Here is a 72,089-nt window from a genome sequence, read left to right on the forward strand (position 1 = left end):
TGAAAATCCATACAACTTTATAATCAGAGCACCAACAAAAGCAATAATTTTAATTAAAAAAATTAGCTCAATTAAAAATATTCCAAGTTATTACTTTACTTTAAAATAAAAAGTAGCTTAATAGAAGAGGATGCAAGAGAAGTTTGAGGCTGCTGAGTTAGAGAGACAAGGGCAAAATGAAAAAAAATGAACAAAGATTAGAAAATACTGCACCATCAGCTTTGCAAAGACAGAACAGGTGGCCAAATTAGGCCAAGAGAAGACCACAGACAGGAAGAATATCAGAAAAAAGTACTGCACTATATTGGTTTCTATGTAGTTGGCTATGGCTGTATTAGTAGACTTTGAATCAGCCACTGTCAAATGCTGGCACAAAATGTCAACATGTTGGGGGAAGCAGCACTAATGAATTGCTGCAACATATTGTTTTCTTAGTCACCAGTTATATATGTGCTAATTGGCATGACAAGAAACATGAATTGCAGCTGAACATACTACATACAGTATTATTATGTCTGTATGTCATTTGCATAAAAACATCACACTGCAAAATAACCACCACTCACTTCACTTACCTTTTTTGCTCAACAATATGTTCTTGAGATTTATTCACAGTCATAGATATATAGCTAATTCATTCCTTTCAACTACTGAGTATTATCCATTTATCTGAATTGTTCTGACAGTCTCTGTTTTAATATGTGAATTTAAACTTCTGCATTTATAATTATATTTCTAATTATTTACAATAATTTGGCCTTTATTACACTCTTTCTGATCCCTTTTTTTTATTTTCCTGGATGTACATGATTTTAACGGTTTAGTAATATGTATATAGTTTCTATTCTTTCATATTTGCTCCACTCTCTTCATGGTTTATAAATAATGTCTAAAATTAATCATTGCTCATCCCCTACCAGCAAAAGATAAGGAAACTTAACATAATGGAACTTTTCCTTAATCTCCTCTACACATTATTTCATTTTATTCTTATCTAGAATTTTCTATTCTAATCTAAATTTGTTCATATTACTACTGCATTTACTCTCACAGTAAGTAAATATTTAGGTTTGGCATTTATTCTATTATTTTATTTGCAGGCTGTTGTTTTATGCTTTTTACCAAAATCATGTAGCTTTTTTTCAGGGATGGTCTATGGAAGTAAACTCCTACAGCCTTTGTATATCTTTATTTTACTGTCACTTCTGAATAATGATTTAATTGGGAATATAATTCTAGGTTGAGAGTCATTTTCCTTCAGCTCTTTGTTTTCATGTATGTATTTCTGTGGATGAGAAGACTTCTGTCAACTTAATCTTCCTTCCTTTATAAGTTATCCTCATATTTACTTATTTCTTTTAAGATTTTCTTATCATTGATGTTACACAATTTCTTTCACTGTGTGTAAATTTATTATTTATCCTATTCAGCTCTCAGTAAACATTTTCAATCTAGAGTTAAACATTTGTTTCTGGAAACAAGAAATTATTTCTTCAATTATTTATTTTCCCTCATCCTAAAAAGTACTTTTGAAAAATGCCTAGTAAGCATACATTTATCAGTCTCTTTTCTGATCTTAACTTCTCTTTCATATGTTGCATTTCTTTGTACTGTTTCTGTATGGTTTGCTTTGTTATACATTTAAATATACCATTTCTCTTTAAATGAGTGTAGTTTACCATTCATCTCTTATATTGGTCACCCTCTTGTCCTGTAAGCAAAGAGTGTATTTTTTATTTCCCAGACTTATTTAATTTCCTTCACCCATCTGCAGACCCTTGTTTGGTAACCTTCTGTTATTGTTGCAGGGACATTTTATCTCTTTAAGAACTACATACATATTAATTCTAACGTCTTTTAAATATAGTTTCACCCTGCAATCTTTAATTATCATGTCTAGTTTCTATGCAGACTTTTGCATTATATATATATACACATACACATACACATACACATATATGTATGTGTATATATACACATACACATACATATATGTCTAGTTTCTATGCAGACTTTTGCATTATATATATATACACTTACACATACACATATATGTATGTGTATATATACACATACACATACATATATATGTATGTGTATACATACCTTTCATTTTGTCAGCAAGCTCATCATATTTGAGGCTTTATCATGAAAGTGTTTTCTGGTATGCAATTTCCATTTGCCTGGGTCCATCTCTCCAGGTGGAACCAGTAATCATACATTGGTTGGTAATTCTGTGCCAGCATTGGCCAAGTTTCCCGTTCTAAATGGCTGCCTCTCTTTCTTCCTCAACTCTTGGGAGGTTGTGAGAACCTCCAGCTCTATTTCTTTTTTGACCAAGCTTTGAATTTTTTTTCTCCTTATTCTTGAACTTAGTTTCTTCTTTTGATGGGCCATATGGTCACTTCTTATTTAAAATGGTATTTTTTTCTCTTTTTCTGCCTTGTTGTGATGATTCTCTTGGTTTCATGCACACCTGTGCATTTTGAACTGATATGTGCTTGTGTATGTATGTATGAGTATAAACATCTTTTTATGCATTCACAAGAGAGAGAGGGAGGATTAAGTTTCTTTTCACTCTGCTATCTTAAGAAAAAACTACAGTTAATTGATTTCTAACTTTTAATTTAGAAACCCCAACTTCTGGCACTTTCTACAAATCTCATTATTCTTTCTTTTGTTCACTCATTCCCCACTTAAAAAACAAAAGTCCTGAAGTTGAGAACATTGTTTACTGATGTCTACCCACCTTGTAAGAAAAAGTACTTAAACACAGTAGGTTCTCAAAAGCTATGCCAAATGAAGAAATATATAAATTAAATCACCATTAACAAATTATGGTTATAAAGAATAATGTAAATGTCATCCACACTGGCATTATAAAAGTATAAATCCAGAGACTGGGAAGAAAGGAGAGTCAAACAATAAAGAAAATAGCAGCTGCATTAGTATCCTCATCATATAAATCAAGGATCAAAGCTGCTGGCTACAGTTAAAGCAGAGGGAAAACCACAAGTATAGTCCTTCATGTTGACAATTAATCAACAGAGGAAAAATTGTATGTCATGGTATAGTGGTGGCATTAGGAGGATAGGAGATATTTCCCAAGTCAGCTAACTTGTCTTCTATTATAATAAGAAGTTAATATATAAAAATCAAGAAAGTATATTATTAATAGAAATGGAGACAGCAACCTGAAGAAACAGTTCAAAGAAACTATTGCTTAGACTATAGCTCACAGTGCTTCAGGTGAATGCAACTAGTAATTGGAAGTAGTGAGACTATGGACTAACGCTTTTCATTGTAAGCCCTTCGAAATACTTGATTCATTTTTAATATGTGCATATTTTATTTTGATAAAAATAAAGCAATGTTGTTAGATATAAGGATGGAGCAGGAGAGATTGTAGAAGAAAAACAAAATGAAAAATAAAAGGAAGAAAGAGTCTGGAATATCTGGTTTTGTATTCCTTTTTGTTCTGATTTTCATGGTTGATATTCACTTAAAAACCTGAACATTTTTATTTGTGTTATGCAGGGTTAAGCAGCCTAATGATCATGAGGAAAACATCATCCAAGCAAGTATAGAAGTAAGCATCGTTTGCTCTTATAAGAAGGAGAGAAAATTCATGGAACGATGAAACAGTTAAACAGCACAAAGAACACCATTATATTTTGTACATTAGTAGGCCAACAACAAAACAGTAATATTGATTCTTTCCCAACAGAAACCAAAGATCAATCTCTTGCCCTAGAATAAATAGATTTATTTCCAACAGAAAGTAAGAATTAATTCTTGCATACAACATTTTGTTGACGGGTAAACTATCCTTTATTTTCCTCAAGTCTCATGATCAATGGCTGTAAATTTACTAAACGGAGAGGCAGAAGAAGTTTACTAAAAGCAGCTTTGAAGAGGAAGAGAGACAACAAGCCTGTGAAGACTGCTCCTCTGACTCCCATACATCACACTAGAGAAGGAAACGTTGTGGTGACAACAGTCAACTAGAAGATCAACACTAAGGCCTAGTGATTCATCATCATCATCAATCCATTGGAAAAGTCTGTTCTGGAACTCTCTGGCTGTATTTGTTCTGATTCATCTAAACACCGAGGTGGTAGGTATTCACTGCAATCATCTTCAAAATTGATTTCATTATTGAAAGCTTTAGCAGTATCGTGAATATTTAATGACACTAGAGACAAAAATAGGCTTTAAAATACATCTCAAAATTGCCAGTGAAAATGCTTAGATGGCAAACAACAGTTTCCAAGGTGAAAAGTGTTATTGAATAAATGCAGAGACAGCTGTTTTCGGAAAATGACATTTTCGCCATTCCCGAGTGAGACATGTTCTTACACATCACAACATTAATAGTCACGTTGTGTTACTTGATCTAGTGCAACATAATACAGTGTGACTAACACAGGCCGATGGTACAGATTCATGTAAGAGAAAAATCCATCACCTAGGAAATGTGGAACAAAGATTCACTTTTCTGAAAACAAAGGTTAAATAAATCAAAGTTTTCTGAAGAAGGAAAAGTCATGCAAAAGAGAGTTTTATTCCAAAACTCATTTCAGTCACCTTTGCAGTGATCTCTGGATACATTAGAGAAGGGAATAGGCATCAAACATGAAAGCCTTCAAGCTGTTTGAACTAAGCTGTACTTAGTGCTTCTACAATATTTTCCTCTGTAGTACCAATCTTCTAAAGCAATAGCCCCTTCATCAATCTTATCATGCATTGCCCAGATGACTGCTACACAGGCCTAGCTGACAAAGTGTAGTGTCCTTTCTCCATCAGCATCTCTAAAAATATACTTAGGCTATTGAGGAGATAACACAAAACCACTTTTAAAGTCCACCTTTTACGGCCTACTAAAGAGATAGAAATATGGAGGGAAAAAGGGTCACTACAAGCCTATGGTTGCTTTTTGGTTATGTTTCTTTATCTGTATTCTTTCCTTGTCAAGAATATATATGCATCCTTTTCTATCTAATAATATGCATTGGACAGGTAACAAGATACAAAAATTGAACCTCTCAGTAAATATTTTGAAACAGGAAGGATCTCTATTTTACTTCTCAGGAAGCTGCATTAAGAAATGTAAGAGGAAAATGTCCTGCATGGGTATTTGGACTTTACTATCAGCACCAAAGTCGTTATATTCTAACAAAATGAGGTCATTTTAATATCGTCACTTCAGGTATTGCTCAATGAATGTCTTCTTTATTTCCTTTATCTCAACCCTGCAATATTGCCAATTAACTCAGAGAATATTTGAAGTCCAAATGCTAATTGTTAGAAGCTTTTAAAAATTTTTCCTAATTAGACTATATGCCCTTAAGCTTATTTTTCACAATTATTGAGCATTTACTTTTTTGCTCATTACTTTATATACATTATGCTATTTGACGCATCAAGACTGAAAGATGTGTACTATTATTTCAATTTTCCATATGAAGAGGTCTGGTAGAGTTGGTATTTTAGTACAAATTTGTCTGGCTTCAAAAATACACTTTTGCATCACCTACAATAGAGTGCTTCCAACATTAGAAATATTCAATAAATAGTCATAGACTTTAAAAGTTGAAAGCGACTAAGGTCTTCATTTACTTCAATGTCAAACAAGCTACAAAACATCTATATAACATTTTGACAACTGGTGATCCAGGCACAGTGGAGGATTTCATTGTCAGAATCTTATTTATTCAAGGTTATCTGTACCACTGGTGGACAATTCTAACCAATAGAAAGTTCTTCAAACTAAACAGAATTAAGCCTCCCCAGACAATGTCTAATGACATTTGCATGTTAAGTTCAATGCAGTCACTGAGAGTAAACTAATTTATTTATATATATATATTTATATATTTATTTTTGAGAAGGAGTCTCACTCTGTCACCCAGGCTAGAGTGCAGTGGCACGATCTCAGCTCACTGCAACCTCCACCTCCCGGGTTCAAGTGATTCTCCTGCCTCAGCGTCCCAGGTAGCTGGAATTACAGGTGCACACCACCACGACTGGCTAATTTTTGTATTTTTAATAGAAATAGGGTTTCACCATGTTGGCCAGGCTCATCTCGATCTCCTAACCTCAAGTGATCTGCCTGCCTCGGCCTCCCAAAGTGCTGGGATTACAGGCGAGAACCACCGCACCCAGCCAGATAGTAAATTAATTTAAACAAGCACTGCCTGTGCTAGATAGATTGTTACACTGGCAGCTTCTAATGAACCACAGCTCCCAGTATTCACGTTCTCGTATAGTCTCCTCTCACACAAAATCTCAGCTTGGTCATGTTACTTGATTTAGCCAAAGGATTAGTGGCAAGCATGATGCAATTGGATGGTTAGCAAATTGAAGCTTATTCTCTTGGAAGCCAGGGGCCATGGTGTAAAGAACCTAAGCTCGTCACTGAATGAAGAGAGGTCATGTAGCAAGACACCCTAGAGGATAAGAGGTAGTCTTGGACACTGTAGCCTTAGCCAAACTCCCAGCTGATTGCAGCCTTATGAGCAATCACAGCTGTATCATGAGAAATAATTTCTTTTCATTTGTCACTACTAAGTTTGGAGATGGTTTGTTACATAGCAATAGATAATTGGTATACTGCCTTTAAAGGCTCTCACATCTATTAAAGGAGAGATATCTGCAAGTAACTAAAACACACATACATGAAAGAACAAAAACATATATATTATGACAATAAAATTAGCTTTGCCTTTATCAAGGCATCTATCCCAACTTCTGTCATGAGATTTTCAGATCTTTTGACTCTCTTAGATGGTGTACCCAGAGTGTGTTATTGTATCAGTTGCATATATAAGTGGTTCATTTAATAAAATGATCTTGTTAAAGAGAATGTTGATGATAACAAGAGTATCTATCACTTATTGAATGCTTATTAGGTACCAGGCAGATTTATTTAAATTCCGTTAATAGCTTCCTATCCATGTACTATTATTTTGTCTAGATTTTAGTTCCAAAAACTGGGACACAGAGTTATTTTTTGAGTTTGCACAAGATTATATAGCTATGATTGGCAACCACAAATTCAAACCTAGGTACATCTGGCACTGAAATTTGTATCTTTATCCACTATATTCTCCACAGATCCACCTCAGGTAGTACTTTGAGGATACACAGTGAAGTAACCTCAAAACATATACATAAGTAAAATGAATTGTCCTCTGTGAGTTAAAATATGAAATCAATACCTAACATATGATATAAAAAGTAAGCAAAGATATATTAAGGAGACAAGATGAATTTCAGGCTTGAGCAAAATATGGTTGATAATTAATGTCATTAAATACACCTAAGGACAGAGTGGAAGCGATTTAAAGAACAGACATATTTAGAAACTGAAAAAGAGGTGTCAAAGAAAAGCAGTGGCACAGGTAATTTAGAAACTATTCCAGGGGAAGGTATCCTGACAGCTGTATGTTCAATTGATGTTGTAGGTATTTTTCCATGGGGAGATTGATTCATAAGGTGAAACAGAATGATTCAAATATTGATTTGATCCATTCAGCTAATTTTCTTTGTTCTTCAGACACCGTTCTGATTACAATTTGACTTTTCATGACCCATGGCAGATCTGTAATTTGGTGTCCCAGTTTCTGTACTTCAGTCTAATTAAATCTAAAACACTAAGATAACCTTGGCTGACTCCACCAAGGTGATATTGCGCTGTGGTCTCTGGGTATTCAGCCAGTCTTGCCATAGAAATTTGACCTCTTTAAATGTCAAATTTGTCTTTAAATTAAAAGGTATTAGTCTAGTCAGTGCTTGTCTCATCTATACCCACATTTGAGGAAATCTCTAGCCACTGCCCCTATTGAATGAGCAGGGAACTACATACCCCTAGCCTTATTCCTTGCTGAATGAAATGAGGTTGCACAAATCACCTACATAAAATAAAGTATGATATAGAGAGGAAGTGTCTGGGCTCCAACAGCTAGCTACCTCTGGGATTCAAATACGAGCTCTGCACAAAGTAGTTGTGATTTTTTTTTTCACTTTATTGCCATTTGCAGATACTGTGCTGTTTTGTTCTGGTTTTACAACTTGAACGTTTGTGGCGAACCTGCATCAAGCAAGTCCATTGGCATGATCTTCCCAGAAGTATGTGCTCACTTCATGTTTCTGAGTTACATATTGGTAATCCTCATAATATTTAAAATGTTTTTATCATTATTATATTTGTTATGGTGATCTGTGATCAGTGGTCTTTTTTCATTTATGAATCATTTATCACATACTGTTTTCTCTTTTTTTAACTTTTATTTGAGGTTCAGGTATACATGTGCAGGTTTGTTATATAAATTGCCTGTCGCATGGTTTTGGTGTACAGATCATTTCATCATTCAGATAATAAGCATAGTATCAGATAAGTAGTTTTTCAGTCTTCAACCCCCTTCCACCCTCCAACTTTAAGTAGACACTGGTGTCTGTTATTCCTTTCTTTGTGTCTATACATTCTCATTGTTTAGCTCCTACTTATAAATGAGGACAGGCAGTATTTGGTTTTCTGATCCTGTGTTAGTTTGCCTAGGATAATTGCCTCCAGCTCCATCCATGTTGCAGAAAGGGACATGATTTCATTATTTTTTAGGGCTGCGTAATATACCATGGTGTATATGTACCACAATTATTTTTTCCAGCCTACCATTAATTGGCATTTATGGCCTTTGCTGTTGTGAAGGGTGCTGAATGAACATGCATAGTCGTGTGTCTTTATGGTAGAATGATTTATATTCCTTTAGGTGTATACCCAATAATGGGATTGCTGGGTAGAGTATTAATTGTTTTAAGTTCTTTGAGAAATCACCACAGTAATCTTGTGTGATCAGTGACTGAACTAATGACCGAGCTAATTTACATGCCCACAACGACTGAACTAAATTACATTCTCACCAGCAGTGTATAAGCACTCCCTTTTTTGCTGCAACCTCACCAGCATCTGTTGTTTTTGACTTTTTTAATAATAGCCATTCTGACTGGCGTGAGATTGTATCTCATTGGGATTTTGTTTTCCATTTCTTTAATAATTAGTGATATAGAGCATTTTTTCATACATATTGGCCATGTATATGTCTTCTTTTGAAAACTGTCTGTTCTTCTCCTTTGCCCACTCTTTCATGGAGTTGTTTTTTTTTTTCACTTATTAATTTGTTTAAGTTCCTTATAGATCCTGTATATTAGACCTTTGTTGGATGCATTCATTTGCAAACATTTTCTCCCATACTGTAGGGTGTCTGTTTACTCTGTTGATGGTTTCTTTTACTGTGCAGAATTTGTTAGTCCCATTTATCAATTTTTTGTTTTGTTGCAATTGTTTTTGGAGTCTTCATCATGAAATCTTTGCCAGGGCCTATGCCCAGAATGGTATTTCCTAGGTTATCTTACCAGTTTTTATAGTTCAAGGTTTTATATTTAAGTCTTACATCCATCTTGAATTGATTTTTGTATATGGTATAAGGAAGAGGTCCAGTTTCAATCTTCCGCATATTGCTAGCCAGTTATCCTAGCACCATATATTGAATAGGGAATTTTTCCCCATTGCTTGTTTTTGTTGACTTTGTCAAAGATCAGATGGGGGTAGGTGTGTGGCTTTATTTCTGGACTCTTTATTCTTTTCTATTTTTCTATATGTCTGTTTGTGTACCAGTACCATGCTGTTTTGGTTACTGTAGCCTTATAATACAATTTGAAGTCAGGAACATGATACCTCCAGCTTTGTTCTTTTTGCTTAGGATTGCCTTGTCTATTTGGGCTCTTTTTGGCTCCATATGATTTTTAAGTAGTTTTATCTAATTCTGTGAAGAATGTCATTGGCAGTGCGATAGGAATAGCATTGAATCTATAAATTGCTTTGGACAGTATGGCCATTTTAACAATATTGTTTCTTCCAATCCATGAGCATGAAATGTTTTTTCATTTGTCATCTCTGATTTCTGTGAGCAGTGTTTTGTAATTTGTTATAGAGATCTTTCACCTCCCTGGTTAGCTGTATTCCTAGGTATTTCATCTTTCTGTGACTTATTTTAAATGGGATTACATTATTGATTTTGCTCTCAGCTTGGAACTCATTGGTGTATAGGAATGCTACTGATTTTTGTACATTGGCTTTGTATCCTGAAACTTTGCTGAAGTTGTAAGTCATCAGATTCTCCAAGGTTGAAATGAAATTTAAAAATGTTAAAGGGAGCTAGAAAGAAGAGGCAGATCATCTACAAAGGTAACCCCATCGGGCTAACAGTGGACCTTTCAGCAGAAACCCTAAAACGGGGGGTCTATATTCAGCATTCTTAAACAAAAGAAATTTCAGCCAAAATTTTCATATCCAGTTGTGAATTTTTTATTTTCTTTCTTTCTTTATTTATTTTGAGACAGTCTCACTCTGTTACCCAAGCTGAAGTGCAGTGGTATGATCTCAGCTCACTCCTGACCTCAAGTGATCTGCCCACCTCAGCCTTCCAAAGTGTGGGATTACAGGTATCGGCCACTGCTGCCAGCCCCAGTTGTGAATTTCTACAAGTCACTAAACCATGCCCTAGTTTTCATGTCTACAAAACAGAAGTAATAACAGAATGCCTAGCACAAAGAACTGTAAACTTTAAATGAGTCACTACACATAAAACATTTAGAATAGTGCATGGCAGGTACTAAGCACTCAATGTTAGTAGTGATTATGGTGATGATGATGATGATGACGTTGATAATGATGGTATCTGGTTCATCTTGCTCAAAAAGATGAACTGAGCTGTAAAGAATATGTCTTTTATCATTTACAAAAGAGACATAGAAAAGATCCGCCAGTTTCTGATCTGAACTGTCAAGCTTACTGTTTCATGAGTAGAATGAGAAAGCAGACAAAGGTGGTCAAGGAGACAAAAGTAAATCACACAAATAGAGACAAGCAAAACTGAAAGAAATCATGAAACTCCTGAAGCATGAATAAAGTATCCTTCATTCCAGATTTTCAGTTTTTGGTTAGTTCTAGTGCTTCTGAGGTAAAACTTAATTTGTTTCTTGTTATTAGATGATTATGAAATTGCCACTTGTGTCCTTACTGTACACAATGCCCTTCTCCCCACAGCCATTTAGCTGGCTTTCTCATTCTTGCATCTGCAAAATGTACTTTTTGAAATGTGTATCATTGAATTTTTTTTAGCTACTCCAGTCTTTTCCATCTTGTTCTGCTTCTCTCGGCATTCATCATTTGAATCTGCCAAATCAACAATGTGAACAGTGTTATAATTGGAAATATAAAATGATCTGAAATCCATAGGAAATTAGATTGCAGTGAATATAGGAAATACAATCACCTCCCAGACACAGAATGGATTTTTAAGGGCTCAGTAAGATATGCCCCAACCCCCACCAGGACCTAAACCAGAAGCATTTAATTACTTAGGGTTATCATTTCATTAACACAAATTCTTGACATTCATATCCAACAGCTGATCCTCAGCTTTCTGTTTATTTCTCTCTTTTTGTCGGCTCCTGTCTGTTCTCTGTGTCTCCGTCTTATCTCCTTTGTTTTTGTTTTTCCTTAGCTTCCGTCAAAGCTATCACTTCTAAAGCACTGAATTTTAAGCTCCCTCCTCAAATCTCTAAGGAGTCTGTGCACACTTTCTGAAAAAAAAATAAACTGTATATCATACAGCTTAGACTCTAATGGTTAAAATTTTATTAATGGGAGCAGACTGACGGTATATTGCCACTTTAATTAAAGAGGGTTATGGAATGGCATTTTAAATAGCAACACCATTTTCTAAATCGACATAGCTCCACTATAAGGAAAAATTATTAAATTGAACCTCAAGTCAAACAGTTTCTCTTCCAGTAAGATAGGACATTTTAGTGTAAATTTTTAATCTGCTTACAAAATATTCACTACAAAATAAAAGGATTTTCCCTATTTTATTTTTGCCTCGAATCTTAATACTAGAGAGTCTCTAAAATTATTTCCAGATACTTCAAAAAATAAATTCTAAGTGCTGCATGACTAGAAGGAAGCAGAAATACATTCCTGGACAAATCTAGTGGAATAGCTACAAACTACATGTTTCTAAAAATAGTTTTTTCCATTTCTTTTGATAGATACATCATACCTTTCCTATGATCTCTCTTGCATCTTAGAAAGGAGCCTCGGGTCATTGAATCTTAGCACTAGAGAAAATTGCTTGAGATTTACCTAATGTCAAACAATTTGGTCTGGTAAAGTTAGATCCACAATGCTGGCCTTTAGTTAACAATCTGAGGCATTTTTCAACCATACCTTGCATTATTTGCAAATCAGCTCCAATATCTTATACTACTCATACAAAGTTCTTGACTCAAAAATCTTAGGAGGTGGAAGTTTCATTATGATTTTGGCAAGGACATTATGCTATTTTTAAGATAATGAAAAAATCCTCTCCTTTGTCATTTTTAAGATTGGTGTCCTAAAACAATCTAGGAACATATTTTTTACAGAAAACTTTTGAATTTTGGGTTTATTGAAAAAAATAATTTTGTTTTGCTTTGTTTTCAAATTATAAAACAAAATATGTATACAATAGTAGAGAATAACATAATACATATATGTTTACTAAATATCCAGCTGTATTAAATTTTAAGACTTCAGTATCTGTACTTCAGCTTATTTTTAAGATAAAACGCAGAGGTGAACCTTCTGTGTATTACTCTGATCTATTTCTCTCTTTCTCTGAAGTAGCTACTATCATACTTCTCTCATTTATCATTTTCATGAATATTTTATTTGTTTACTGAATGTTCATGTATCTACAGGAAATATATAGTGCTTATATGGTAATAAATATAATAATCTAAACATAAGCATGTTGAAACTTTCTTGCAACTTGTTTTATCTTGTTGGTAAGTGTAGCTCTAGTTCATTTGTATAAATGACTGTCATTTCTCATTTTACAAACATGTTGCTGTTTATTTCTTCTACTATTGATAAACATTCTGATTGTCCTCAATTTTTCTTACAGATGACTCTATAATGAATGTTTTTATCACACCTCCTTCTGCATTTGTGTGGATTTCTCTGTGGTATGTACTTAGTAAAATAATATTTAGGTTATTTGGGGTGTTTTCTCTTCAAAATGGCTATACCAATTTTAGACTCTATGTATACTTAGAGTCCATCAGAATGTACAGAAATTCTCATTTGTCTACATCTTCAACTACACATGCTATTCCCAGGTTTGTAATTATTTGTGCAACTAACATATATATATAATAGTTTGTTTATTTTAATTTTGATTTCCCTGATTACAATAGAGGGAGAATTACTGCATTAGTTTTTCTATTATAATAACTTACCATGAACTTAGTGTCTTAAAACAACAATGCAACTTTGTTCCCTCACACTTATAGAGGTCAAAAGTCTAAAATGGGTTAGCTAGGCTGCATTCCTTCTGGAAACCAGGACAACTTTGCCTTTTCAGCTTCTAGAGTTTGCCTGCATCCCTTGGCTCACAACTCCTTCTCCACATTCCTTCAACCTCTGGCTTTCATCATCACATACCCAACTACTTTCTTATCCTCTGCATCCCTCTTATATGGGGGCCTAGTGATTACATTGTACCCACTCAGATGATCCCAGGTCATCTTCCCATTTCATTATTCACTTTTATAGAGTCCCTTCTACCATGTAAGATAGCAGTTACAGGTTCCAGGAATTGGACGCAAACAGCTTTGCAGGGGGCCTTTATTTAGCCTACCAGAAATAGAGATTGACAATTTGGAATTTCCTCTAAAAGACTTCATATTTATATCAATATACCTATTCTTCGCCTAAGTTATCTTTTGCCTAGGTGATTTGTGACAGATTTTGTTTTTGAGGGAAAATTTTATGAATAGTGTCAATTATAGACACTAAAAATGTCTTCTAGTCTGTGGTATGTGTTTTTACTTTTGGTTTTGTGCAATTTTAAATTTTTTACTGTTTTTAATTTTTATTCTTTGTGGGTACATAGTAGATGCGTATGTTTATGGGGTAGATGAGATATTTTGGTATAACCATGCAATGCATAATAATCACAACCTGGAAAATTTGATATTCATCCCCTCAAACATTTTTCCTTGTGTTAAAAACAATCTCATTGTACTTGTTTAGTTATTTTAAAATGTAGAATTAAATTATTATTAAATACAGTCACATCTTTTTGCTATGAAATACTAGGTCTTATTTATTCTTTCTATTTTATTTTTGTACTTATTAACCATCCACACCTCCCCCACCTCCCCTGTACTCCCCTTCCCTGCCTCTGGTAATCATCCTTCTACTCTCACTCTTCGTGAATTCAACTGTTTTCTATACTCATAGAGATACCACCTTAATGGTCCTGGATAAGATCGAGAAGAATTCTTTGGATTACCAGACACTGACACTTGTTATTTTATCTTACTTTCTCCCAAACAAACAGAGTCTCTCTCTCTGTGTGCTAAGCCACCTGGAACTGAGGATGTGGTGATGCAAGCACCCCTGAGGCTGCCACGACCGGCACTGTGCTAGGTCAGACCTGAAGCTAGCACAACAGTAAGCCTTGTCCAAGGCCCTTCCCTTCAGGGCAGCAAGCTCCCCCAGACCCTGGGAGTGTCCAGAGATGCTGTCTGGGACCCACAGACTGCAGTAAAAAACATGAACAATTTACCTGATGTTCTATTCTAGTGTGGCTAACCTGGCACTCAAACCACAATACAAAGTCCTTTCTGCTCTTCCCTCCACTTCCCATAGGCAGAAAAGCCTCTTCCTGTGGCCCCCACCACCTCCAGTCCACAGTGAATTCTACCAGACCACCACCAACGTTCACATAAAGCCCGCGGACTCTTCCATCAGATTTTGGTGAATGCTGCCAAACCTGGGACTGACCCTTCAGGGCATTGGGCTGCTCTTTGGCCCAGGGAAGGTCTGGAAATTTACCTAAGAGACCGGGCCTGGACTCAGGGACCCCAAAAGCCTGCTAATTTCTCTACCCTACTGTGGTCAAGCTGGTACCAAAGGTGCAAGAAAAAGTCCCCTTTACTTTTCCTTCCACTTTTCTCCAACAGAAAGAGTCTTTGACCATACCCAGCACAATTGGGATTGTGCTGGGTCACCCTAAACCCAGCAGACGTAAGAGCCCAAGGCCCACAGTGTACTCCCTGGGAATTGCTGCTGGTTTTTCAGGGCCAAAGAGCTCTTCAGTCAGCAGGTGATGACTCCTGTTAGAACTGGTTCCTTCCCTTCAAGGCAGTGGGCCAGGATGTATGTAGAAATGTGTAGTCTGGAAGCTAGGGCCTCACCAATCTCCTGGTGCCCTATCCTACTGTGGCTGAGCTGATATCCAAGATGTAAGACAAAGTTCTCTTTACTCTTTGCTCTCCTCTTTTTAAGCAGTGGGAAGGAGTCACTTTCATTTCTGTGAGCTGCACTGCCTTGGGTTGTGGGAGGGATGGTACAAGCACTCCCTTAGCTATCGCCAGCTGGTAACTCCCTAGGTCACATGTCACCCTAGTCAACTGGCTCTGAGCCCAGCCCAACACTAGGAGTTGCCTAGGAATTGCAGGTTTTGTGTCCTACACTGGCTTTCAAGTTTACTTTGGACCCCAGAGCTCTTTAGCCCATAGTGGCAAGGCTTGCCAAGAAATCAAGTTCTGACTGCTGGGGCTGGCAATTCCTCTCTGACTAGAGCTCGTCTTAATGCTCCCTCCATGTGTGGATGCTGACTGAGCCCAGGACAGCATTATTCTCCTCTGTGACCAGGGAAGCACTGAGTTCAATATAAAGAACCCCAGAAGCTGGGCCCTGCCTCCCCAAAATGCACAGATTCTCTTTCTGTGCTGCACAGCTGCTGCCAGGGTATGGGGGAGGGGTGGCATCAGTAATTCAAAACTGTCTCTCCTGCCCTCCTCAATGCCTCTTTTAAGGATATGAAGTTAAAACAAGTTAAAACAAGATGCTGTGGTTGCTCACTTGGTTTTTGGCTCTAGTGATAGTGTCTCTCTTTGTGCAGATAGTTGTTAAAATTTGATGTTCCAGTTGGGTAGATAAATGGTGTAGGCTTCTATTCTGCCACCTTGCTTTGCCCTCCCCCGCAGTTTTTAATTTTATTCACTACCCCCTAGTTATTAATTTTATAGTCACCTTCTCCTTAAGAGTATGTTCCTTTCTTATTTTTAAAAATTAGTCACACCCCTTTAAAGGTTTTAATGTTCTAGTTTCACATTTGTATTCATCCGTTCTCATGCTGCTAATAAAGGCATACCCAAGACTGGGTAATTTATGAAGAAAAGGAGGTTTAATGGACTTAGTTCCACTTGGCTGGGGAGGCCTCACAATCATGGCAGAAGGTGAAGGAGGAGCAAAGCCTTACATGGTGACAGGCAAGAGAGCATGTGCAGAACTCTCCTTTATAAAACCATCAGATCTTGTAAGACTTATTTACTATCACGAGAACAACATGGGAAAGACCCACCCTTATGATTCAATTACCTCTCACCGGGTCCCTCCCATGACACGTGAGAATTATAGGAGTTACAATTCAAGATGAGATTTAGGTGGGGACACAGCCAAACCATATCAACATTTAAGTCTTTACTGTTCCTAAATTAATTTTTCTGTATAATATGAATGAGAGTAATTTTTTTCCATTTGAATAAATTGTTCCAGCATTATTTATGGAATAATCCAGTCTTACACAGATAACAATGCTACTTGATTTACATATATTCATAAAATTCCATACTGTTCCCAATGGTCTATTTGTCTTTTCCTGCATTGAGAATACAGTATCTTAATCATTGCAGCTTTAAACTAATTCTTGACCTCCAGTAGAACAACTCCTTCCACCTCATTATTCAAAATTGTGCTGACTCTTCTTGGTTCTTTCTTCACTCTTTCATATAAAGTTAGATGTCAGCTTCCTGGTTCCTTAAAAATTCCTGTTGGATTTTATTTTATTTGTTTCTTTATTTATTTTTTTGAGACAGAGTCTTGTTCTGTCACCAGGCTGAAGTGCAGTGGCGTGATCTCAGCTCACTGCAACCTCCGCCCCCCAGGTTCAAGCAATTCCCCTGCCTCAGCCTCCCAAGTAGCTGGGATTACAGGCACACACCACCACGCCTGGCTAATTTTTTGTATTTTAGTAGAGACAGGGTTTCACCATGTCGGCCAAGATGGTCTCGATCTCCTGACCTCGTGATCCACCCACCTCGGCCTCCCAAAGTGCTGCGATTACAGGCGTGAGCCACAGTGCCCGGCCTCTGTTGGAATTTTAACTGGGATTGCATTGAATTTATAGACAATTTTGAGGAAGTATCAACATCACTCTGTTATTGTAACTTAATTCATGAACACTCTCTCTACATATACATACACACACTGGTTGTTTTTTTCTTTTTATATTTTCAATGTTTTATAATTTTCTCCAGAATGATTTTGCTGCTTTTGTTTGTTTGTTTGTTTGAGACAGAGTCTCAAACTGCTCTGTCGCCCAGGTTGGAGTGCAGTGGTGTGATCTCTGCTCACTGCAGGCTTCACCTCCCGGGTTGACGCAATTCTCCTGCCTCAGCCTCCCGAGTAGCTGGCACTACAGGCGCCTGCCACCATGCCCGGCTAATTTTTTGTATTTTCAGTAGAGATGGGGTTTCACCGTGTTAGCCAGGATAGTCTCAATCTCCTGACCTCATGATCCACCCACCTCGGCCTCCCAAAGTGCTGGGATTACAGGCTGCCCCTCTTTAATTAAAAATAAGAGGTAACATTGTTTTTGTTCCATTGAGACTGGAATTTTTATTTTCTGTTTACTTTTTCTTATTATTATTGGTGCCTAAAAAACCCTTTTAATAATTTGTCCATAGATGCTATTTTAAGTTCTACATAGATAAGCATGTCTTCAAATAGGCATATTGTTATTGTTTTCTTTCAAATTCTTACCTCTCATTTCTTTTCTTGACTCTACTAAGGACTTCATAGTTTTTAACTGTAAGCACAATCTCATCATCTTCCTGACTCTAAGGAAACCTCTAAAATTTAATAATTGATTGTGATGTTTGCTTTTTTTGATTGGTATTGCCAAGTTCCCTTTTTCTTTTTTATTTTTTGTTCTTTTTTATTTTTCTAAGTTCCCTTTTTCTTTCTTTTTTTTTTTTTTCAGAAAACTAACTTTAAGATTTATTTTTCTAACTTTTTTTCAAGAGGGAAAACAACACACTCATTGGGGAAAGGTGAGGGGTTGAAAAGACAGGCCCTGGGTAAAAATTCTTACGCCAGCACCTGGAGTTAACAGGCCTGCCTAGGAGAGAACACAGGCACTGCCACACCACCACAGGGAACAGCTGCTATCTGGGGTCAGCAGACCAGTTCACACGCCACACAAGGTTGCTATAGATCCAAGTCATAAAAATCTTCCAGCTCCTCATGAAACAAGTCGCACTCATCTTCAGAGTCTGTTAGTTCATCGTCCCCAACTGCAGCCAAAAGCATAAGCAACAACTCACCCAGCTCAAAGGTGACAACCTCTTCTTCATCGTTGTCAAAGGGGCTGCTGTTCTCTCTTTCCTCAATGAGTTCCCAGAAGTGGTTCCTTCATTGGGCCAGGTATCTGCTTGATGTTCCCACTTTCTGTCTCTGTGGCTCCTCTCTACGGCCATCAGGGTACACATGCTTATAAAAACTGTTCCCTCCAAACGGGCAGCTCCCATGTCCTTCATCAAAATACCTGCACGCCTTGTTGCTCATTGCCTCCTTGTATTTCAGAATGAGTTTCTGCTTCTCTTCTTTCTCCTCCACACAGTACTCACTTGGAATGACAAAGTTAGATGTGATCCGACATTCTGGGCAGGACTTTATGATCTTGCTCTCAAACTGCTTAGCACTCCTCCACTTGCGAATGCACTTAAGACAGTAGGTGTGGTTGCAGTTGGAGAGGATCCTGAAGCGGTGCTCTCTGGGGTTGGCTTTCTCATAGATCATCTCCACGCAGCTCTCACACACCATTTCCTCGCTGCGCTGCACAGCAAATGAGAGCTCCCTGTCTTTCTCATGGGCCTCAAAGCATGATTTTATATGCTGTGATCTCTGGGCAGCATCCATCAGATGCAGGACCTGCAGCCACACATGTCACACGAATCTCCATATACACACAAGTTCTCCCGATATCGGCACTCTCCCACTGCAGCATAGGGGCACAGCTGCTTCTTTGTTTCCACGGCAGTTTGCTCTTTCTCTGATTCTTCCTTGGTCACTGAGCCCTGCAGGGGTGCTTCAGTGCAGGAAGGTGCAGTGCGGCCACAGTAAGGTTGCCCAGGAACAAACTCAACAGCATTCACCCAGCCCTCTGAACCCGCTCCTACAGTTACAAAGTTTGAATTTCTTGACTCAGCTTCACCCGTATTCATTTCAACAAGTGGTCCGACTATCCATGAGAGACTTGAGGAAGCAGCAAGGGATGACTTTGTAGTTAGCTCTGTAGCAGTTGCTTCTTTCTGTTTCAATGGCTTGCTATGTTCATATCTGCAGCAGTCTCCATAAATACAGTACCCTCGCTGCAAACTCTTGTACACTACATTATACGGACTGTCAGAGAGGTCATGCAACTTGCAACAGTTATCTCCTTCCTTATAACCCCCATGCATAAAATACCTGCAGGTGACCTGTTTAGTCCAGCTGCCGCCGCTGCCATCGCTGCCGCGGCCCCCTCGCCTGCCCCCTGGGGACAGAATGGTGACGGTGGGGATCCTGGTAGGGGAGGCCACTGCTGCCGCCGCCGCTGCCGCCACTCCCGCCCTGATGTTGTGGCTGTTGGTCTGAGAGCTGCAGCCTCCGCCATTACTGTTTATCCCACACAGAAAAGGCCCCGGAACTTCCGGGATCACATAGTTCCGGTCCAGCTGTTGGGAGAGGACTGAGAGGCCCGGCGAAGGGAGGGGTAGGACACTGAGGCACCCGCTCAGTCCCTGCCTGCTCCACGTCTAGTTCCCCTTTGCTAAATGCAAGTTTGCTAAAGGTTTTTATCCTGTATGGTAAACTTCATCAAATGCGTTTTCTGCATCCATCAAGATGTTTATTTCCTAATCTTCTTCAACCTATTAATGTAACATCTTTAACTATAACCCATCCATAAATTCCTAAGATGAACACCTACATAGTATGATCTATGTAGTATATTTCCTTTGAAAACTGCTGAATTCATTTGCCAATATTTTCTACAGAAATCATAGGAGAATTTAGTCTATAGTATTTTTTTCTGATCTGTATTTTATATGAAGATCACATTTGTCTACATTCTCTATTTTTAAAATATTTTTATATAAGATCAGGATTATCTGTTCTTAGAATGACTGGTAGAAAATATTTTGTAACACAGGTTCGTATTAAGATAACTAAAAAGGATAGATGGATGATAGGCTTGAGCAGAGGGATTTTGATTAATAATTCATTTCTTCAATGTTTGATGATTTATTGACATTTCATGTATTCTTGAATCAATTTTTGTAATATTTTTCTACAAAATATCAATTTTACCTAGGTTTTCAAATGTTCGTACTATTCTCATTCTTTTTTAACCTGTACTATATCTGTAATTATATCCCTCTTCTTTGTGCTTCACAGTTTTATACCTCAATCTTTTTAATGGCTTATTAAAAATTTTTTTGTTTAGTTTTCCTTTTTATAGACTGCTTTTATAGAACAGTTTTTGTTCCTGTTTAACCCTATATTTCTGTTTTTTTTGTTTTGCTAATCTCTACTCTCACTTTTATTGTTTCCTTTAAGCTACTTTCCTTAGGCTCATTCTATTGCTTTTCCCCAGCTTCTTAAATTGCATGTGTAACATATATCTTCACTCTTTCGTGTCCTTTCTTTGCTGGAACTCATACATTTTGGCATATAGCAATTACCTTTAAGTTCAGTTCTAAATACTTTTAAATTTTCATTGAGATGTAAACAAAAAGCTACTAAGAAGTGCAGTTTGTCCCCAAACATATAGTTTTGTTTGTTGTAAAATCGCATTTCATCAATAAATCCTGATTTCACTTTTTTTCTGATGAGAGTATGTGGACAGTTATTTAAACGTGTTTTACAAACTAATATGTAGTCAATTTTTGTAACTGTTGCATAGTACTTGGGAAAAATATTTTTTACATGTGTTAGGTATATGTTCTAATAACTAACTGATATGGTTAGGCTTTGTGCCCCTACCCAAATCTCATCTTGAATTGTAATCCCATAATCCCCATAATACCCATGCGCGTGTCAAGGGAGAGACCAGGTGGAGGTAACTGAATCCTGGGAGGCAGTTTCCCCCATGCTGTTCTCATGATATGAGTTCTCACAGATCTGATGGTTTTATAAGGGGCTCTTACCCTTTCGCATGGCACTTCTCCTTCCTGCTTCTTTGTGAAGAAGGTGCCTTGCTTCCTCTTTGCCTTCCATGGCGATTGTAAGTTTCCTGAGGCCTCCCCAGCCATGCTGAACTGTGAGTCAATTAAACCTCTTTCCTTTATAAATTACACAGTCTCAAGCAATTCTTTTTTTTTTTTTTTTTTTTTTTTTGAGACGGAGTCTCGCTCTGTCGCCCAGGCTGGAGTGCAGTGGTGCAATCTCGGCTCACTGCAAGCTCCGCCTCCCGGGTTCACGCCATTCTCCTGCCTCAGCCTCCCGAGTAGCTGGGACTACAGGCGCCCGCCACTGCGCCCGGCTAATTTTTTTTTTTTGTATTTTCAGTAGAGATGGGGTTTCACCGTGGTCTCGATCTCCTGACCTCGTGATCCGCCCATCTCGGCCTCCCAAAATGCTGGGATTACAGGCGTGAGCCACCGCGCCCGGCCGCAATTCTTTATAGCATATGAAAACAGACAAAAACACTAACTCATAGTTGTATTTTGCTAATTTGGCGACTAAACTATTCTAGTCTTGCAACAGCTTTTCTTTCTTGTTTCATCAAATGGTTTTTGATAAATTTGTACTAAAACCTCTCCTTTTTCTTCGTTTAATTTTACATCTTTTCTGAGTGGCTACTGAGAATTTTATAAATTTTTATAACAAGGTATCTAATAATATTAAATATCTCTTTCTCCTAAATATCATAAAGGTTTTAGTAAACTTTACCCAATCAAATACAACCATTATTTTATGGTTTAAGTTTTATTTTTACTCTTTTTAAGCATAAAATGGTGTATTGTTGTTCATTTAAATTTAAGTAACATACTTCATCATTTTGGGTGATTGTGTTATTACTTTATTACATACCTTGCCTCTGAGTTTTCTTTTCCCATGCTGATGCTAAAATAATCCTTAAACATTCTGTGAAGGTCTAGAGATGGTATACTCTTTTAATATTTACAAGTCTGAAAAGTAACTTTATTTCACCTTCACTCTCAAATAATAATTTAGCTGGGCATATTATTAAGGGGTGATCGCCATTTTTCCTAAACATATTGACTATATATCTTCACTCTTTTTTCAGTCTTATACTGTCCCTGCTGAGAAATTTGATAAATTTTTTACTCCCATATAGGTAATCTGTCACTTTGCTCTCATAGCTTTTAAAATTCTAGAAGGTTACCTTTCCTTTCCCCCACGTGTCTACCATCAACTATAAAAATCAACTATAAAGGGAATTTTGATGGAGGGAAACAGACTACAAGATTCAAACTGTTATACTTGTATTTAATAATAAGATCCAACCTGAGTCAAAACATCCCAATTTACTTAATAAATAATTATGGAGTATTATATTTGCCAGACAAGCAGCTAGGTATAGGATATACTATGTCTGACATGGTTTATCAAGATACATGGAGGCAGAGGCATAGGCACACAGCAATTACATTTTATAGTCCTGAATGGCAAGGTTAGCATACACCATTCGTTTCTTTAATATTGTTTTGTTGAATAACTCTTATCTTCAATTTAAACATTTTTGACTTATTTATATTATGTGATAAGGTTTACCATGAAAGCTCTGACTTAATTTGGCCTAAGAAAAAATTGATGTATGTATGAATAAATCCAAGAGTCCCTGTAACTTATTTATTTATTTTGCAGCTTTATTAAGGTATAATTGACAAATACTATTATAAATATCTATGATATACAACATCATGTTTTGATATGTGTATACACTTTGAAATGATTACCATAATCTTGCTAAACTAACATATCCATCACCTCACATAGCTATCTTTGTTTGTGTGTGTGTGTGTGTGTGTGTGTGTGTGTGTGTGTGTGTGGTGAAAACATTTAAGATACACTTAGTAAACTTCAAGTGTCTAATACACTATTATTAACTATAGTCACCATATTGTACATTAGATCTCTAGAATTTATTCATCCTATCTAACTAATCTTAACTAATTTTGAAACAAAATGTCCCCATTTCTTCAACTCCCTTGCCCCTGACAACCAACATTCCACTCTGCTTCTATGCTTCCCCACATGTAAGTAAGATCATGCAGTATTTGCCTTTCTTGCCTGGCTTGTTTTACTTAGCATTATGTCCTCTAGAATCACCCACCCTGTCACAAATGTCAGGATTTTTTTCTCTTTTAAGGTTGAATATTATTCCATTATTCATATGTATCACCTTTTCTTTATCTACTTGTTAATGAACACTTAGGTCGTTTCCATATCTTGGCTATTCTTAATAGTGCTGCCATAAACATGGGAGTACAGATATCTCTTTGATGTACAGATTTTATTCCCTTCTGGTATATATACAGTAGTGAAATTGCTGGATTATAGATATGGTAGTTCTATTTTTAACATTTTTTTAGAAACCTCCATACTATTTTCTATAATAGCTATAAAAATTAACATTCCTAACAACAATGTACAAGGATTTCTATTTTTTTATATTCTGACCACATATGCTTTTGTCTGTCTTTTTGATAATAGTAATTCTAGCAGATGTGAGGTAAAATCTCATTATGGTTTTTTATTTTCATTTCCCTTATGATTAGTGATATTGAATGTTTTTTCATATACCTGTTGGCCATTTGTATGTCTTCTTTTGAGAAATGTCCAATCAGATTCTTTCTCCAGTTTTTAATTAGATTATTTTTTCTTCTTATTGAGTTGATTGAGTTTCTTATATACTTACTTATTAACCTGTCATCAGATTACAGTTTACAACATGGTTCTTCTTAAATTCTGTAGGTTGTTTCTTTATTCTCTCAATTTCTTCCTTTGTTGTCCAGAAGCTTTTTAGTTTGAGGCAATCTCATTTGTTTATTTTTGCTTTTGTTGTCTGTGCTTTGGGGATTATATTAAAAAATTATGGCACAGACCAATGTCAAGAGGCTTTTTCTTATATTTAAGTCTTTAATCAAATAGCATGGTGCTGACATTTAAAACACACATACATATAGACCAACTAAACAGACTAGAGACCCCAGAAATAAATCCATCTATTTATGATCGATTGATTTTCATTAAAAATGTCAAGAACACACAACAGGGAAAGGACAGTCTCTTCAATAAACTGTGTTGGGAAAACTGGATATCCACATGCAGAAGAATAAAATTGGACCTTTATCTCAAACTACACACAAAAATCAACACAAAATGGATTAAAAACTTAAACATAAGATGTGAAATGTAAGATTCAAAAACTACTAGAGGAAAGTATGCAGCCCGGATCTACTGGGGCAAGCCTGGATCCTAAATTCACTAGAATATGAGGCCTTGGGGGCTGGCCTGGTACCAGGGTTCACTGGGGCAGGTCTGGTGCTGGAGTCCACAGCAAAGTTAGGTGCTCACTTTAATCTTCTTTTCCCACACAAAGGGTATCTCTCTCTCTCTGTCTCCATGCTATACTGCCTGGGCTTAGGGGAGAGGTGACATACATAATGTGATACTATCTTTCCTAATCTCTTAATGCGTCTTATTTCTGTGCTCCATCCAGGTGCTGTAATAGCTCACCTGGATTTCTTAGTTCATGTGAAGGTATTTTTGTGCACGGATAGTTATTCAAATTGATGTTTCTATGAGGGGGCGAGTGCTGGAAGTTCTATCCACCATCTTGCTGACGTCTCCTATGAGGTGATTTTTTTTAAAAAAAAAAAAAAAGCTCTCAAACAAACCAGCATTTTCTCTAAAATCATTCTGACTGATTATATTAAACACAGTTTAAGGTGAAGGCCCAGCCCATGAGCCACAGACACATAGAACTGCTCTCATATCTATGGAGCTGGGACCATAGAGCCAAATGATGCTGATTTAGCTCCAATTATCTTAGCCTCAGCTGTGTGTACTTAAGGAGTACATTTGACACAAATGAGGCAAATGAGGTTCTTATCTCCAAATGTGAATTCTAGTCCTAAACACTGCTTATCTCCTACTGCCAATTCTAACTGAAAGCATGTAAACTTGACACCTATGAAGAGGTCACATTTTTCCTTTATACAGAAAAGCAGAGAAAATTGGCCTATAGACACACAGAGAATCAAACACAGGAGATCATACAGCCTCTGAAAGAAAGCCCCAGAAGAAAATACTTGCCTTAGTTACTCTAGGACTTCCAGTAAATTGTCCCAGTCCCTCATCAGGTCAACAAACCATTTTGCCTTTCAGGTTGTGACAGAGCTCTTTAAGATATTTATGTATTTTATGTAATGCAATTTAAGTAGATGTCTGCTATTGTCAATCTGAAGGGGCAAAAATATATGCCCATTTAGTCTACATAATTTTTCATAATAAAGTTCATTGATATTATTGATTTCCTAACAGCGCTATAATGCCTTGAGTTTATTCTGTATTTAGACAACTCCATGCAAATTTCCCAAAGTGCTATATGAAGACACATCGCTGAAGAAATATCTTCTACTCTCAGGGACGTTACAGTCTAATAAGTGATTGAATTAAATATGAAGAAAAACAAAATATTTTAAGAAGTATGTTATGTAAACTTTTCTCTGTAAGCATCAGCATTCCTAGTGCTCATATTTTCCTAAAAAATTTATTTGCCCAAATTAAATTAAAGATTCTAGCCAACTTAATACATTATTTGTGAGAGCTTTTTTGATGAAGAAGAAAATAAGATACATTTTTGTTAATTCAAAATAATATCTCCTTTACTCTGAACATCATACTTCTGTCAAAAGCTATTTATTTATATGTACCCTGTTAGTTAGCAATAAGAATAATACCATGAGTAAATTACTTGGCAGACGAAGACTTTGAGACCCAGTAAGGTTAGGTGGGTCTCTAAAATAGGAGACCAAGTATATAAAAGAAGCCTTAAAATATTTTCAAGAAGTCCTTGAGATAATTTTTTCTTCTCTATATTTAAATAATAAAATGAATCACAACACAGAATATGTGGTATCTATTACATAATGTTTCCTCTTTTAAAAGTATGTATATTTTACTAAAACCTCGTGATTTATGACTGCAATAGTATATCAAAATTCACCTAGCAAGGAAGCTTCTAGAAATCGCATAGAAGAGTTGCCAAAGCTTAAGCTTAATTTTTAATTTTCAATTTTAAGTTATTTTTGAAAAGTGTAAGTAGGAAAACATGTAAGTTTTTAAAAGCCATAGAATTCCTAAAATGATTAAATAGTATTAGGCCAGCCATTGGCAGTAACCAAAGGCAAAGAAAGAGGTATGCTAATAAATTCATAAAGCAAACAGTAAAGTCAAAACATTTTATGAATCAGTATCTGTAGTCTCTACTAAGGAAGTATCAAAGAGTTAGGCTGGCAAAGAAATACAGAGAACAAGTAGATTTCCTAGAAATCTGGAAGCCTAAGACTTGGACAAGAAGAAGCAGGTCAGCCTGAAGGGGATCTTGAAAACAAGAAAAGGCTCCAGCAAAAAGAGAGAGAAACAAAGCAAAGAGCCAGAAGAATAAAAATGGACAGAAGCTGATAGAGCAGGTTTTGCATGAAGCATCTTTTCTCTGCTTATTAGGATCTTCAGAAGAAAAGAGCAAATGGCTTTCAGGCAAAGCTTGAGAAGCCAAAGGTTATTAATTCTCTGCTTTATAAGCTATACTCTCATCCTTTTCTTCAAAGGCCTAACATCTGTGTCACTTTTGTAAATCTAAAGACTCACACTACAAATTCTGCAAAGGTGTCCAAACCAACTCATTAAGGATGAAATTATTTTGTGTGAGTAGAACTTCACTGTAGACTATCAAAGTAATGTGAAGGCAAGTGAAAAAAGTGTATACCTAGTGGCTTTTCTTTTTTTCCCATACTGGGGTGAGGAAACTTTTTTCAAATCCACAACCAACTGTGATCTAGCAGCTAATATTTGGTTTACGGTATGGCGGGAGAGATCCATTTTATAGACATTACTGTCTACTATAGGGAATACAGGATTATTTTTCTTCTTAGAAATGTCAGTTTCTCAGCTTCTTGAGGCTGCTTTGAATTCCCTTAGCTTCTGCAGTGATACTGGTGTTTATTCTTCCTTAACAGGGAGGGAAAAGGGCAAGGACACACAATGGTCCCCAAGAGTCCTTGTAATTGTGTCTGCAAACAAAGACCAGTTTGCTCAGTTTCCTCACCTGGGTACCCTCCCACCAGGTCAGCTAGGAGTTAAACTAACTCCAAGCATTTTCTCTCCATATTGCCATTACCAAAGTCAAACGGTCAGGGACTCGAGATCTCATGAGAATTGCTTCCTCAGATCACTGATATTGACATTAAATAACATGTTTGCTCTTTTGAAAAGGGGGAATTTTTTATATTTCTTATTACCATCTGAAGATCTATTCCTAATCTTATACTCGCAAAGGATGTTTATTGTGCCAATTAGTCAGACAAGTTGTGAAGCTAAACATTTACCTTTGGTAATACATGACCTTCTTAAACTGGATTCCACGAGAAAATTAGCTCAGTAGGAGATTATTTGATTGGCTATTTTCTCAGTTTTCCAGTTTCACATACCACCATACCACATGCATAGGAGAAAAGAGAGTTCATGACATATAATAAGTGCATTGGGGCAATAGGGTTTAATTCTCCCACAGAATCCCTTTGGAGAAAGCCTGCATAAAGCCTCAATGTTCACATGATTTTCAAGAACTGTGAAGGACAGGAGATTTTATCCTACTTGCAAGCTAACAAATTCATTTGCCACAGTCATTTAGATGCTGGTATAAGACATGAGACTCCTGGATCAGAGGCATAGGACTTTACTACTCACAGCACAGCACAGCAGGCAGCATTGGTTTCATGTTTACATTGTGATCCTTCGCCCTGTAAGTTTCATGGGGATAATGGGGAGTAGTTCAAATGGGTGTACACGTTCTCTAGGTTCATGTAACTGCTAAAGAAACCTACAGTTCAAAACCCCTAATTTTTGAAAGGGTCTGCTAGCATATCTGCCCAATCTTTTACTCAGAGAAAAATATTGTGTTTACTATCTTGGCTAGGGAAAAATTCAGCCTTCTACTCCAGAGGGAGACAGTATCTCTGTCTTCTGAAACTATTTGCTATATCAATCTCCTTGCAAAAAAAAAAAAAATAGTTCAGAGCAAAAGTCTTCAAGGCATCTTCACAAGACATGCAGAAACACAAGCAACCCATGGAGAATTGTTGCCCAACAATGATCACCCTCTCAAAATCAAAGATGTTTCAGTCCCATGGGTATGCTTCCCCCAGTCTCTGATAAAAAAAAAGCTATATAAAAAGGAGTAACTATGAGTGAATATCAGTCATGGCAAACAGTCGCTGTGCAGAAGTTGTCTCTTAACTTGAAATAACTGAGAAACAAATTAATCTTGGTAAATCACATAGCAGACGAATTCAGGTTGGATATAGATAGTGCACACTCTAAACTATGTGTATTTTTTTAACCTCTTACCAAGAACAGCCACCATACTACATGAATAAATGAGACATGAGATAGCCTTCATAAGGCTACAGTGTTTAATTTCTTGATTTGGGGGCCTATGACACAGGATTGCAGCTGTGCTAGTCATCAAGCGTCTGAGAATTGTACACAGTTTTGGCAGCCTCTGCAGGCCAGCAGTGAAAGAAATCAAGTAAAATCTCTTGTTCCTAAAGGACCCCTGGCACAAAACTTGTCAGTCACACTGGGAGTCCTCAGAGAGAAATTTATTACAATTTCAGTTTCTGCCATAAAATTTTCTTTGTGGTATTTTCCTTTTTTGGTTAATGAGTGAGATGTCTGAGAGAATTCTGAAGCCTCGGCCATATGTCCCATAGTACAGTGGAAGACACAGGAGTTGACCCTCATCGCTAAAAGAATAAACAAATAAAATTAACACAAAAGCTAACATATGAATATAGTCCTTGTATTGAACCCCCAAAAAATTTTTTTAAAGACTTGAATTAAATGAATCAAAACTGATGAATGAAATTCTCTCATTATAACTTTGTTAACAAATCCATTTAAATGGCAAAAATCAAACCTTAAATATGTACATATTCGAGAAATATATTTGTTGCTAACAGCCTGAACTATCTCACATATTGTCTTTAGAAAATGACAACATAGAGTCATTAAAAGTATCCCTAGTTAAAAATTAATGTACCTCCTCCAAGCTCCTGATATTGGCTATAATTAAATATCACATAGAAAAACAGCAGTTACTGCCCTTGTGAATCTATTAGTTTGAATCATTTTTTCATTCAGTATAAAATTTAATTGCCAAAATCAAGTTAAAATAACTCAAAGGGAGTATTAAGTTGATTCAGCCAACTCTTTTAAAATAAATATAATTCTATTTCTCTAATATTTAGGATTATCTTTATCATTTTAAAATTACTTCCCTCTTAGAGTTACTGTTTTGCTATCAGAAACATATATAGGTAGATAAAATCCAAAGATAAGTTGTTTTATGTTTACATAAATATTTGATTACATAATTTATTGATAAATTTATTGATAAATTACATAAATTATTGATTAAATTTGTCAAATCTATAATTAAGTCATACCATTCAAATAGTATCAGGAAACAGTTAAGAACTAGAAAATAAATGAAAATGCTATACAGGCAGGTCATATGTATCTGACCTAATCCATGCAATAAACCATACATAGCCATACATATGAGCACACACTCATTTTGGTTTATACACACTTCTAACAAATTTAAATATGTGGTTCTCAGGATTGCAAAAAGATTGAAAGATCAAAATAGTAATAGGGAAAATCATATTGCAATGCAGACAAGTGAAAATGAAATAAAATAGGCCAAGCACGTGAAAATTTTCTCAACATAATTAGCATCACAGAGAATTACCACATGACCCAACAATCACAATCCTTGCTATATGCTGAAGATAAATGAAAATAGTCCACACGAAACATTATAAATGAATGTTCATGGCAGAATTCTTCATAATAATTGAAAAATGGGAAGAAGCCAAATGCCCCATCAAATGTTGAACAGGTAAATAAAATGGGTACATCAACACAATGGAATATTATTTGGCAATGAAAAGAAACAAAGTACTGATTCATAGTACAATGTGGAAAAACCTTGAAAACATTATGCTGTGAAAGAATGATGTCATAAAAGCCTACATATTGCTTGATTCCATGTATATAAATGTCTACAATAGGCAAAGCTACAGAGACAGAAAGTGGATTAGTGGTTGCTAAGGAAGGACTAGGGTAGTTGGGAGTAACCCAACTGACTGTTAAAAGGTTAGTACTAAAGATTTTCTTTCGGGAGTGGATAAAGTTGTTTTAAAATTGATTGAGTGTGCTGGACATGGTGACTCGTGCCTTTAACTGCAGCTACTCAGAAGGCTGAGACCAGAGACTGGCCTAAGCAACAGCAGAGTGAGACCCTATCTCCACCAAAAAAAAAAAAAAAAAAAAAAAAAAAAATTGACTGAGGTCATAGTTGTGCGTCTCTGTGACTATAATAAGCATCATTGAATTTTACACTTTTTAAGTGGGTGAACTGTATAGTATGTGAATTTATCCCAACAAAGCTGTTGCAAAATAAATAAGTAAAAATAGATTACATTACAAACAACAACAAAGGACACCATTAAACTCTCTCTGTCCTTTGTCTAATAGAGTTTCCAAAGGCAGAGCATTTCTTCTATAATTGTATATTTCTGTTAAAGAAAATAATAATTATTCTTTGTAAAATATTTCTAGCATCCCTTGTACAATTAATGTGATTTTTAAAAACACCACCTTTATCTCTGTAAGTGAATTGAAAAAATCTACACATTTCAAATAAGATATTTATAAATATCTCTTAAATAAAACCATATATATTCTACTTCCCAAGAATGTATAATAGAGTACATTATTAATTATACTGTCCCTCTAGCAATAAAAAACAATGTAAAAAAAGAAAAATGTTTGATGATGGTATCATGCACATTTTTGTAGATTCCATTGTAACTACTTTATTTGCTTCTCTAGGCTCCTCACTGAAAAGAATGCCAAATGCCTCTGGAAGTAATAAAGAGACTGAACTAATCTAAAATTCTGTTTGAAACACTCAAGTCATTTGGAACCAATATATGTTGTCATTATCCCATTCCAGTCTATCCTCATTCCTGTCCATCCTCAATTACCGTAAGTAAATGATACAGTGTTAGGAAAACTAGCCCTAGCAATTTCTGTAACACGTGTGCTTAATATGGTTCCCCATAAGCTCTATCCTTTAAACATTTGTTAACTCAGCTTCCCTAAGTCTTTCTTTTAAGTGATTGAAATGGAGCAGTAGACACAGCTACTGTGTATTAAAATGCACAGTGAAGTATGATTCTTCTTTTACCAATGGTTTGCATTATTTAAGGATTAGAAGCATGGAAGAAATTTGCATATTTTAGAGAATATTAAGTAAGGATACATGTTTCTGAATAGATTGTAGATATAGCTGTAGGAAATAGCAACCTAAACCTAATATACACACCTACACACACACTCACAGACAGTATGCTCATACACACACACACACATACACCGGTTGAAAAGAAGTAAGAATCTCAAAGGATGGGACCACCCCTGAGAACAAACCAGGCTGTTGTTCCCCAGGCTGGAGCACTGAAAGAATCTATGAAGTTTTCAGCCTGAAATAGCTAATGGCACCTGCAAACAGCTTAGAGCCTGAAAACTATCAAGCAGTTGTCTGTGCTCTAAGGATAAGACTCTAAAAAGGAGAATCAAAATCATTTGCTCAGAGAACTTTTCTTTTCATCAGAAGAAAACGACATTAAACAAATAAATACACGATACACCATACAAAATCTCTTAATAGTATGAAGAAATAAAGCAAGGAAAGAGAATGGAGAACAATGAAATGTATGTGTGTGTGTGTGTGTGTGTGCACGCGCGTGCATATGCACACACACTAATGTATATAGGGTGCACAAGAAAGACTACCAGGAAAAGGCGTTATCAAAGTAGAAATCTGATTAAAATGAGAGTGAGAAATGCAACACTACGGAGGAAAAAGATTGAAGGCAGTGAGGAGTGCAAGTATAGTCTTTTTTTTCTAGAAAACATCGATTTTTAATTTTGTAATTAATGTGACATAGCAAAATAAGAATGTTTTTATTTCTAACTTAAATATTTTAGTCAAAGTTGCATCAGAAATCAAATATTTCTTTGACCTTTTCCAAAAGACTTATTAACTACCATTATAGTTGTTAGTATTATACAGTAACACATTGCTTAAAATACATTATAAACCTTTTTTCTTTCTCTTTATATATGACATAAAATTATGAATTTTGTAACATGATTCATATTTGAAAACATTTTAAATGGCATGACGACTTTCACAGAAAATGCCACTGGAATCACATAAAACGTTCAAATGCTTGAAATGTTTCAAATTTTTGAAAGTGCCAAGCACAATGCTTGACACATATTAGGTACTGCACTTTGTTCACTCATTCTCTCATTTACTCATGTGCTTATTCTAAGAAATTCAGGATTAAGGAGAAATTGTACCATAACAAGAATTACAAGAACAATCTTTTGTCAACCCATTTGGCATTTTGACAAAGACTTTGGCAATGGAGTGTGGAGAAGATGAGAGGCTGATGATCAAGATTTCAAACTGCTTGGCTAAATTCTACCAAGTAAAGCCCTGGTTAAATACTCATTGCATTTCTAAGTCCAAAGCCTTCATGGCAGAAACAAGATTTGATTTCTTACGTAGAAAGGAAGGGAATTGTCACCAGAATGAAATCAGCAACGGAGAAAGTAGCTGAAGGTGAAATTAGTGAAATATCAAAAAAAAATAAAGCTATGATTAAGATTTTGTGCTAAGTATAATGACAAAAGAATTTTAACAGCTTTTAGAGGACAACTGATACAAACTGAGCTTCACTTTTAAAAGATTACCCTGGCAATTTTGTGGAGAATAGACTCTAAGACGAGAGTGGAAAAAGGTAGATCAGTTAGATGAAGATCTGGGCACAGGAGAAGGATAGCTTGAATTAGGATTCAGAGGTAGGATTGGCAAGAACAATCAGGCTGGGGGTCTATTTTGTATACTGATTCAAAATCATTTATTGATGAATTAGAAGTGGGTAAATGAAATAAATAAGAAATTACACCTTTTCTTCCATGGCTGATTGAGTGAAGGAGGGTGCTGTATACTGAAATGGAAAAAACAAAGAAGAATGCATTCAAAGAACAGAGTTAATCAATCGTTCTTATTAGCAGACATTCAAGTAACAATGTTGAATAGGCAATTGGATACATGTCTGGGATCCAGAGCAAATGTTAGGATTCAGGACAGTTTTACAGGACATCAGTTCATGGTTGATACCTTTGTTAGGGTATAATCTAAGCTACTATTACAAAAAGATCTAAAAATATAATGACAGAAGTTAATTTCACTTTCATATAAACATCCAGTGGCAAGGGGCTACCCATGTAACTCTTGAAATTAGCATATTTCTAGCGAGGCTCGCTTGATTTGACTCACCAATCCTAGGCAAAGCTGTTGCTATTTTAGAGAGAAGGAAGTTCCTTTCCTGATTTGACCCAGAGTACATCTCTTTGTCTTTGAACCATAACCACTTTTCACACAGTGAGTCCCATCATCAAATTAGGTATCCTGTTGTTACAGCACTTGTGTGTTCAAACTTATACACCTATACAGTGCCAGGCTCTGTGGTAGACTCTGAATATACAATAAATAAAAGAGATTTGGTGCTTGCTTTAGAGAGAATGAAATCTACAAGGGAGACAGAATAACATCAAAAAGTGATTCAGTCTACAGGATAAATGCAATGTTTAATAAAGATACCTAGGAGAGAAATGCCCTTAAGCTCAACTTTCAGGTTTCAGCTTATAGACCCCTACCTGCTGGCTTACAAAATCCTTTGTTTTCCAAATTAAGACCTTGCTATCTATCCTATATCTGGTATTTTCCTTAAGTTCTACATTTCATCATTGAATACCACCCCATTTGGTCCAAGTGAGTTTCTTTCTTTTTCTCAGAATAGATGAAAAATTATCATCTTGTATTGAAGCTTGAACACTTAAGAAGCAAAAGGGTTATATCATAAGAGGCTTACAATCTGTGTAGCAAGCAATGTCTGTAGACTGAATAAATATTGTATCTTGTCTACATTTGGGGCTGAATATCAGCTTCCATAATGACTTATTGGAATATTGTTTGCTAAACACTTTCTTTTTTTTTTTTTCTCTTTCCAACTTCTATTTTAGGTTCAGAGGGTACATGTGCAGATTTGTTATGTAAGTAAATTGCATGTCACAGGGGTTTGATGTATAGAGAATTATGTTACCCAGGTAATGAACATAGTACCTGATTGGTAGTTTTTCAATCCTCACCCTCCTCTTACCCTGTACCCTCAAGTAGGCCCCAGTGTCTGCTGTTGCCATATTTATGTCCATGACTACCCAATGTTTAGCTTCCACTTATAAGTGAGAACATCCTGTATTTGCTTCTCTGTTTCCGTGTTAGTTTGCTAAGGGTAATGGCCTCTAGCTCCATCCATGTTGCTGACAAGGAAATGATTTCATTCTTTTTTGTGGCTGCACAGTATTTCATGGTGTATACGTATCACATTTTCTTTATTCAGTCCACTGAATATTTTGAATATAACCCCTGCCTATACACAGTACTTACAAAATCTATATAAATGCAATTGTAATTGTCACATGGAAGACCATGTTAAAGCATTAATAAATTCACTATAGCTTTTTGATAGCATGTAGTTGTTCAACAAAAGGGTACAAAAATGGCAAGTATTAATTTTCCTGTTTATATTTGTGTTTCTTATAGTCTATTCTTCCCATGGCAGCCAAAGTAAATATATTAAAAATAAATCCAAATCATGCATTCCACTCAGAAAACTCAACTGACTTCCCATTTCATTTTATAACCTGCAAGTTCCCACATGATTTCTTCTTTTTCCTGCATTCCTCATCTCCTTCTGTTCTTTCTCTTGTTCACATGATTCTAGTCATATTGGACATAATGCAGTTCCTCAAGCTAAGTAAGTTTCAGTCACTTGCAATCACTGTTCTCTCTAGAATGTTCTTCTCAAAGATATTTAGCTATCTTTCTCCCTCACATTCTCATTACCTTCTCAAATGTACAAGAAAATACTGTTGGAATCTCATCTAGACCCCTTTGACAGACTGCAGCACCATCCTCAGCTGCTGTTGGTGTTGACTGAACAAAACTTACACCTGACCCTCATTTATCCAGACCATTGATCTCAGCCAAAAGAATGTGCCTTCCCTCTAGGTCATGCCACACCACCTCAGCAAGCAACCAGCTGACACAGGCTACCAAAAGCCCAGAGGCTACCTCAAGAAGGGACGGATTCTGTAGTACTATTGCTGCTCCAGAATTTCCTGTGGTTTACCTGAAAGTCTCCAGCCAATCCCACGTTCTTGCTGATATTCCATCCAGCTCTCTCCTGTTTGCCTCACTTCCCTTGTGCCCATAATCCTTTTCCTCAAATAAACCTTTTGAATATGAATGTCCATCCTAGGCTGTACTTCTAGGAAACAGACCTAAGAGTTGCCTTCCTTAACCACCACACACCCAAGAACTCCCTGTCTCTCTTATCTTACTTTACTTTTTACATAGCACTGATTGCCATATTGCATAATATGTTTTTAAAATTTATTTTTGTTTATTCACTTTTTCTTTTGTAAATGCCACGTGGTCAGGGACTTTTTTTGTTTGCTATATTCCCAAGCCTACAAAAGGACTTACTTATTATAGTTAATAAATACACATTGCTGAATGTATGAATAAATGAAATGAGACAATGAATATATTTTATCATTACTTCAAGATGCCTTGGCCAGGCGCAGTGGCTCATGCCTGTAATCCCAGCAATTTGGGAGGCCAAAGTGGGTGGATCACTTGAGGTCAGGAGTTCAAGACCAGGCTGGCCAACATGGTGAAACCCCCGTCTCTACTAAAACTATAAAAAATTAGCCAGGCATGGTGTAATCCCAGCTAGGCTGAGCTAGGAGAATCACTTGAACCCAGGAGCAGGAGGTTGAGGTGAACCAAGATCATGCCACTGCACTCCAGCCTGAGTGACAGAGTGAGACTCTGTCTCAAAAAAAAAAGCCCAAAAAACCAAAAGTGATGCCTTCTTCTTGAAAACACTGGGAACCAATGACCTGAATTAATTTCATCTACAGTAGAGAATGACTCTGTTTGGAACCACCATGTGTTCTATGTTCTTTCAAACTACATCAACACTGGAATGCTGTGAGAATTGGTTCATTAGCATGTCCTTCACAAGCCTTCCAGACTTTAAACTCAAAGTCTTTATCTTGCTGTATTTTCATAGTCAAATTTCCCTCTGGATCTCTTAATTAGCCTATGTTTCTTAAATAAAAATTCATTTTTTCAATCAGTAATATTTTAAACTCAAATCTGAAAAGCTCATACTGAAAACAACTAACTGAAAATGTATATATTTTTACAATGAAAGCTATTAAATAAGGAATGCATTACAACTATAGAAGGGCCAGTGTGCACATTACTCATATTTAGTCAGAGACAATTCCTAGAAGGAGTCTAGAGAAGTTTCTGAAAATTGATTTTAAAATAAGGTAATAGTTTATTTTATTACACAGAAATTATTTGGCTGTAAAGCCAGCAAAGAAAAGGAACAGAGACTACATCAGAGCTTTTACATGAAGGAAATACTGAAATTGGATACGACATATCAAAAATATTTAAATATGAAACTACAGAGACTCTGGCTGAGTTGCAGCCTCTTCAGTTCACATGCTCTCTAACAGAACTCAGTCTTGATGAGTGTTTGCAGAAAATTGTCTTCATTGTCAACCACACTCCACAAAATGATGGCTAATTTGACTTTTACAGATTTAAAAATTCAGAAAGCATTTGAGATTGCCTGCCAACTCCACAGAACTCTTTTCATTAATCAGTAAATAAAGTTTTATTTAATTTTTTCACAAAGAGAACTTTGTGGTCATGAACGCCTGCTGTCTGTTCCATTAAAAATAAAGAAGTCTTCTAAAGAGACTCTCTCAGACATATTCAAATACAGGACTTGGGAAGATATTTCATTCTAATTTAGGAGTACATAATTAATGTACTTTTTTGCAGCTAGCGTTTAATGTCATTGCTTTTATGGCTTATGATGTAGTTTGTTTCTTTTTATTTAACAGAAAGGTCAATGTGACTAATAATTAGAACTATGACTGAGAGAAGAAGACTGTAATTAGACTATTTTTCAGTGAATAATAAAGTGTCAGAAAAAAAGAAAGTGAAACCTTTGTGTCAGTAAAACTGGTTTACATAAGGACAGGAAAAGTGATTCTTTTATACAGATGCACACTTACGTGACCTTCCAATAATCTAACTTATTGATAATTTAATAATTATAAATATACATAAAGAGCATGGTCTAGATATTCAAAATAAAGCAATGGTTCTCAACCAAGAGTGATTTTGCCCATAAGAGATTTGGCCATTTCTGGAAACATTTTTGCTTGTTATGACTGGAGGAGTGCCACCAACTTTTAGAGGGTAAAGTCCAGGAAAGCTGCCAAACATCTTACAATACCCAGGCAGTGCCTCACAACAAAGAATTATCCAGTTGCAATGTCAATAGTGCTGATTTTGAGAAACTCAAAAGTTATAAAACCTTTTGATTTTGAAATTAATGAGTAAGCTTTGAAGTAGTCCAGAGTAATTGGAGCTCTATGCTGAAACGGCTATCTATTGACATTATATTGTGAGATGCATTTTGTAACCATTGTAGATTGAATGGGAAAAAAAATGAAGGGTGCTATACTACTTATAACTGAGCATTCTGAGACAGCACTGAGATTCAGTACACTTAGATCTCATGTAAATGCCCATTGGGGCTATTCATTTATTGGGTAAGAGGCAGGTTAGAAGCACTCTACCACAAACTCACTATGTAGCAGAGTTTTAGGGGAATAAATAGCTATGAAGATCTTCATATCTTCATTGATCCAATGACATAGTCAGTGAGCAAATATTTGTTGAGGGCTTACTCTATGCTGGATACTGTTCATGCTTTGGCCAACATGGTTAACATGATCTCTGCATAGAATTCGCTTTTCTAATACTGGTTTCCTTTAGGAAAATGTTAGTTCTTTCATTCAAAGTTATTGTTTTTGTTTCTTTTGCATTCCTGTAACTATTTTCTGCAAATATTTGGGGCAAATTCAGGGTCATTGTATAAAAATTAAAAACTGATTTAGAGAAGGCTTACTTTTCACTTTTCTGGTTTCCAACACACCAGAAAGGCTGGAAAGCATTCATGCTGACCACCAGATATTTTCTTCCTCTGGAGAGCTCCTGGCCCAAAGACAGGCCAATGTCCCTATTACAGGCTGAATTGTGTCTACCCTATTCCCAAATTTATATGTGGAAGTCCTAATGTCAGAATGTGTACCTCAAAATGTGACTGCATTTGAAGATGGGGTCTTTGAAGAGGCAATTAAGCTTAAATGAGCTCATTGGGCATAGATTCCAATCCAATATTACTGCTGTCCTTATAAGAAGAGGAGATTAAACCACAGAAGCAGGCACAGAGGGAAGACCATGTGAGGACACACGGAGAAGGTGGCCATTTACAAGCAAAAGAAAGAGGGCTATAAAGAAATAATATTGCTGTGCCCTTGATCTCAGACTTTTAGCTTCCAGAATTGTGAGAAAATGACTTACTATTGATTAAGCTACCCAGTCTCTGGTACTGTATTATGGTAGCCTTACAAATAAATAATATTGGATGGGTACTGGATAAGCAGTTACTATGAAATTTTCTGGACTTCCCCCAGCTGAAAGTGTAAGCCTGGACAAGTTATCTAAATTATGTGAATCTCAGATGCTCTATCTGTAAAATGACAGTTAACTCAGTGATTTCATTACTTCTGAAGCTAAATTGCCACATTTTTAAGAAAAAACAAATAATTAAAAATATTCTTTTACCACATTTCAAACTTGTTTTTAATATCAAAAAAATGTAAATACATAGTCAAACCTCACCTTTTAGAAGTCAGTAATATCAAAAAATGTAGAGCAAATGACTTGAGGTTAATTACTTTTATAAGCTAACATAGTGGAAGATCTTTGAAAGTTTTACCAGTTTTAGAAGCCAATCATTTATACAGCAAATTATTAAAAATATTATTTTTACTAAGAAACATTGCCTCTGAAAATGTTACATGACCAATGAAAGAGTTGAAATTTCACAAATACTTTGTCAGATAGATTGACATAACTTGATTAAAACACAAAAGTCTTTCAGGCATTTATATATCTCTGTTTTTCTTTGTTTAACTGCATCTTAATCTATGTACTATTTATACAAGCTAAAAATAATTAGGTGAGTAACAGCTAATGAGTTTTCCTCAGCAGGACTTTGAATAACATATTAAAGAAAAGTGTTAAATAAAATGAATCCATAAAAGTAATAGGGTAACCAAAGGGAAGATTGCAAAAGGTGGCAAAAACTAATGGCACTTGAATTACTAGAGAACAATGACAAGGGACTATGTGAAGAACGTAACTGAAGAAAACAAGTATACTTTCAAATTGCCTTGCCCACAATAGCAAACACTCTAGCCATTAGCCTTAAGTATAAAGAAAATAAAATATTTATCTGCATAATATTTTATATTTTAGTCATAAAATTAAAACTGAGCATCATATTTCAGATCTTGACTGTATCCAGGGGAGGGGAAACAATATGAAAAAAAAAATCAAAAGGAAAAACCATTGGCCCAAAAAAACAAACCATCTGGTGAAGTCATGAATGACTGAGTTGAACAGCAGGGGAGCCTACTGTTAATCATTTTTGCAGGCAATTAAGAATTCTGTAGAGAATATATTAAAGAGTAGTATAAAAAATACAGTGACCCAAATAAATTGCTTAAAGAAAAAAATCAAAATCAGTTAACAGATATTGTATTACTTTCAACTTGAATAATTTTAAAAATTACCAGGAAAAAACAAGTGTTTGCTTATTGCCATGATGGAGCTATGTCCTCCAAATTTTAAGACTCCTCCTCTTGATTATGTTGTTGATGACATTCCAAGAGAATGGGAAAATTTTCTATGGCCTACACTTAGTAAACATCAAGAGATAATTGTTATTAATGCTTCAATTTTGAAACACAGGATAAAATCTATCCTTAGTTGTAGGCAACAAACTGTTTTGAAACTGAATACAATTAAACGTTCTTTGTAAATTAATCTTTTATGTCTCTAGCTGTCCTCACAAATTCAATCTTTCCTTCTCTTCTTTCTTCTTTGTTTTGTTGTGGTTTTTTAAAAAAACAAAAACAAAAACAAAAAACAACAACAACAAAAAACACTTTATTTTAGCTTACATGGAATTAGGATACACAACTAAACTACAGATTTGACTTTTCATCCTTCCTAGCAGACATGTGTGGCCAAGGGATTAAGTTTAGGTCAAAGAGGATGTGATCGCAAAAGACATGTGCAAGTACAGTGTCACTGCCTTGAAGATGAAGTTATTCTGAACTTCCTTTCTCCCGCCTCCAATCCATGTGGAAGAGGATCATACCCTACATAATGATGGAACATCAAGCAGAATATTATCCTATTCTAAACATGGATCCATGAATGACTCTCTGAAGTAGACCTATTCTACTGGTCTTGATCTCTCTCCTTTTGTGAAAATATGAGGAAACAGCCTTCAATTTCATGTAAAATAATTATTTTTGGTTCATTTGTTATAAAGATTTATCTTATAGCCTACCTAATATAAAAAATTTGATCAGAGATGTGAGATACATCAATAATAAATACTCAAAATATTTTTCATTGGCTTAACAATTAGGTGGATGAAGAGGAAGAAACAGATATTAAATTGTGAGACACTAATAACCTATTTATTCCACAAAATCAATAGGAAAAGAAATGTGACCTGTGAGAAATTGGAACTCCAGCAACATCTATGCTGATCTTACTGTTCTAGAAAACTGATTGGAAAACTCAGGATATTGGTGAGTGTTTATGGCTCCCTGCTTTTTTTAGAAAAGTCCTTCAGGGTAAAAAAGAGCTCACGTATCACAGGCCAGCTTGCAAGAAGAGATTGAAGGAAACAGGACTTTCTTTATGGACACCTTTTCTGTATGCAGCATTTCATCTGCTTTGACTGAGAGATGTGTGGCTTCACAGGACTAGAAAAATCAACTGCTTTTGTGCTTGAAATAGCAGAAGCTAAGTCTATCCTTCAGAGCCTTTCTTAAAATCCTCCCAGTAAGAATTTTTAGTCAAATAATGAGAGCAAACTAGGTTCGAAGTTCAGATTAACTTCCTAGTTAAAGTCTGTATTTTTAGATGACCTCTGTATTAGTCAGGGTTCTCTAGAAGGACAGAAATAGATATATATTTATATGAGAGTTTTTTAAGTATTAACTTACAAGATCACAAGGTCCCACAATAGACTGTCTGCAAGCTGAGGAGTGAGGAGAGCCAGTCCAAGTCCCAGAACTGAAGAACTTAGAGTCTGATGTTCAAGGACAGGAAGCATCCAGCACAGCGCAGTAGAAAGATGTAGCCTGGGAAGCTAGGCCAGTCACTCCTTTTCATGTTTTTCTGCCTGCTTTATATTCGTTGGTGGCTGATTAGATCATGCCCAGCAGATTAAGGGTGGATCTGCCTTCCCCCGCCCACTGACTCAAATGTTAATCTATTTTGGCAACACCTTCACAAACACACCCAGGATCACTGCTCTGTATCCTCAATCCAATCAAGTTGACACTCAATATTAACCATCACAACCTTAGACTAGCCAGTATTATATTGAAGGTGAGAGGGAGGGCTCAAGCACAGAAACAGCATGTAATAGAAAATCTCACAGGCTTAAAAACTATGAATAAAGGAATCTTTTAGTGTGGTGACTTTTACATAAATTTTATTAGACACAAGTAGGCTGGAATCTTAATGAGATTTGAAAAAGGAGACCTCATTGCAAAGAAGCCCCAAATCTGACCAACAAGAACCTACGATTGTCCCTAAAGCAGTGCTTATAGAGGGCATATTCTCAATGCATACTTTAGTTGTGGCAGAGAAAGGCAGCAGAAAGAATAAAAGCTTTCCCCAACCCAAAAGGGAAGAGCCATGTGACTTAAAGGACAATGGATCAGAGAGTTCCTTTCACAGATCAAGTCAAGAGCCCAGCTGAAGAATTTAGTCCAGTGCAAGAACAAGGGCCTTAAAATCATTGCATACCAGAGTTTTGTCATTTCTATAAAGCAGTTGTCTGCTCCTATTCTTCCTATTTTTAATAACAGGAGTTTATCATGGTTGTTCTTATGTTCCAGCTTCCCATTGCATATTAGGTGTCAGGGACATGCAGAATTCGTATATTAGTGTATGAGTTATCAGATTGCAAAGGTCAAAGTTCAAACTTGTCAGAGAGGAAAGTGCAACACTCAAACAGCCTCAATTTTTGTGAATAGGATAAAGGAACATTGACTAGCTGATTTTGAAAAAGAAACCATATGCTGACATGTGGGGAGAAGGTACTTATGGAGTGGTGAGAGGAGCTGACTGAGTCAGACAGTTCACCAGTATTTGTTGCCTAATTTTTCTTTTAAAAGACAGACTCTTTGGGATTTTCACGGCCATCTCTTCACCCACCTTACAGACTATGCTTCCCAGTTTTTCTTGCAGCTAAGCAGTACATTGTGTCTAAGTTTGGCCAATAGGATGTGAGAAGTTATGTGAGTACCTTCTGGATTTTCCCCTTTAAAACAAAGATGTTTGCCTTGGATTTCCTCTTCCTAGTTATTGCAGTTAGATGGTGGACACGGTGATCTTGCTTTGACAAAGTAGATGAGAACATCATAGAGGATAATGGAGCAATAGAATGAGTGAAACTAGGTCCCTGAATGACCTAGGAAGGCACAGCCACCCCAGCCAGCCTAGACTGTTCACTTCGGGATTGTTACCTCCGAGAGGAATAAACTTAGGCTTCAAGTTTGTATCTTGGACTCCTTTATAGTAGCATCTTAGTCTACATCCTCACACAATATATAAATTTAACCTAATAAACTCATGACTACAAAGGACAGTTAGGATTGAGAAATAAAACCAAATTTATAAAGGCATGTATCTGAAAGAAAATAGTAAACTTTTACAGAACAGGCACAATGAAAGACTATTTTTAGTGGAAGCAAAGAAAGTATCAGATAGTTTCTGGAAGACCTGCTGTGATGAATGTTTTCCACACAGATGTTAGACTCAGGCACTTTATTTAATTTAAAAAGGTGTACCATATGTACCTCTGTCTCTATAAACGATCATATTTTATAATTATAAGACTCTTTAAATCATCTGTCAGACATATCCAGATGCCAAATAAGTCAAAACCTTCAGTGTTAAAATCACTACTCAAAAATAATTTATACACTTGGGAAATGAAAATCAATAATTCAGAAGGCATTTCTGAATGTGCTGTTATATGCCCAAGATGGTACAAAATCTTCAGGACATGGACAAGGGTAAAACATTGTACCTACAATCAAAGATGTTCTAACCTTATTGAAAGTACAATAATCCACTTTAAACTATTTTTAAGTTGCTATTTAAAGTTAATGCTTCTAGCTATAATTTAACTAAAAATTATTAGTGTTTACATGTAATATACCCGTGTGTTAAAAACTAAATAACTAAGACATTGGTCCTCTCATAAAAGAGCTTATAATGTGAGATGGGGGTGGGAAAGAGAAAGAAAAGATACAAATATAGTCTCTCACACAGACACATACAGATACACACAATTACACACATAAATAATACAAGGCAGATGTCAAAAAAAAAGAACAAATAAAATGTATCAATTCCACGGATAGTCTGGTAAATTATAAGCACCAAGATTCCTAACCATTGTGAAATGGTTAGGAATAGAGAACATTTGCTTACCCATCCATTCAACTTATGTTGTTTAAAAGGCATTTATTATGTATCACGTATTATGTTCTAGGTACTAAGCTTCTGCCGCTGGCCACAAGAGTGTCCACTGAACAGCAGCTTAGTTCTGCAATGCAGCTATTCTGGCCAGGTGCTAGGGATGCCCAGGTCAGTGGGAATGCACAACCCTCCTCTCAAGGAGCTTACAGTTAAGAGAAGAGGTAGGGGTAAGAGAGAGAGCATTGCCCATCTAGAAGAGACAAAATAATGAACAAAGTCAAAGAAAACGACAAAGTTGAGGAAGGAAAGTAGCATAACAATATTCTGACAAATTAGGGGAAATATAGAAATACAATAGAACTCAGTGTCAAGCATTAGGAATAGTATATTGTAAATAAAACTATAAATAATATTTGAGAAACTCATAATCTAACGGGAGAGGTAGAATTGGAAATAAACTACTATAAAATACTAAGGTAAGTACTTTAATCAAAGACATGCAGTATCATGGGAGCAGAGGAGTCAGATGGCTTCTGCTTTAAGAGAATCAGGGGTGGGTGAACAAATTGTTTACTAAGTGTTGTACTTATTTTTGACTGACTGAATGAATAATTCATATTTATGGTCCTTCATTCTTCTCTGGTTGGCACCAAGGTGTGAGAGAGAGAGAGAGAGAGAGAGAAATTCAAGATGTGTATTTAAAGTGATAAAGCATACAATAAAAAAGGAGCCAGTAACTAGAAAAGGGCATCTACATTTAAACTTTCAGAATGAATTTGTTTTTGTCAGCCCTATGTGCTATCTTACTAATCAAAAATACCCAGATTAAAAATGTATTGTGCCCCAGATGTCAGATATCTTCTTATTCTCTAATTCCTATAGCAGCTTGCACTACATTTGTGTTGACTTTGGCTTACAATTCAATACTTCTTTGAGTGTTCCTGAAAGGATATATTCTTGCATAAGTAAAATTAATGATTAGTTTACTGATGATTCCATAAAAGACTCAGAGGAGGGCATTTACATCCTCTCCTCTACAGTAAACAACCTAAAAATTAGTATCAGTCTTTATGTATGTAAAATTTTCTTCCCAAACATTCTGCCATCATGAATTATATTGGCCCTTCCCTCACTCAGAGCCCAGCCTAGATGTTTCCCTCTCTCTGACCTTCTTTTCATTCTGTTATCCTTATTTCCTCTTGCCCCTTCTCAAGAGCATGAAAATTCGCTTCTATGTCTACTGCACAACAGTTTAGCAATAGTATTTTTTTCTGAGCATGTATTTGGGGTCTTACATTCCACCTTCATAGACTAAACAAAGTATATTTTCTCAAGAAATGCTGATAATTTCTCTTAAGAGAATCCCATTGACCAAGATGAAATTTTTCGTCTTACTGCATTATGAATCATCTCATGTTGTTTATTATTGTTTAACAGGGCCTATGTACTCTAATCAAAAAGTAGTAGACATTCTTTCACATACACAAGTTAAAAGTCCTGCTAGTGCTATAAATGGATTAAAACAAACATAATAGAGGGTCCTCTGTTTCCTTCTGGCCTTTGATCCTTGTCTACTACCCCACATTGTGAACCTTGACCAAGTGAACAACCATAAGCCTTACAAAAACAGTTCTCAGAAAGTACTCTCCTTACATTTACTAAGATGGGATTGCACTAACAATTCCAAGCAAGAGACATAAAAATGAGACTAAACTTCAGCTGAAAGTTTTGCAGGAATTAAAGACAAAAACTGTTAACCTGAGCCAAACCATAAGGACACATGCCCATCTCTTCTCCTTTCCCTATAAAACTCCAATCTGGTTTCAAATCAAGAAGCTACCTGATTTTTAGAAGCTCCGGATATGCACCAACTGTATCCTATCTTTGAGTCACTTAAATTACATTATTTTGATAGCACAGAAATACAGTGATAAGCTGCACCAAAAACAACAACAACAACAACAAAATAACATTATCATGTGATCAGTGGCTTACAGAGAAAAGTAAAAAAACCTCCTTCTCTTCATTTCTACAATAGCAGATGGCTGGTCTTGTGAACAAGTCATTTGCTTGAAATATCTGAAGATGAGAAAAGTTGTACCAATTAAGTCAACCTCCTTCTTTTCATCTGAACTGCAATCTTCTCTATGGCCTACTTCCTGGTGCCAGCACATCCTGTGCTTCCATCCCCATTCCAGACATTACTGGCTTATGGCAAATTTTGGCTGCCTCCTAACTGTCATGTAGAGTCTAAATTTCTAGCCCCGCACCCAAGGGCCCTCTCTAGAATCACAGGAGAGATCTTCAGAACTTATTTTTATTTTATTCTCATTCTGTTAACATCTTTTTCCTGTTTCCTGTGAAACTTTCTCATTTGTCTGCAAAGGATAACCACCAGTTTCTCTTGGATCTCTTTGCTTACTTGTCATCAGAGTGAACTCTATACCATAATCACATTGTGAATTGCACTTAACAAAGATTTCCAAACCCCTATCCTCATAAACATTAATGAGGATCGAGCGCTATGAGGTTTAGAGTAGATTTATCCCCAAGGAAATTTTAAGACAAGAGAAGGTAAGGCAGAAATCACATCCCAGACAAAGGAACAGCACCAGCTAACAGACCAGGACTTAAAAGCCTGCAGCACCCTGCTTAAGAAGTACTCCACTTAGACTTTCCCTCCAAATATTCATAGTGATAAAGGGAGGATAAAGCAGGAAAAGCAAGATGTAGTCATATTTTGGAAGAATCATTATACAGGATTGAGACATTTTCTTATAATTGAAAACATGATGATAAACCATGAATGTTTTGAAAAGTGGGTAATAGAATCAGGATCCTCATTTGAGAAGATTAATCTAGATGTCATGTACGGAACTGATTGGAAGAGAAAGGTTCAAGAAGAAAGCAGACCAATTAGAAGCTGCTGAAATTTTTAAAAAGGAAAAAATCAAAGGAACATAAAAAATGTAAGACCTTCAAAAGTTGACAACTTTGATATTGAAAGAAAAGGAGAAATGGAATCAAAGATGATTCTGGATGTCGATCCTTAATAACAGAGAGTACGTCAGTGCTAGAGACAGTGATGAAGGAGGATGGGGGTAAAAGGCAATATATGATGAAATCATGGGCACTCATACTGGAATCTGAGACTATGGAGAAAAAGTGACTTTTGTATTTTTTCTGTAAACTGGCCCTTCTCCAGAGCCCCATCCATTCTTGGGAATAATTACATGTGCAAAACAGTTTAAAAATTAGTTTGAATCCAGTATCTATTGGATAAAATATGTTCACATGATTAATCCCTGCTTGTGGGAGAGGAGTATGGCTTACTGCCTTTATGGCAAGAAAGAGGAAACACTGACTCCTCTGATTCTTATGGTGTCTTGCTCTTACTCCTAGGTGGTTCAACAGTGCCCTTTGTCCTCCTGGATTCTGATTGCTTTGCTCTCCTCTGATGCTGAAAGCCTATGACTAACACATCTCAAAGGCCATGGCCTGGCACAAACACTGCTGCTTGTGAAATTCATATCTCACTACCTTCACCACAAATCTTGCTGTAGAAACCTCAGAGGTCTACCTGCAACCCTTATTTGGCCCTGGTTGGGGTGCTCCTCCCTTCAATCCTTATTTGGGAATCACTTTATTTCATCAATAGTGACCTTCGTCTGGCAAGATCCTTAGGGAACCAAAGGTGCCTTAGAAAAGCCACACTTGGGACCACTTTTTTACCTTAACGGGCTACACTGACACATCTTGAAGTCATTCTGCATCAGTGTTTTTCAGAACCCCTGCAAGTATCTTCCTTCTTCTCAAGTCCCAGATGGAAAATAGGGGTCTCTCTCTGACTTTGCTAGTATTCTCTCTCTTTTTTCCCACATGTCTCTTGTCCAGAGCCCAGAGAAAGGAAAATGTGCACCTATAATTAGTTGTTTCATTCTACTCTCTCTGTCTCTTTCTTCTTTCCAGAATCCACGGGACAAGACTTCACAGAGAGCAGGGTTATGCTCTTTAAATTATAGAGGAACTCTGAATTGACTGCTCCAAGATGGATTATTTATTTGCAAATATGAGGAATATAAAAATAATGGAACTCCTCTCTAGAGAACAGCTAACAATCTGATTTATCATTATGGAGGCAAACCGCCAGAACCAACCTAACCCCAGGAAGCCTTTCTTTCATCTTACTCATTTATCCTTTCTCATTTTTATTGTTTGGGTGCTTTCTGTTTGCATTTCTACTGTAACAAATCCTAATCTTCCTCAGGCATATTGCTGCCTCAGGCAAACTAAGACAATGGTCTTGTACTGTGAAAGGCAAAATAAAAAGCACATCAATAATTTTTTAAAAACATTACCCCCACTGTACATGTTTAGTTTAAGCTACCTGCAGAACATTTAGGAAAGTAAATCCCCCTTCGTAACCTGGAGAGATTTGTTTTCTCTTTTTAACTTAATGTCTAAGCAACGTTCTAGTTTTTATTCAGCCTCTCATTATGATTAACCATCACTAATAGAGCTTGGCCATAAACCAGGAGGAGTTTCATATCTTTAAACTCAAATGGTTTAAAGAACACACAAGGTTTCTTGGAAAGTATGGTAAGAATTTAATATATCCGATCATAATTTCTGGGTACCACAAGTCCCAAGACAAACCCTTATTTAACAATGGTAATTATCCTGTAGTGCCAGCACTGTAAAAATCAGCGGAGAACAGAGACAAACAGGTCATCAGATCTGAAAAACTCCTAGAAAAGTCAAAGGAAGAACCACAGAAGAGAAATAAGATAATCAGATCACAGCCAAGAGTCAAATATTTCATAAATGCCAAGGTCAAGGCAAACGTAGACCTAGGAAGAGATACAACAAAGTCAGAGCGAAAGGGTGCAGGAAGAAGACAGACACTGCACTGTGTCGATTGGGAAACATTTAGGCTGGCAAAAAGTTAAAAATTGCAAAAGGCTAGTAGGCACCAGGGTGAAATAGTTTTAGGAAGCCATGGGGATAAGATAAAACTTTAGAATTAAATTTCTAGGTTCCTTTTTCTCATAGGAATGGGTGCTAGGCTGGCCTGTGGGCAGTTGAGAGGCAATGATTATTTTTCTTGTGGCTGAGTTTACTTCTCCCATTTGCCCCCACACAATAACTACATATTCTAGATCCTAACTGAATGAGTCAGGTTGGACTTTACAGAGGAAAAATTGAGATCCAAAGACAGAGAATCCAGAGTGCTACAAATGGGGGTTACTTTTGAGTTGGCAGTACTTTAAGGTGAAGGGAAAATAGAGATGGGATCAGAGTTCAGCAGAGAATATGGGAGCCTTGGGTGATTGTCTGGAACACTAAGTGGAAACTGGGAGATCCCTCTGGGTCCGATGATTCAAGATATATAGGTGAGTCAAAGAAAATGTAATGTGGACAGTGTTCAAGCTAGAGCAGTGTGAGTCAGGAATTCAGAGAGATTAACAAGACATCTGTAAGTGGCCTTAGGATAAGGAGACTATTACTATTAAGAAGGTTATTATTTCATTTAGAATAATGAAAACAATTTATATCAAAAATGATAAAAGTTTGGCCAGGCGCGGTGGCTCACGCCTGTAATCCCAGAACTTTGGAAGGCCAAGTCAGGTGGATCATGAAGTCAAGAGAGATCAAGACAATCCTGTTCAACATGGCGAAACCCTGTCTCTACTAAATATACAAATATTAGCTGGGTGTGGTGGCACATGCCTGTAGTCCCAGCTACTCGAGAGGCTGAGGCAGGAGAATAGCTTGAACCCGGGAGGCGGAGGTTGCAGTGAGCCAGGATTGTGCCACTGCACTCCAGCCTGGCGACAGAGTAAGACTCCGTCTCAAAACAAACAACAACAAAAAAATGGTAAAAGTTCAAGTCCTATATGATATGAGAACAGGACAGATTTCACTTATCTAGGCATTTTCAAATCTGTGTATTTCAACAACAGTAGCTCATTAAACTTCTTTTCCATGATAATCAATGTGAATTTAAATGTCATCAACACAGCTGGCCATGGTGGCGCATGCCTGAGGTCTCAGCTACTCAGAAAGCTGAGGCAAGAGAAGGATTACTAAGTCCAAGGTTTCGACGATGTAGTGCACTATGACCATGCCTGCAAATAGCCACTGCACTTCAGCTTAGGAAACACAAGAAGACCAAGTCTCAAAAAAAAAAAAAAAAAAAAGCCAACAATAAGCAGTTAAAATCCCTCAAGTTAGCAGAAAGTTAAGTTCTTAATTGACACCTTTAAAGGTTTGAAAGTATTTCAACATTTGTGTAAATACCGCTTTTTACTGAGTTACTCTCAAGGACATGAAGTCAGATACTTTCCTCCACATACTTGTTACTTTTTCTTTTCATAAGCCATCATTTTATATAAAATATAGAGTATTTAATGCCCCCTCATCTAATCAACACCTATCAGTATCTTCTTGATGTATAATATGACAAGCATTCAGTTCAGTGCTGTGAGGGATGTAAAGATATATGACATAGGGTCCTTCTCCTGAGGACTTTGGAAAAAATATACTTTTGACTGGGGATGGGAGAGGATTACAGGGTTATGTTGCAGAACTCCATTTCTTCTGGAAAAAGTGATGTTTGCTAGGACTAACAGCAGGTTTAACAGAAAAACAAATCACACATCTTCAATAGTAGCAGTTAAAACTTCAAAGTACCAAAACTGTTTACGTTCACAGGAAAAAGAAGACTAAGGAAACTAATGATCTTCTATATGCAGTTCAAAAGGAGGCCTCTCAAATTACCAAGGTATCATGAGGTGAGGAGATATAAAGAGGACTTTATCATTTATCATCCTTATCTTTCATGAAAGCTTTCATAAATCACAATAATTGTTATCTATTTTATTGTTTATGCAATGCCTACTCTTCCCATTTGACTGTGAGTCCCAGAAGGGTAGAGACCACATCTGCCTTGTTCATCCTTGCACAACCAAGCCTAAAAAAAAATTGGAACATGGAAAATAGCCAAGAAATACTTATTGAATGAATAGAATTTGACCTAAATTTCAAGACTGTGAATATGACACGAAGGAGGCCCAGATGAACTCTCAAAGTCCACAGTCGCTGGGGATTGAGTTAAGAGCAATATCGTGTCTTATTAAGCTTGAGGTCATCCCATATTGAAAGATGCCAAGAGACCAGATTGGTTTCACAACCTCTAGAAGACCTTGATCCTTTCCTGATCACCCATGCCAGTGAGCACACAGGGATTTCCTGAAGGACCTTTGAAATAAAGAACATTTCACGGCAGAGGGTCACCCTTGACATTCTGCCTCCTGACACTGTAATAAAGCCATTTAGCCAGGCAGCTTCAGAGAGGGGGCTCAGCCCAGACTATTTTCTATGCTGTGACAGATTCAGCTCCTCCATGGATCAGCATATTCAGGTCAGTGAACACTGCCCTTCAACCTGTTTGAAACATTTTCTAGTTCATTCTTGTTGGGGAATAATTGCATTCTTTCCATTTTAAATTAGTTTCCTTATTGTGCTTTAACGCTGAGTTTTTATGTAACATTCTAGTAAGATCTTCAGACACCCCAGCAGGGGGTTATATTACACATAAAATTGTTGCTTAACTGACATGAGTTTTGGACCCCTGCCATTTGGGTATAACTTCTCATTTTTGCCCTTCAAATGAACTGTATATAAATAGACTCAAAATAAACTCATTATGGAGATGGAAGTTGAACATATGTCTGAAATGTCACAGCATTCTTTGTAGCCACTGTAAGATTGTCTACAGATTACCATTTTTATTTTCAATAATAAAAGCTTTTACTTGGAAGCTAAGTTCTAGAGTTTAAAGCACAGCTCAACAAATTTTTGTTTGATACAGAAACACCATTTTTTAAAGTCTTATTTTCTGCCAGTGGAGTACCACTGGGAATTTTATAACAGTTAAATGACAGATTTTTAGCATGTTCATCTACTGTAATAGTAGTTACATGAGCAAGAAAGAAACTTCCATTGTATCTGTATCATTATATATTTTGGGGTCTACTTGTAACAGCAATTAGCCTTCCTTAAATGATGTAAATTTCAAATAATGCAGAATTTTAGACTCAAAATAATATAGCAACTTAATAAATCTATATGAAGATAATGTAGATGGCTCAATGAATATACTCAAGGGAATAAAGAAATCTCAAAAAACAAAACAAACAAAAAAAATAGTTAAATGACAAAAATTCATGTCACAACTCTGTTAACACAAATAGCTTTTTTCAAGAGTTCAGCAACAATCTGGCTTTATTTGCCCATATTCAAGTGTCAAAGATAATATAAATCAAACATGTTCTAATGTATATGTGTAGAAAGTCCTCGATGTAAATGTGTTCAACAAACAATTGTAAATGGAATCAAACTTTTAGGAAAGAAGAGGAAAATTAAATGTTTGGAATAAAAAATTTGAGCTAAGACCATATAGGCTCCAAGTTCAGACTACTGATTAAGCTGTGAGCTATAAACTCATATTAAAAGATGGCTTGGGGTTTAAAGAAACTTACATTACTCAGAATTGTCTATATTTTGCTTTGGTAACAAATATCACCAATATCACAGTGTCATAATAACAAAAGTTTATTTCTCACTCAGATAAAGGCCACTGTCCAGATGACTTTGATGTGTGGCATTTCCTTCTCAACACCAAGTTTCTGGCATCACTGGAACAGAAATAATCATGGAGACATCCACATCAGCTCCTCAGCAGCTAAGTCTCAAAGTAAGTCTTTTCGTTTTGTTTTGTTTTTTGAGATGGAGTCTCGCTCTGTCACCCAGGCTGGAGTATAGTGGCTTGATCTTGGCTCACTGCAAGCTCCACCTCCCGGGTTCACACCATTCTCCTGCCTCAGCCTCCCGAGTAGGTGGGACTGCAGGCACCTGCCACCACGCCCAAGTAATACTTTTTTTGTATTTTTAGTAGAGACGGGGTTTCACCGTGTTAGCCAGGATGGTCTCGATCTCCTGACCTCGTGATCCACCCGCCTCGGCCTCCCAAAGTGCTGGGATTACAGGCGTGAGCCACCACGCCCAGCCCAAAGTAAGTCTTTTAATTCCCAGTCTTGGACCACTGTGCAAGACTAATCGCAAAGTCCCATGCAATGCAAAGGGGCTAGGAAATGTAGTTTCCCTAACTAAAAAAGGTGAAGAGAACTGGTGACATTGAATTCTAATAATAATAATGTTTACCTCAAAACTCCATCAAAATAAGACAAGTTTGACTTGAAACTGCGCCTGTCTGTACTGGGTTGAATAATATTCCTCAAAATTTATGTCTACCAGGAACTTCAGCGTAGGATCTTCTTGGGAAATAGGGTCTTTGAAGATGTAGTTAGTTAAGATGAGGTCATACTGCTTTAGGATGGGCCCTAAACCCAAAGACTGGTGTCCTTAGAAGAAGGTCATGTGAAGATTTAGAGAGGCACACAGGGAGGCTATCTGTGACAATGGAGATAGAGATTGAAGGGATGCATCTACAAGTAAAAGAATGCCATTGGTGGCCAGCAGCCACCAGAAACTGGACATGGAACGGATTCCCTTCAGATCATCCAGAAGAAGCCAGCCTTGTCAAAACCTTGATTTCAGAATTCTAGCTTCTAGAACTGTGAAAGAATAAATTTCTGCTATTTTAAGCCAAGAAGTTTGTGGTAATCTGTTATGGCAACCCTAAGAAATTAATATACCATCCCCTAAAAAAAAAAAAAAAAAAAGAAAGTAGTAGGTAGACAGTTAATCACTTCTCACTTGTTCCTGACCTACAGACAAGTGCAGAAACACAGTCACAGCAGCTCCCCGTAGGGGCTTGGCTTTGTTTTAACTCAGGATATTCATTTTGAAGAAATAGTCATAAAATACATTATGCCGAACTATTTAAACTCAACGGGGCATCATTTAATGTTCGACCAAAGGATCCATCTGCTTTCCTTAGGTTAATATTCTGTTAAAGTATTTGTTCTGGAACTCTGGAAATTTGTGAAGAATTTGAAGTCTCCAGGGAAGCTAAGAGCATTTAGAATGGAACTAATGGTCTGTACATTTCATTGTATTTTTACTGCTTCAGCAGCAATGTAGAGGTTAGGCATATTGAGTTGGGGTTAGAAACTAGGGTTAAACACTTAAAAGAATGTCAGGCATTCTGTGCCAAGGTCACCATTTAGCAATTTCACAAATAACTAAATGGAATGCCAAAAATAGGTTACAATAAAAATCAGGCCAATGAGAAGATAGAAATGAAGAACTTAAATTATTTATTTCTTTTAATGATATATCAGACATCTTGTAAGATACCATCTCTCTTCTGGAGAATACTTTATTCTCTACTCCAATTGCAGTCTTCCAGCAATAGATTAAATTATGCCATTTCCAGAATGTTTTTAGCCTGTTTTGTTTTCCTAAGATCACTCTCTACTGAATGTTTGCAATGAAGCAAAATAAACTACAAAACACTGCAATTTCTATTACATCAATTTATTGACATTAATATTTAGTTTCACTTTGCAAATGCAACCACCTTTGAAGCATGCTTATTGTCCTTTGCTGCATCTTATTTCAAGCTAATTTCTATCAATGTAGGTATCTGAGCTTTCGTGGCATATCTAGTTAGATGAAAGAAAAATCACTGAAGTGGCCTACTGCAACAATGAAATACATCCCGGCATTATCTGTGTTAACACTGCCATTTGTACCTCTAAGGGTCTAATTTACTTCAGCAATGTTCCATGAAGGGCATTGGCCAATGTAAAAAATCTGTATTGAGGATTATAGTCAAATATATAATTTTAACATATCCAAATGGATGTATGTGTAATTACTGTATCTATAATAACTAATACCATCATATCTTGAAAGGTAGGATTTTCATGCTTATATCTCCAATAAATTGACATGGTTTTCCTTAACAGTGAATTGATTTTATATTACCGTAACTGGACTAAAATAGACTGAAATGTTCTTTGCGATGATTGCCATTAAGTGAAACAAGAATATTAAAATGAGTAGCTAGGCAAGAGAACAGCCCTCTTATATCTCTGTAGAATATAGTACTTATTTGTTTTGGAATGTAAAGACCAGAATCAGTATCAACTTTCTTGATATAATTCACATACCTAGGTGATTTATGTTTTTCCAATTTGCAGAGAATACAATTGTTCTTCCATTTCTTCCAGTCTTTCAAGTGCAGCCTGGGTATTTTTTCGTCATTTAATAGAGTCTAATTGTTTTTAACCCGCATGTCAATACTGTCCAAAAGTTTGTTAAAAAACATTCCTTCAGAATTTGGATCTGCTGAATTGAAGAGACCTGATTTCAGCTCCACCAGATGCAGAAATGTGTTTTGTTTTCTGGTTATCACTGTCATACAGCTTAAAACATGTATGCTTTTCAGAATGTAGTTGTCTAGGCAAACTGTCAGATGTATGAAATTCAATATTGGTATATGCAAACACCGCAAACTTTTCTTTAAGGAGTAGATGGGGGAATATGTTTATAATATTAGGAATCCTAGACTATATTTTCAAGTTATCTGAGCAGCTATGATTCTTAGGTGGAAGTGTTATATACAATATGTTAAAAACATTTTGCTTTCCTCGCTAAAAATTTGTTCCTTTTCAATTCAAATTTGAATAATTTGTCATGTATTATTATTTCTGTTAAATGTATACTGTATTTAAGATGGATATATTTGGTGGCTGTATTTGTTCTGATATCTTATGGTCTAAATTATGAGGTACCAAGATTGTTTCTCTGTTTATTTTTTCAAATTATGTTTAGAAATACTGTAATAAATATTCAGTAGTGATATAAAATTAAGAATTATATCAAATACAATATAAAAGCCATTACCTATGAACTGATCCATGCCTCATTTTGTATAAGTTTTATTCTGTGATCTCTTGTTCACTTAATATCTTGTTAAATGCTGATATCTCAGTCTTTCTGAAGCCCTGAAATGGTAGTTTTAGCAGTTCAGAAAATGTCTTTCATTTCAATCAATAAAAAACTTCTGTAAAAAAAAATTACTGAATAGACAACTGTTCCACATTTACACTTATTAAAAACTGACATAAACAAACACAACCTGTACAAAAAATATCCCAAATCCCATGTCACTTTGGAACAGTAATATTGAAAGACATTGTCGCCTAAGACCCCCTCTTCCTCTGCCACGGCCATGTCCTCTTCCTCTACTTCTGCCTCAGCTTCTTCCTGCAACAGCTTCCCTTTTCTTAGATTTCACCTTAAGTTCACCATCCACAAGTAGTGTATCCAGAGATAAACTGTCTGGTAGAATAAAATATCAAATGTTATTTCTTCGAATACTCAGTGTTTCCAGCTGTACAGTTTCTCTGTTCTTCACGGTCATTTTCACAGCTTTAAGATGTGTATTCATGCTGACATCCACACCACTGGATCAGTGGGTTCCAGTGGTTAATCTCCCTGAACGGTGATGGCATCTGAATGAAAATAACTGAACCAAATTGCACTGAAGTTTTTGAAATACCTTTGTAATTACTCAAGCCGTTACTCCCTACACTGACGCAAGGATTACAGAAACTGATGTCAAGGAGGTGAGTGAGTTCAACTACCTGTTCTGGGGGCCTGGAGATAAAAGACTTTGCAAATGCAAAGAGGTGAAAATGAAGAAGAAAGCTGTGTTGAAACAGAAATACAAGTCAAAAGGAACAATTACAAAGAATCATGCAGGAAGGAAAACTATGTATTGATTTAGAATGGTTGAGTTACATTAAAATAAACCAAATATGCTTTGTTAAAGTTTAAATGTGAAGCCACAGTTTGAGTATTTTTGGTTTATATGCCCTCAAGTAAAGGAAAAGCTGAAAGAATTAATCATTTGAAAACCATATTTTATTGTATTTTGATTAGATATTAAATTTGTAGTGTTATTATAAATTGTACTGTTATTTTATGACATGAAAACTTATGCTATAAATTTGGACTGCTATAGACTGCTTAGGTCCAACTTCAAGCGGATCCGCATTTTTTTATGTCATATTAAATATTTATTTTCTGCAGACTGACTTTGGAGTAATTCTTGAGCCAGGAGGGGAGGAATTAGTGTTCAAATTGCTGAGATCTTAGGTCAAAACCCTACAGAAAATAATCACTATGTAAAAAACAGTGACTTACAGGCAGTCACCCCTTGCCAGCAATTCCAAGAGTTGAGGCTTCATGCCTCAAGACATAGCGACAAGAGTTGAGTGAACCAGAAATTGAGGCAGTGAAGGTTTTTACAGGGAAAGAAACAAACTGTGGGTGTATGGGAGAAATGGAAGAGGGTGACAGACTGGGGAAATGATAAAGGCCATTTTGGAAGCCCACAGGAAAGTGGTCTTGGGAACCTGGAGACACTGGCAGATTCAGAAGGCCAAGGGGATCTAGCTTATACTTTGGAGGCAGGGTGCTGGAAGTGAAGGCAGGTAAGCCATGTCAAGAGCCTGGGAGGCAGGGGAAAACTGGAAGGGGACCCCAGGTGAAGAAGGGTTTGGGATGGGGTGCAGAAGTCCATGGAGACGACTGGCAGATCGACTTTTTGTTTTGTTTTTAAATGCAAGTTGACATTTTATTAATATGTTATCATTTCAAACATGTATTAGCATAACTGTTGTGGTTGTAAATGGTGTAACCATCACCTTAAAAATCGGAAGCAAGACAAAAACATATGACTACCATTAGTTAACATTGTTCTGAATTTTCTAAATGAACACATTCAGAAAAAGAGATCTGCAGTATAAAAATTGTAAATATTGCCATCATTTTCTGAAACTGCTTACCTGGAGGATCACTTATAAATAATTTACTAAGAAATCTAGGAACAAAACAATCACTCAAATCAATGGATATAAAAAAGACACCACTACTTCTATGATGAAAATATTTATGAGGACTAAATATGAAAATAGAGGAAAATATGAGAGGGCAATAGCTTTCAACTAATTTTCAGAGATACTAGTAAATGAAAATAATTAAAGCAATGTAGTACTGATGAATTCATAGACAGATCAGGAGAACAGTATAGCATGTGTATCTACTTCTGTATCCCTTCTAGGTATCTGTGTATCTTTCTATATGCAAGATATATATCCATGTATCTTGCACCTGATGGAGAAGGAAGGATCTGGAGCTTCTGCCCAGAATAAATACAGCAGACACCACTTAAAGAAGCAGTGCCCTGCCCAGAGTTAAAAAATATTAATTCTATGGAGAAGTTTATTCAAGCGAAATAGCTTAATTTCAATTTTTAACTTTCATGTTTTTGAAATCAGTAAGAAATTGCACTGGGAACTGAGAGTCAGATATACATGTAGAAATGTTGCCGCCTACATCACTCTGCCAACAATCAGGCATGGGAATGGCCAAGTCCTTACTTCAGGGAGTGGGGAGAGTGATAAAGTTAAAAAACATTAAACAGAAGTTTTTCTTAAATTTTTTCCTTAAAAATATTTTCTTTCGAACTTACAGAAATGCTATATGCTAATATTTGGTTTATTCTGTGAGCTTTCAACTCTGACTTTTATGTAATGGGCTTGTATATCGTCTACTTGATCATATCTCTGTCTCATGTCCCCACTAAAAAGAATTCTTAAGGTCAAGAATGATTAACAAGATTGATTCTTTGCCTCAAGCATTGTAGGACTATTTTTTTAAACCTCATGATATTAACAATAGTGCTCGAACTAATAGGAGTAAAAAAAAATTGACTTATCTGGCTCTTAGAACATTTTATAGAATTATGCAACAAGAGTAAATTAAAATATTTTTGAATGACTTCTGCACAACAGTTACTGAGGATGCAATTATGAAGGCAAACATAGTACCTGCCTTCCTTGATTTTAGAGTCTAGGGAAGATTTTAAAACCCAGAATAAACCAAACATACTTATCTTCTGTTCTTTGGAGATAGCTCTCTAAACTGCTCAATTCGTGCTTCTTGTAGGTTAACTGAAGATAATACTAAATACGATATTTATTTCTTTCCATTCCTTATCAGATTATCTCTTCTAGAATTTATGTCCACACTGTTTTATCATATCAGCTAAGTGCTTTTTGAGATTCAGTAACTAATACCTGACAAAGAAAATTAATATATACTACACTATTTAATTTCTAACCTATTGATACTATTTAATTTGAACGGCCTTTAAGGCACTCACAAATAATAGACCACCTACCATTTAAATTCCATCTCAGCCTCCAAATATAATTAAGAGAAAAGTAAGAACAAAAGTTGATTTTCCCAGAATCTGGGAACAATTTACAATGTTAGCATTAATCAATGTTAAATATGATACTATATTAACATTTACTTCTTTACACTATGTGACTATGCTATGTACTCAACCTCTTATGCTGCTATAATCAATGCAGAAGCTCTTTACGCAGCCTTTTCAAAGCATTACAATTCAAATCCAAACCATTAAACATTATATTTCATGTTTGCCTACTCTTAATCTGCAATACAACAATTAAAAACCATAAAATAGTGATGTAAAATCTATAATGAAAAGAGTTATTTCCCTCTGAGATTTGACTAATATTATGACAATCTGCTTTCTTGTTACTATACATTTTAAATGAAGTGATGTGTCTTGTGCCAGTATTTAAAAACTCTCTTTTGGATTCCTACCAAAAATAGTACCTCAGGCTAAACCTCAAAGACAAAAAACATTTAGGAGATTTGTTGAAATGGAGTTTAATATTCACATTAGTTGAGGCTCCTTTTTTGATAGGTGATATAATTCTAATAGTCTCATTAGAAATTTACAGTAAAAGAGCACACCACAACTTCTTGAGAACAACTTGGGAGATATCATAGAATATTATACTTTTTAAAAATATTCTTGAAAAAAGTAAAGAGTCTAATTTTAACGTGGGGTGAGGAGTGAGAAAAGAACAAGTAATATTTTACCACTGAAATTCAGAAACATATTAATTTTTTATTCCTGTAGTAGTAAACTAAAAAGTAGAAAAGCAAATATTGTTAGACATATTCTAAAAGTTTTAAAAATCAATTTTATTATGCAATCATTAAATTACATCCTTATTTTTCTATAAAATTAGGCATCTATTTTGCTTTAAAATTTTTAAGTACATATAAGTTCTAATTACTAAAGATATTGTCCTAAATATTCTATTGTTAAGAGAATCAATATCTTTCCATTTCTGTGGATAAAAAGCACGGACAGAAACACTGCACCAATAAGAAATCACAGAGGAATATAAGCTTTCAGGATGCTAGGACTGTTGCAGACACCTGGGACAAATCCTATCTCTTCCTGTGAGGATACAGAAAATGAGAAATTGATGTAGTTTCTTCCACTATCAGCCAGATTATTGAAACTAGAGCCCAGGAACAGGAACCAAGAAATCATAAGCAAACAGCAAGCAACAGCCTGCTCCTAAAATATCAGCAACTAAAAATCTTAGAAGTTTGAACTTGTTATCTTTCTGTTAGGGAGTAATCTCTTTGCCTGCTAGGTAATGGAAATTTTTGGAGAAAATTTGTACATATGCCAAGTGCCACCTTCATTTGGCATATGTATAAATCTCAACTACAGCACAGACGTCAAAAGTCAAAAGTCTGCTATAAAATGGGTGTCCATAACAAGTCTCATCTTATAAATACAATAGAAGCATTTTTGGTTGAAGTTAGAGCATGTCTCCCAAGGTAGCTTACGATACTGATGATGCAAACTTAAATGTGTCTGTCCTTACTAAATCTTACCGTCTTGGTTATAAAGATACTACAAATTCAATCCACAGTGAGTAAATGAAATTTATGAAATAAATGTAGGTATGGATGCCCTGAAATATTTAATAAAGATCATTAATCTCCTCTCCAAAAAGGCAAGGGCACATGATACTTCTGAAACATATTCTAATCTTATCCACATGTAACATTCAACTAAATTAAAACAAAGAAATAAATAAAAAAAACTAAATTAAAACAAATAAATAAAAACAAATTTTAAAAAATAGTCAAATAACCAATATTCCTGATAGAAAACAAATTATCAAACATTTTTGAGAAGACAGCAATACTAAGAATGATTCCAGTATTAAATGAATTTCTGAAATGAATAGTAAAGAGCATCAATATAAATCTACACATTTTAAAAATTATTGCAAAACATTAGCTTTTTAGAGCCAGGCTACCAGGACCTTCAGTGTGTTCTTTAGTCGGACCCATCCTTACCCATTTGTTAAAATCTGAATGATGGACTGGGTAAAGAAAATGTGGTACATATATACCATGGAATACTCTGCAGCCATAAAAAAAAATGAGATCATGTCCTTCACAGGGACATGGATGGGGCTGAAGGCCATTATCTTTAGCAAACTAATACAGAAACAGAAAACCAAATACTGTATGTTCTCTCTTACAAGTGGGAGCTAAATAATGAGAACACATGGACACATAGGGGGGAACAACACACACTAGGGTCCTTTGGAAGGTGGGGAATAGGAGGAGGGAGAGGATCTAGAAAAACAACTAATGGGTACTAGGCTTCATACCTGGGTGATGAAATAATTTATACAACAAACCCCTATGACACAAGTTTACCTACAACAAACCTGCCAATTTTACCGCTGAACTTAAAATAAAGGTTAAAATTAAAGTAAAATAGAATCTGGCTAGTCCAACCCACAAAGGCAAAAGATAACCAGTCAAAGCATAAATGCATAGTCATATCACCCTCTTGCTCCCTGTATTCCAGCTCATTTGTATGAGTATTACCCCTTGTTTTCCAATTGCTCCAACATTCACTCTGACTCATTCACAACAAGGGCACTACGTTTTGACAATGCAGTTTGGTCAAGTACTATGTCCGACCTCAGATTCCTCTCAAGGATGACCTTGAGTCTCCCCTCATGACCATGCATCACAACTACATTTGACATCTACAAAATCCTATGGGACTGACTGCCTGGAATGCTCCTAGCCTACGAAATAGGATTAAATACTAATTCTGTGGATCAAGGTGACCCCAAGGGTCTCATTGCTCTGGGAGGAAATATTGACACAGTAGTGCTAGTCCACTCCTTGGAGCTGGTGCGTTATCACTTCATGAGGGCAAATAAGAAGCATCTCTTCTTGTATTCTGTGCAACCCTGATAAGTAACACATACTGTTTCTCTCACAGCACAAGGCCATACCTAGGTACGATGGAGTTTGTAAAGGAGTATGTAACTGCAGAATCAGGTAAAGCAAAAGGGAGAAAACAGATATGGGAATAAGAAGAAACTAGCAAACTGTCCCAAAGGCATTTATTGTTTATGAGGGACTTTGCATGTACTTACTTAATATTTAGCATAACCCTGTTAAATAGAAACTATTAGTATGATCCCAAGTAACTTGCTCAAAGATGCAATAATAGAAAGTGGAGGACTCAGAATTCAAACTCAAGAGTCTATACCCTCTGTGTATGTCTGTATATGTGAGAGATATATTGTGAGAGATGTAGATGTAGAGAGGGCTGCACGGCCCTCTCATGTCTTATTACCCTCATGCTCAGTAAGTTTTTGTGCTTTTTAACCCCTCTGAGAACATCTGCTAATCCTGCCTTATACAAAGAGGACAACAGTGAGATCTGATTCTGGCTGAGAAATGTGGTGTGGGAAAATTGGAGTCAGTGACCCATTATATTAACAAACACCACGTCCTTGTGCTGAAGTTATGGAAGTAAGATCTTGCACTGGGAGCTCAATTTTAAGGCTTTAGTAGAGCACAATAACCGAATCTACTGAGCTTCCCTATGTTTGCAGTTCTTAACCCAAGGACAGCAACAGAGCTGATGTTTCACATGTCTCTTTGTTGTCATCACTGACAGTTTGCTCGCCTTACTCAAAACACTGCCTCCTAAACATTAAGAGATATAGAGCTCATTTGCATCATATGTTTACTGGCCCCTGGAGGTCCATTCTAGAACTAGGTGTAAAGATTAAGGCATATACCACACTTTTTTATCACACTATTTTCCCCAGACCCCTTATCATAAAGAAGAATCAGTTAGGACCCAGTCACAAAATCTGATACTCAACCATGTGAAAGAATAAGAGTAAAGCAAGAGTCAGGGAGAAAGTGTTCCATTTCCCTGAAAAGTAAAGATGATAGGATTTCATCTAACGCTTGAAAGAAGATTGTTGGCTCAGTGTTATCTAGCAGCTTTGTGGACCAAGCCTTGACCGAGAGAACTCAATTGCTCTTTAACAACAAAGTTGTAGGAAGATAAACATCTGAGTCACTGGTTCTAAACCATTACACATTATTCCTTTCTTTCCTGCTTCTGTGATTCCAGCTCTATATCTCAACGACTTGAGTCACATCTAAACTATGCCTAATTTTGATGACTCATTTTAAACGAGATACTCTTCTTCTCACACCTTTTTTTCCCCTATTTCTGCTCACCACATAATGCGAGTTCATTAGACTAAAATCATTTTCTGTTTTGTTCACTACTAAACACTCAGTGTCTTAACAGCATCTAGCCCTCACAGTGTAGGGGAGGAAAAAATACTTTCTTAGAAGAAAGGATAGACCCTTCTAGCCTCCTTGGCTGGGCTGGTCTGTGAATTAAATTGACATGAGACAGGTTGAAAGAAAAAAACCAACAACATGGATTACATATGTATGCACAGGAGTCCCACAGAAATATGTGGCTCAAAGAAGCAGCCAGATGACTGAAGCTTTTATATCATCTTGAGCTACAGAAAGGAATAGGAATTTGGGGTCTCTGAGGGGGTGAGTGGAGGCAAATTATGTGAGAGTCAGGGACAAAATGTATAGTAAGTAAAAGTTGTTTATTATGTAAATAAAAGTTTCTCTGGTGATAAAAGTTGTCTTCACCTCAGAAAGAGTAGCTCTCTTCCTGGTACATATACCTTTACTACCTTTACTAATGAACATTTCCTTTATACATGTAAATAAAGGGGGAGTGTGATACTTCATTTCAGGTAGCTGAAGAGAAGTAAAGAGCTTTTCCTGCTTTGGCTGGTTTTCAAATTCTTTCTGCTCAAAGTAAGCAATATGCTGAAGTGGCAAATTTTGAGGTGGCATAATCTGATCTCCTGCAGTCATATTTTGGGGTGGTATGTCTTTAACTATCATTTTCACTCTATAAATAATTGTAGCGATAAAATAAAGCGTACCGCGAACTGTAATTATGGCTGAGACGCTCCTCTAGGCATAGTCTCGCTTTTCAGATTGCCAGCAGGGATTGTTTCCTGCCAGACATATTTTCCAAGGAAAAGAGAACATTTCCATTCATGTATGATGAATAGCTTGCAATCCAGAATTACTCAAAAATAACAAGCCCTGACAGTAAGCACATATAAGTGAAAGAAGTAAAGATCCAAAGGCTGCTCCTGCATCCCTACATTTGCTTAATACACCCTTTAAAATGAAGGCAGAGCCCTGTTTGGTGGCACTCTCTCTAAAAGTTTAGATGTGTTGCTGAACAAATAGAAAGTATGAACTAATTTGACAAGGGTAGCTTCTAGGCAGTTATACTACAATTCCTTTTATGAAAAATAACAGGCGAAAGAAGCATTTGATTGTTATTTTCAAAAGGAAAATGGACAATTGCCATAAATGTGAAAATGCCAACTGGTTTATTTCATATTGATTTATCAACTATTCAAATATTTTGCAGTTGTGACCTTCAAAAATTGGTGGAAAAGATTATACCATTTCTTAACATGAACACCTATGCTATATTTTATACTTGTGATTCATTTAGCCCAATATTTCAATATATTTATACATACAGTTACAATAGTTTATGGTAACTAATAGGTTAATGGTGACTATCAGTTACTAAAAAAAGTCCAAAAGATTTTATTTTTATTGACATTATGTCACCACAAAAATTAAAATTTAAGTACAAATTATCCTTTCAAGTATCTGGTATAATTAATTATCCCAATAAATTCATTCCTCTAGGTTCTGAATAGCTAAAGTCATGCTTTAACATGAGTCTCCAAATATTTGAAAACACATAAACACATGTGATCAGATAATATAAGAAAATATTGATGGAGGGAAAATATTGATTCTGATACTGCATATACCACATTAAAAGTGTGTGAGCTTGGACAAATCACCTAAATTCTCTGAGCCTCAGATTTCTTAATTGTAAAAATGAGATAATCTCTCGAGCTCGGTTTTACAGGATGCTATGAGAATCCAATGCAAACATTCATATGAATGTTCTTTATAAGACATCAAAGAGTAATATAATTATTGGTTTCTATAGCTTCTATTTAGTTTCCAATATTATTTCTCATTACCTTTATGAAAACTGGCAATTCTATCATTCTTGTCAGCTTTAGTATTGTGTATTTCATATTTGAGCCCTTCCTACTGCACAAATCAGTAATTATTATCTTTGTTCCCATTATTCTGTTGAGACTCTGTAGCAATCAATATCTAATGAGTCTCCTCCTAACTAGAATAAACTGAAAACATGCAAATTACTGCAACTCTTTCTATTCTTTACCACCCTACTCAGGTAATCACCAGCATACTCTGAAGAATACCTTCTAAAAATTACATTTTCAATGACATTCTTTTAAGGGGCTCACATATTAAAAGAACCGAAGAAGCATCTAGAGTCTTGGAGACTTTTACATTTCCCTTGGTTATATTCTGTTTCAGTGGAATTATTAACCTCTAAATCGTTAGGGAAATTAGAGAGCTGAAAACCATTTAAATAGATCTCAAAGAAAGACCAATGGAATGGATGTCAATTGGTTGATAGTATAAAAGTAATTCCTGGTTGTACTAATGGAACTCCACTAAATTTTGAACTAGCAAATATAAACTCAGTGAAGATGTACACACTTAACATCTTTGTTTCATATATTTTTAGTACAGCTATGAAAATTAAAATTGGTTGTTGCAAGTGGAAATAGATTTTTTTATCAGTACAAAAATGATAAACAGGCTCCCATGAAAACCTAAATGGCAAAAGTAAAATAAATAAATAAATAAATAAACTGCTAAAACTAATTCCAAAGTGCACTTTTGGATGTGATTGTGAGACAAGACGATAAGCTTCTGGCAGTTTTAAATATAAAATTGTAGGGGTGGATTGATGTGTGTGATTATGAATGAACATCTGCATCTTGGCCTGTCCAGACCAATTTATTTGTGAAATAGAAAACAAACCTGATACTCATCAAATTGGCTTATGACTTCCCTAAAAAACTGACTGAATACTTGCTATGGAATATAGTATTAAATATGATTGTCAAACTCATAGTAGATGTCAGTTAATAGAAAATAATAAAATGAAATGTGTAATTACATATGTTAGAAGTATGATGATACTCAAGACTATTCCATAGTATAACTAAAGTTAGATGTATATCTAACTAAAGCAAAGCTCCTAAAAATAGATTTTTCTTTAATTTGAATCAGAATTTTTCCCAAAATAGAGGAATAAAACCTAGAATGATGAATTTAAATCATTAAAATTATCCAGTATGTCTAGCTAATTCACTTCATAGATAACAGAGAAAAAAACCTAACCAGGGCGGATCTAGGAATCACATTACCTCTCTTGAGTCCAGTGCTGCTTCCATTACAATTTGCTGCTTAAATGTGTGTTTGTTAGTTTTTGTGTTGTATTTAAGGTAATGATATTTGATTATATTGTTTACGAGAAATTATTCTACAGACTAAGATAGTATCTCCATTTCTTCACCTAAAAAACAATCTATTATTTCAAGTAGCTCATTTATTTTTACAAACATTCTTTTATTTCAGTTTGTTTTCCTTCTCACCTCAGAATTAAAATTTGTTAAAAGCCCATTGAAAAATTATTTCCAGAATGTTTTGTTCTTGCAATACATAAATTTCCCTACCAGTACTATGTATCTTCAATGGAATTTCATGATTTTAGTAACAAATCACTTATAAGATTAAGAAGTTTAACAAGTAAATCAAGTATCTTTCAGATTATCTTGTTCTCCATAATATAGAGACATAGAATACAAGTTAAAAACTACCTGTCACTTTCTAATTCTTTTTAAAACAACCATTTTTATATTACTGACTCAATCCCTTTTGCTTTGATATTCTTGATGCTTGATAGATGATGATATAATAGACATATCCCCACAGTTATATGCAGGGTTATACCAAATTCATAGAGCAACAGTTGTAGATTTGCCCTTTTCTCATCAACTTTAAAAAGCACATAAGAACGTAAGCAAGTGAGGGTATTTTCACAAATATCCACATTTAATATATTTTTAGTTGCAAAAAACTCCTAACACACCACACACCAATTGTCACATCCCAGGATACTTTGACAGATATCTAGCTCACTAGATAGATAGGTAGGTAGGTAGATAGATGATAGATAGATAGATAGATAGATAGATAATAGATACATAGGTAGGTAGGTAAGTAGGTAGGTAGGTAGGTAGACAGTTAGCTAGATGGAGATAATTTTCTAGAATGATAGTAGTTTCAGAAGGAAAAAGAGGAAGTATGGCAATAAAATTTGTTGGCATTAAATCCTTAATTATTAACCTTAGGACAATTAACTGATGAATTACAAGGAAGGACTGTTGCTTTCAGCCATGGTGGAACAAATGGTGCTGGGTTTCCCTTCACATTGGAAATAATTACACACTGTCCCAACCATACAAGGCAACTGTTTTTAGGCATTAGAAATTGGCCGATGCCAAACTGTGATCTTTGAAAGTAGGGGAACACTTTCAAAAGGTGAGCCCTATATTTTCCCAGCTTTTTATCCAAGAGTGCCTTCCAGACCATGATGTAGGGAAGCAGAGCACAAGAAGTTCTGCTTAGGTTAGAAGGCAAAGACTGAAGTTTGGGCTACTGTAGTGGCTAGAAATTATGGAGCAAATTTTAAAGAATAGGAAAGTGACAAAGGAGGAAACAAAAACATTTGCATGGAAATTCCGGTCTCTGAACCAGATTTGGACTAAGTTAGTACAGGGCAAGAATCCACAAGGTCTGGTGGAGAATGTTTGTTTTTTACTGGATAACTGAACAGAGCTATCAGAGGTCATGCAATGTTGGGAGATACTGCGGATCCAGCCAAGTGAGAATGAAGAAATCTCACACAGCACTTCGGGTATCCAGCTGAGATTTTTGGAAGGCCGTGTTTTAGAATGAAGGCTTAAACCCTAGTGTAAGGAGCACACATTAGGACAAGTGCAAAACCAAAACCGATTACCTCCAATAAAGATAAAATCAAACATAGAAGGATCAAAACTATTATCCATTGTTAGTCAACATGCAAATTTAAAAGCCATAAGATGCCTTTTTACAGACTAGAATAGCCAAAGTTAAAATGATTGCCAAAAACAAACACTGGCAAGGATGTAAGTCAACTGGAACTCTAATTTATTCCTAGTGGGAAGATGATATGGTTTGGATTTGTGTCCTCACCCAAATCTCGTGTCAAATTGTAACCCCCGATATTGGAGAAGAGGCCTGATGAGAGGTGATTGGATAATGGGGACAGACTTCCCCCTTGCTGTTCTCATGATAGTGAGTGAGTTTTCATGAGATCTGGTTGTTAAAAAGTGTGTAGCCCTTCCCCCTTTGCTCTCTCTCTCTCTCCTGCCACCATGTGAAGACTTGCTTGCTTCCTCTTCACCCGTCTGCCATGATTGTAAGTTTCCTGAGGCCTCCCCAGCCAGGCTACCTGTACAGCCTGTGAAACTGTGAGCCAATTAAACCTCTTTTCTCTATAAATTACCCAGTTTCAGGTATTTCTTTAGAACAGACTAATAAAGAGGGTAAAATGGAAGAACTATTTTAGAAAACCATTTGGCATTTTTGAAAAGTAAACATACATGGCCTTATAACTTAGCCATCCCACTCCTAGGCATATATCAAAAGTAAATGAACACGTGTTTCCAAAAGCCTTCTACAAAAATGTTTATTGTGACTTTATTCATAACTGCCATTCATACTTGCCTGAAAAATGAAAAAAAACAAGTGAATAATAATAAATAAATTGCATTCAATCCATTCTATGTTCACTTAGTGAAATACTATTCATGAATTTTTTAAAAAAGAATAAACTATCCATACATACAAGCAAGAACACAAATTAACCACAAAACCATAATATTGAGAGAAATAATTCAGACATAAGTGAGTATATACTGTATGATTTTATATTTATGAAGTTCAAGGGTAGAAAAACTAATCTATGATCTGGTTATTATAGCCTTTCTCACCTATGGTTTAGGAATTGCCTGGAAGATTAACACAAGAGAACTTTCTGGGAAAATGGAAATGTTCAATATCTTCATATGATATTCATAACTTAATAATTGGTTAAAACTCCTCAGATGGTACACTTTCGATCTGTTTATCTCAATGTATGTATATTTTACCTTAATTTTAAAAAGGGTAATATAGAAGGACTATAGAGAAAATTTTCATTAGTCAAAATGCCCTAAAAGAGCGTAGTAGTAAAAATATGCTTTTGTCTTGTTACTGAAACAAAATTAGTAAGAAATAAAAGAAAAAAATGGGATATAAGATAACAGAGATGGAGAAAGAGAGAATTCCTTAGGAGAAATGTTGAGATCTCAGAAGACAGGCTTTATATATATATGAAAGGAAAAATGAGACCTTGGAGGCCAGAAGAAAAAGAGAAAAGAATTTATTCTTCTTCAAAGGAGAAGGAATAAAACAAAGGAAATGCAATGCCAGGGGTACATCCCACTCAAAAAAATAAGTAAGAGAAAGAAATACCTCTTAAAGCCTAGAAATTCAAAAGCTGAGGAGAGATGGTCTTGAAAAGTAAATGGCAACCTTAGGGTTCTCACTCAAATCCTGGTATACAGGATTCAAAAACATCAACAGCAACTTCAGCTCAGAAATCCACTAGAATAATTCTGCAGTTAAAAAGTAAAATAAAGGAACGAGGGAAAGCCTTCCCTAAGATACTAGTTTCATATATATAAGCAATTGTAGAACAAGAGCTAGTGAAAGCAGCAATTGTGCAAAACAAATGCCAGCTTGCATTTGGTGAGAAAGCTGCATCATTAAAGAGAGTTCACGTTTGTCATGATTTTGGCATGTCAAAGTTCAAAGAGGCTGTGTAAATAAAGAGATCTGAATATGCTATAATATATAAGAAAGAAAAGCAGTTTACTACATTCTAATGTCTGGGACCTCTAGTCTTACAAATATGTAAGTACCTCAAATGCCCCCATCTGAGAGAAGAGGTATTTTTTTATTGATATGGTAAATGTACAGTGCCACTGGGTTCTCAGACACGAAGTGAAGATAAATCTAGAAATATATTGTCTACTTTCCTTCCCTTGTACACATACAAAAAAAGTCCTTCCTATGATCTTTAGCCAATGGTAATGTGCCAGCTCTTTCTTACTTTCTGCTGACAGCTTATTGACCATGGTTCATACTAAATGTAAGGGTGGTTATATAGTTCTCCCAGGGGACCTAGAGGTTAGGACACAAAATGAATTCTAGCCAGTGGAACATTTTTCCAAAGCCAACAAATTTATAACATGAAGACTAATAGTGGTTGAGATCAGCATCTAGGGTCAGAGTGCCTGGATTAAAATCCTGGCTCCATCATCCAACAACTGAGCAACTTTAATTTTTATATGCCTCAGTTTCCTATCTATAAAATAGAGATAAGAATAATACCTATTGCATACAATTGTCATAAGGATGCAAAGAGTTAACACCCATAAAGCATGTACCACAGATCCAGGGATATAGAAAGTGTTCAATATATATGTTGGTTTTAACAACTTGACTGTCCTTCAGCTGGGTAACCTTCTACCTAGAGGTGAAATGGTTGCTTGTTCTTGGCTGCAGTCTCTCAACCTTGCTTTTCTGCTCAACATGAGAAATATTAAGCCACAAAAAATATTTTTCTGAACCAATTTGATCTGATTCACTTAAAAGAAAGTTCAGCTAGTAAATGTAATAATTTGAAATAACAGATTTTTCTAAAATTGAATTCAAACCCATTTTAATAGAAAAAAATAATAATAGCAGCAAACATTTGTATAGCTACCATATAATAAGCACTTGATAAATTATTTCATTTAATGTTTACAATCACTAAGGGGAACAATTACTATCAATAACTGCATTTTATAGATGAGGACAACTTTAGTTGGAAGACTTTGTAAAACAAACTATTAGAACAGTTCCAGGTACTATGTCACAACTGTGGTTACCACAGCTGGGTTGAGTGTCTGTGACCAAGAGTGTCAAAGGATCTTTATTTCTACTGAAGAAATAGTTACCAGACAGGGTAGTGGTGATGTGGGAAGAGTCTCAAATCACCTAACTGTTTTAGTGGAAATATCAGTAGTTGACAGAGTGGAGTTGAGCTGCTTATGATGAGTTGCTCACTCATCACAAGTCAGAAACTATGGAGAATGCAAACAACAATTAGAATTTATTTGGCAATGCATGTAACAGACACTTTAAGACCTCCCCAAGAACTAAGCAGTAGCTGGAAGGGATGGAGAAATATGTACTTTTTCAAGAGACTGAAATTCAAACCAAAGAATTTTAGGTTTAAATGTGATGTGGCCTGAGGACATTTGGGTCATAGATATTGTATGACAACTTAATCAGTTCTACTAATAAAGAATATATTCATCTACTGCATGCAAGCTTATTGCCAGT

General features: G+C 36.0%; 1 long non-coding RNA gene and 1 pseudogene across 1 annotated transcript; one reads left to right on the top strand and one right to left on the bottom strand.

Moving 5' to 3' along the window:
• Positions 1 to 4,084: 4,084 nt before the first annotated feature.
• LOC129525773 (uncharacterized) lies at positions 4,085 to 40,986 on the top strand. The gene is made up of 5 exons (XR_008670244.1): positions 4,085 to 4,117; positions 14,762 to 15,027; positions 31,376 to 31,531; positions 34,646 to 34,675; positions 40,867 to 40,986. It is a non-coding gene; the product is annotated as an uncharacterized lncRNA (long non-coding RNA).
• LOC101154148 (E3 ubiquitin-protein ligase makorin-1-like) lies at positions 16,838 to 19,835 on the bottom strand (annotated as a pseudogene).
• Positions 40,987 to 72,089: the final 31,103 nt, after the last annotated feature.

This window comes from Gorilla gorilla, chromosome 10, assembly GCF_029281585.2.
Source record: "Gorilla gorilla gorilla isolate KB3781 chromosome 10, NHGRI_mGorGor1-v2.1_pri, whole genome shotgun sequence".
NCBI classification, from domain to species: domain Eukaryota; kingdom Metazoa; phylum Chordata; class Mammalia; order Primates; family Hominidae; genus Gorilla; species Gorilla gorilla.